We start from the raw sequence: 72,089 nt of genomic DNA, 5'->3' as shown, positions 1-72,089 counted from the left end.
ATTTACGATCGGTATCCTTGCATGCTTCCAAAATTGTAAATCTCCAACTTTCTGCACAATGTACTGGAATGGTTTAAAAGAGGAAAAGAAAAAAAAAAGGGAAATAAATTTATATATATTATATAGATTTTAAAAAATTAAATGAAAAAATATAATACAATAGTACCTTCGATTTTTCGGGCTACGCGTGATAATTCCCGACAGCTTGCTGGAGGGAATTTGCGGCCCGAAAAAGATATTATTTGTTATAATACCTTCCGGGAATTATATCCACTAAAAGTCGTGGACACTGAGAGCTGATAATTTGCAGATATATCCCGCAAGGGAAGCGAAGGTATTATCAGCATAGACTCAGACTGGCTGGCGGCAAGTTTCAAAACAAATAACACTGGCGTTCTATCACAATGCTGGCAAGCATGACCGTGCCTCTTATATTCACAATACTATATCTCATCAAATGTTGTTTGAAGCGACTGCAAGAAACTCACATTTTTTATTTCATTTTCTGAAAGTTGAGTCTGTTAGGCTAGATTTCTTTATATACTTTGTTGTCCTTTCAAACTTTATAAACGGTGTGTAACCTAAACGGATTAAACGATTCAAAATTCAAATTACAATGTTAATGTCTGACCCAATATAAAAGGTAAATTTAAAATATGAATTCGTATTTATATTTATTATTTATTATTCCTTTTCTTTTTCAGTAAGCTCATGACGACATAAAGATGCAGAGCCTCTCGTTTTTGTTTTTTACAGCTTTCCTTCTGGTTGTCAGTGATGCAGCGGATCCCATCACAGTCGAACCAGGTTATACTTATAATATTATTTATATGGACACGTTCATTTGAGTTTGAGGATATTGGTAAACAAAAATAATAGCGTTTTTGACGATAGTGGCTTAATTTTGACATCTATTAACCTAGCACGTTCAGAAGTTCTGAACATTAGCCACGTAACCCATACTCCCATATGCACCGCTCAGAAAGAAAATCTATTGTTGTTAGGCACTATAATGTTTCAAATGTCACATTTTGTGTGACTTAGTTAACTGCAGTTGTCTAATTATCATTCCTTGGTCTGAAATATAGTAAATTAGGTCAATCTAACAATTATGATACAACATTGGTTAATGGGCACGGATCGAACGGTTACAAGGCAATATTTGGGTAACTTTGTCACACTCATGATACCATACCTCTATTCTACTGTGAGGTGTCCTAAAAACCCTTTCAACTCATTATTTTATGGTTGCTCTACCAAGCATAGCCCTAAAATATGTTGTTTTGAATAGTTAGCTAATACAGGCACTTGGTTATTGGGAAATGAGGTTAATTCTGTCACAATATATGAAATTTAAAATTTTGGGCGAATAATTTATATCTGATTTTGGTTTGAAAGGGGGAAAATTTTATATGATGACAATGTAGTTGATGCAAGTTAAGATCAGTTGATGTTTACATTGTCACAAAAAATTATACGAAATCGTAAATAGATTAAAAACAATCATTATAGAATGAATAACTCTTATAATAACTGATGTGACAAAGTAAACATGTTTTGCCCCTATTTTGAAGATCTATATTCTATACCTTTATTAGAATATTGTCCAGAACATCAGAGCTTAAGTTTAACAATTTTAGGTTAAATTTGTCAAAGTCACTAAAAATGTGACAAAATTAACTTTTCATGCCCCAACAATTTCAAGATAGTGTGTAAAAATTAGCATAGGCTGCTTTATTACCTATATAAATCAATTCAAACTACAAAAATTATATGTTAATGTGATGACGATTACCTAACTCTTATAATAACTGATGTGACAAAGTAAACATGTCTTGCCCCTATTTTGAAGATCTATTACTCTATTAGAATTCAACATTCTTTCAGAAACGATTGGAAGAATATTGTCCAGAACATAAGAACTCAATTTTTAAAATTTAGATTTATTTGTCAAAGACATTGAAAATGTGACAAAATTAACTTTCCCTGCCCCAACAGTATCAAGATAGTGTGTTAAAATTGGCATAGGATTTATTACAGGTATATTAAAGTATTAATCGATCCAAACTACGAAAAATATCTTTTAATCTGATGACGATTACCTAACTCTTATAATAACTGATGTGACAAAGTAAACATGTCTTGCCCCTATTTTGAAGAACTATACCTGATACCTCTATTAGAATACTATGTAACTTTATCATCAAAAAAATTTCGATAAACTAGTTATTTTGCCAGCAAGGAGCTAACAGAGTTTTAATAATTTGTTGTGACGAAATTACCCTATTTTTGACCATGTAGCGGTAGTTTAATTGTGACACTGTTAACATATTACCTCCTGATAATGATTTATGTGACTGGTGCATGGTACTAGCAGTGTTGTTTGATCCATAGTACGTATAATATAAGGGGTTTAAGCTGGTATATCATTATTTGTTCAATTTCACACATGTTCAGATATTATCAAGATTATGTGACAAAGTAAGCTTGGTTGTGCCTTCTGTGTTTTAATTCCTTACGACTATATGATATAATAACAATTCCCAGCACTTCCAGGCCATCAAATAAACTTACACTACTCAGCATTGCTTATCAGGGTGCCCTAAACATTCATCACATATTTTCTTTAATGTGTGACAGAGTAAACCTGAATGCACCATCTAACGAAAAAAGTCGTCAAATATGTAGGTAATGGTCATATGTACCCATCCAATCAACTGGACACTCAAAAATTTGGTCAAAAACGGCAGCAAGGGGTCCATATTTACTCCGTCACATGTTTATAGTGTGACAATGTAACCATTTCCGTGCCGGCCGTATTTAAGCGATATCTTATCACCTGATTAAGATATCGTTATGTGACAAAGTTAGCCTAGAGGATGAGACGATTATCCTAACCATCAAGGGTTTAAGTAATTTCATAGTGTGACAAAGTCAACTACACTGTGCCTTTTAATAGGTCACTTATATTTACCAATATCCTCAAACTCAAATGAACGTGTCCATATACGACATTTGAACTTTATTAAATATTTTACGAAATAAAAATCAAATTTCATACAATTTTATACAATCTTACTACTATATATAAAGCGAGACGATATATATTTATATATATATTTATCTGTACCATTATACTGACACCACGGCATCAACTTTAACACGGGTTTCCGCAAAAACCGTACAAGATATAAAACTGAGACTTTTTTAACCGATTCAAATGCTTTAATGGCTTTCAAATCAGCATGAAAAAATAAAAAATTGGCCAAGGAATAGGAGTTTTAGAGCCCAAAATTTGGACCCCCAAGTGGTGTCAAAAACGCGAATTAAATAGGTAATAATTATTTTAGTCTCTTGAGTCTTGACACCATTTTAGGATTATACGGGTTCCTGCTAGTGAAAATAAAGTATAAAAATTGAGCGTACCAATAATGACCTTTAATTCATTTCCTCTATAATTACGCTATCGCCAATTTCAAGTGGCATGATCATACAAAGATACAAGGAAGTTGGTCGAATTTCTCGTTAGGGTTTTAGCATATGCTTCGGTTACGGCCACGGATTGGGTTAGGGTTAGAGTTAGGGTTGGGGTCAGAGTTCTAGTAGAGGGTTAGGGATTTGAGTAATCTTTATATATATCCAGGGCCATTTTGATCTAGAGAACGTGTTATTCTAGTGTATAGTGATTAATCATCATACTACAAAAATAAAGAGGACTCTACAGATTAAACAACTCAAAACCTGCTAAAATAACGACGAACACACGAAGGGCGGCTTATAAACTTTTAAACTACTTATTACACAATTATTTATACACAATTATATAAGTATATACTATATATGTGTATATTCGATATTCTGTGTTTCGTGATAAACTTATTCATAAATCAGTTTACCACAAATATACACGTGTTGTGTGGACATTTTTATTCCTTCGCTATAAGTATAAATATCGCACTGACTAGGTAAGGTGTCAAAATGTTTTTGTCGTGTGTAGCTTAAAAACACCAATATTTCAGATCAATGGCAGGAGAAACCGTTCATGGGATATATCAACATTCCCAACCAAGAGAATGTTTATATGAAGACTGATCTGGCGATTGGAAGTGGCAAAGATTTGAGAATCAACTATGAAAACAATGCCGGTGACAAGACAGGATCTTTCGTATTAAACTTCTCAGATCCACCAAAGTATGGTTTCCTTTTGTGTACGGACTTTGACTCTCCAAGTCAAGTCCCTCCTGTTGATTTGCCCGCTAAAGATGATGACGGCTTTAGGTTCAAAGTAGAAATGCTTGGAACAAATGGTTTGAAGATCAGTTGCAACAATGAGTTGCTGATCACTTTCGAACCTTCCGACGCAGTGTGCACGGGATGGTTATCGTTTTGGAGAAATACGTGGGAAAGCAACAAAGAGGTGATAAACTTTTCCTTTGACGTCGGAGTAAAAGTGTACAAAATCTCAAGTTTGGAATCCGGAGGCGATGGGGATGATAATAGTATTCCAGGTAATATTTATCTAGTTTATAAGCTAGATTCTGCAATATTTTCTACTCGGCTGAGAAGTGCAATTTTGAATTTTTAACTGTCATATGTCTTTTAAACACCACAGTTTCAGATCAATGGAAGGACAAACCGTTCATGGGAGATATTGACATTCCCAACCGAGCGGATGTTTATATGAAGACTGATCTGGCGATTGGAAGTGGCAAAGATTTGAGAATCAACTATGAAAACAATGCCGGTGACAAGACAGGATCTTTCGTATTAAACTTCTCAGATCCACCAAAGTATGGTTTCCTTTTGTGTACGGACTTTGACTCTCCAAGTCAAGTCCCTCCTGTTGATTTGCCCGCTAAAGATGATGACGGCTTTAGGATCTTCAAAGTAGAAATGCTTGGAACAAATGGTTTGAAGATCAGTTGCAACGATGAGTTGCTGATCACTTTCGAACCTTCCAACGCAGTGTGCACGAGGGCGATTTTTTGGAGAAATATTTGGAAAAAAAACAAAGAGGTGATAAACTTTTCCTTTGACGACGGATTAACAAAGTACAAAATCTCAAGTTTGGATATTACAGGTAACTAGGGGGGCCGTGGTCACAGGGTGGAAGCTAACAGTTTTTATTCCAAAGCTTTATTCGAGGACATTTGAGGGGGCAGGGGGTGTCTACATGGAAATAGCCGAATTTATAATTATTGGACTTGGAGGACTTCGCCGCTTCGACGCGCCGCGCAAACTAGCATTCTTCTACGCATCGAAGATGGTTGCAGAGCAACGATCTGGAAGGGTTGACATCGTCAATCAACCGAATTTATAGCTGGTCAGTGGTCAATGTCAGCGCTTATAGTTATGAGTGATGAGTATTAGTAATTTAAATTGTATTCTGTATATCGAGTCAAAGAATTTATCTTCTAGATCTACAGTTTTTGAGCAATCACCCTAAAACTTTGCACACGATCCAACAACTTTTACTTCTGAAAATACATAATAAATAAAATCACTTTCTCTTACTCTTTCTTTTACCCTTCCCGCTAAAATCACGTTCATTTGACCTATTAGGGACGATAGGGTCGTTTACGACCCACCTTTTCTAGAGGCTATAGAGGACAACCCAAAATACTAAACGCCACAAATCTTTCGCACATATGCTCAAAATTTATTGGGCTACATTATTGACTTTCCAGTCGAGACCCAATTAATCACTAACAATTAAATAATTAGGCTAATTAGTCGTCATAATTGGAAAATATGTCACTTAACTTCTTGCCTTGATTGGGACATTAAAACTTTATGTAGGCTTATTTTTTTGAGAACAAAATAGGTGCGGGCAACGATTTCCTTGAGACAAATTAAAAGCCCGTGATAATCAGATGTTCACAAACAGAGCTAGACGCTGTTTACTAACTGCGGTCGCATACGACCCACTCGTCCGGGTCGCAAACGACCCATCACGGTTTTTCGGCTATTACTTCTGAAACAAAGACGTTAGGATAAAATAAAAACTGTAGCATAAGTTAAAAACATATGGTCAATACTGTGTGACTTAAACTTTAAAAAATTAAGAATTTGGGTCATTAACGACCCACTCGACTCACTTGCTTATTACTACATATGTCCATATAACTTCTTGAAATCAGCCTAAAACATGACATCATAAGTGCAAAATCGCCTCTCAGCAAGTGATTATCATCATTTAAACTGCGAAAAATCGGTTAAATGGGTCATTAGCGACCCACTAGGACCAAAAATTAATTAAATAAATACAATGTTGTCAAACGTTTACAAATATTAGTATAAAAACATGTTATATCTTGGTCATTACTCCTGTACGTTGATTTAACTTTTAGAATCGATCAACTGGGTCAATAACGACCCACTCGGAAGTTGAACCACGTCGTTAATTAATTATCAGTATCATGCTGTTCCACCATCAAGAAAGACACTCGTAGGTCTTAATTCCACACAAACCACGGTGGCTGACAACTGAGTAGCCCTTCTGAGATCCAGGGCCGACTGAAGGGCAGTTATCACTCATCAAAGAGCTACGCCCATAACTGTATCTTTTAAAGTAAACGAGATACAGATTAGCTTTTTTGGATATCTCATTTTTGCTGTAAAGTGACCTAGTATGTTAAACGGCATCAAAATCGGCAAACTTTAAAACTCGTCGTCCCTAATGGGTTAACTATACATCTTGATAACTTTTACATTGTCTTTTCTTTAATCGTCGTAAAATTGTAAGGTCTCAAGGATTTTCGTAAAAAGGAAATGTGATCGTGAGAGATGCCAGGGACACTTATGTATTGCGTATGATGCAAATTGCAACTGTGCATAGTATTAGTATTAATATTATGAATGAAATTGTATCACTACATAGATGATGTCTTGTCATGTTGGTAAGTTGTAGAATCCTATTATTATTAAGGTTTGATAAATTAACAGTGAGCTATCAGCAAGAAGAGGTGTCTCCGCCTAGAATCCCTAAACAGAGTTGTATCATATTGCCTATATAATTGTCTATAATAGAAGGTTAATGGTATAACTTACTGGATATTCTAGTGAAGCAGTTTCGATCATAAGCACACCACCGTCTCGACAAGGAGGGACAGAACCTTGGCCGCGTGTCTTATCCATGCCCGGAGGGAGAGGATCACGAAGAGAAATATGTGACTTACCCGAGGGTCAACACTATAGTTCCAACTTATAGCTCAGTTATGCGGTACAGAATATTACTATTACTTTCCTCCCTGTGACCACGGGTTTTCTAGTTAGTTTTTCTTTCTATGAAGCCCGTGGTCACAGGGATCAGTGTAACAGTGTTCTTCGAAAGTTGCAGTTTTAATCGCATCAAGATATAAACAGCCCGTTAAAACGTAACACACTCTAAACACAGCGTAATAATCACAAAACCGATGTTCTATTACAATGTTTAGTAAACAGTTTACTTCACCTCCAGTAGTGGGTACCACTAGTTAGCATAAAAATGTCATAGCCTTGCCTACCCTTATACCCCTTGTAGCTGCGAGATTACTCGCGTTGCATTATTGTAAACGCCAACTTGGAGCTGTTGCTTTGAAAAAAACTGGCTTTTCTAGATGGAGAAATTTGCAAGCCTTTTGTCTATTTGCAAGCTTTTGGTTTATTAACTCCACAGCCTGATTCCTGATGACGTTGAAACTAGGCTTTACCCCACTAAATCATTTTACTGCCCAATTTAAGCTCTTAACTCCAATCAGAAACCGATTTTTTTATATTTTAAGTGCTGTAGTCGCAACACGGGACAGTGGAAAAATGGGTTTTGGCCTAATACTGTATTGTATTGTATCAGATGCCATCGTGGAGTAGGTGGTCTCCTGCACCTTTTCCGCCTCGACATAAAATTAAAAGAAAAAACGTAAACATGCAACCTGCAATCCGCAGATAATTATAGCTTAGGTAAGTTAAAGCTTAAGTTCAACCGTTAATTGTCTGATAAGTCATGAGCCAATTTAGTTAACGTGTGATCGATAATAACCGCTAGAGGTTTACTAAGGATACAAATAGATTCAAGCTGAGAGCTCACTGCTCATGTGGACAACTAAAAAAAGTTGTGAAAGCTGTTGACAAATAACAAATAAAATCTTAAAAGACTTCCCTCTTAGGAGTACTTATAGTTATGGCTGTCGGGAAGGAAAAATATTGTTTTACTTCATTCTTTTAGTAAATATTAGGTTCTCTTAACCTAATTTTAATAATCAGAAGATTTTAATTAAAGACAAGAAAATGTATAGCGATCAGACTTTATTTATTTAAATCAACAGGTTGGATCAAACACGAGTACACTGTTGATAGAGCTTTCAACTCAGCTGAGCAAATTTTGTATCTCAACACATCATCTGTTGCAGAACAAGACGAGGGCAATATTAGATTAAGTTTCTACTACACGAACAGCGACACAGATAAAGCGTATATGGGCCTCTTATTATTACCAGCCAAACCTGGAATTGATGAGTTGTCCTGGATGACTGATTGCATGAGTTTCGAAGATAGTATCTCATTCGATTGTACTGAAACAAATTGGAAATTTGAATTTTTCGCTGGTAGACTTTTAATAGACTGCGGTAACCACAATATGGTTGACTACACATTTGAAAGTTCTCAAAATTCCTTATGTTCAACGATTTGGAGCCACACAACTAGCACCGTGAAGATACTTGGTGACTCTACAGTTGTGACTGATTACAAGATAGCTCAAAAATTCCAAGGTAAGAAGTTGTGGCGTATTAACAGAAAATTATCCAAAGACAATAATAAGTCATTATCACAATATGTTATACTTAGAATCAAATACATAAATTTACAATACCATAAAACGAAAAAAAATATCCACTGATCGGTGGGGAATTCGTAAGATTGGTCTAACTAAACCGCAGCTATAGCGGAATGATTCAAATACACTATAGACTAAAAATCGCTCAGGCTGCTCAATAATCCCATCACATCTCACAACCGATGATACTCTTCCTGTACTTGAAGGAGAACTAGTAACAGTGGAATGTGCTGATGAGAACTTGTTACTGAATGGAAGTGCAACATTAACTTGTGGGACTGGACCATATCCAACCTTCAACAATCCACCAACTTGTAACCCAGTACCAGGTGAGATATTTTTCAAATAGCTTCGAGATATTAAAGAGTATTGAAAAGCGTCAAACAATATTATTAAAACTAGTTAATATTGAAGTATTGATATTCTTAAAGTATTGATTCTTGCAAACACTGTGGGGACAGTGTTTGTAATAATATCAATATATTAACTTGATAAGTGCCTCTTGACACCATTTTAGGGTTAGACAGGTTTCTGCTACTGTGTCCTTCGCCCTCGGTTCACCCTGATTTTTTTGTGAAACTTGGTTTCGAGATAGCAGTTGACCAACAAACTAGGACCGGTGACCGAACTTTTGAGGGGGTCCCAGACCCCAACCGCAAAATGGTGCCAGTGGAGCATCCACGCCCATATTTGGTCCAAATTAGGCCCAATTTAGCCAAATACCCTGAACAATGAACATGCCCAAAACCCAGATTTTAGGTGCTCTACTTGTAGTTGTAGCTAGTGGTCCCCTGAACTCGTATATGAATTTTTTCCCTACTCTTGCCGAAGGCAAAAATATCGTAGGGAATAAGTAATCGGGTTTGGATATATGAGGTGGCCCGATGGACCTGCGATGACGACAAAAGTCTGCTCCTTCGCAATATAGACCACTCCCCTATAATTAAGTGTATAGGAAGCGTCTGTTATGCTGCGCGCGACGCTAGCCATGTGTTAATTAATTGCAGTGAAATTCCTCCTTCGCAAAGTTATTTTCCGCAATTTTCTGGATTCATTTATTGTTGATGCGCGGCGCTGCATTGGTCAAATAAATCGTCAATTTTTACCATACACAAATCCCACTTATTTATAATAACATAGTATGTAAATATGGTGCACTTTTTTTCCAGTCACACTTTTCACTCAAAAGAATTAATGGTACATGGTAGGGAAATTTGATCGTGCTTGGTTTAACCGCGGCGAAATTCTTGTTATCAAGATTAGACAAAAAATGACTGAGTTCTGAGCGAAAAACCATATGCCCATATTTGGGCATACGCACCAAATTGATCGATTTTGGCCCATATATTAGTGAAATATCAATATTTTTAATGAAACTAACTTTATATGGAAGGTAAGTCTATACTACACATTCTCTATGATTATCAGCTCAGTATCTACCTAACTGTGGATTCTGTGTTCAAATAATCGCAAAAATTAACAACACCCTGTGGTGATTGGAGCTCATTTATTACTGGAGTGGGTTGAGAGGACCCATCCTTAATAACTTTGGTTCTAGACGGTACTCAGCCACCACCAAAAATGGAATGCTTTAGTTATACTTAGTTCTACAAGATTCATTATGTTTTAAAGGACCAGATAGTTCACACGTGCACAAGATAATCTTCTACATTAATTAAGATATCACGTGGGATATTGCGAGTTTATCACATGATACAGACCTCAAAGTGATCCATGAACTCCATGAAATAAGGAGCGGTCGTTGATCTGATTAGCTCTCATAATACTGGGGGTAAGTTAAATCAACCCAAATTTTAGAAAAGACTCAAAAAAACGAATTTTAAAAATCAAATCAAGTTTTCAATCATAATCAGCGTACAAAATTTATAAAATTTGGATATGAGTAATGAGTGGCTCAGTGGCTCAGTTGGTTAATCCGCCTGTCTACTGGCCTGGAGGTTGCGAGTTCGAATCCCCGTTGGGCCAAAATCTCAAAAACTGAAGGGCAGCCGTCACTCATCAAACCATGGTGTAAATGGTTGTGGCTTTCATTAGAGCTGCGAAAATAACACGAGTGCATATGCCTGGGCCAGCGTCCCGACTATGCTGCAGGGAAATCTGTACCGAAAGGACGTGGCCGAGCGCTACACGAAAAGGAAATCGGCCCCTCGTTCCTAGCTTGCTAGGTTCGCCATGTTGTTGTTGTTGTTGTAGTAATGAGTATATTCGTAAGAAAGAATTAATGGTTCATTTACACAAGCCACATAATGAAATAAAATGAACCTTCATGAAAATTCTAAGGCCACAACTTTTACACTGACTTTTGACCTTCGACAAACCGCTGAAGGGGGGGGGGGGGGTGGGTGGCTATGGTTTCTGAAAATCCGGATTTATTTATCAATAAACGAACCACTAAACATTTTGAGTTGATATTATTAATGAAATGAATTCGCAGGGTTTAGTTTAGTAGATACGGATGGTCATAATGTTGGCGCTGGAATTCTTGGGTTGCTGATCTTCAATGGAGGAACAGTTTGTCCCTCCATTGATTTCAATGATTCCTCAGCTGACGCTATTTGTCGTAAAATGGGATACAATGGTCAAATGAGTTGGACATCCGGTTGGAAGTGGGACAAGCAGTCAAATTATGATGGGAGACATGTTTCTACAGTGTGATGGAATTGGTGAGTCAATCTTATTATTATGGAGAGGGAGAGGGAGAGGGAGAGGGAGAGGGAGAGGGAGAGGGAGAGGGAGAGGGAGAGGGAGAGGGAGAGGGAGAGGGAGAGGGAGAGGGAGAGGGAGAGGGAGAGGGAGAGGGAGAGGGAGAGGGAGAGGGAGAGGGAGAGGGAGAGGGAGAGGGAGAGGGAGAGGGAGAGGGAGAGGGAGAGGGAGAGGGAGAGGGAGAGGGAGAGGGAGAGGGAGAGGGAGAGGGAGAGGGAGAGGGAGAGGGAGAGGGAGAGGGAGAGGGAGAGGGAGAGGGAGAGGGAGAGGGAGAGGGAGAGGGAGAGGGAGAGGGAGAGGGAGAGGGAGAGGGAGAGGGAGAGGGAGAGGGAGAGGGAGAGGGAGAGGGAGAGGGAGAGGGAGAGGGAGAGGGAGAGGGAGAGGGAGAGGAGAGGAGAGGGAGAGGGAGAGGGAGAGGGAGAGGGAGAGGGAGAGGGAGAGGGAGAGGGAGAGGGAGAGGGAGAGGGAGAGGGAGAGGGAGAGGGAGAGGGAGAGGGAGAGGGAGAGGGAGAGGGAGAGGGAGAGGGAGAGGGAGAGGAGAGGAGAGGGAGAGGGAGAGGGAGAGGGAGAGGGAGAGGGAGAGGAGAGGGAGAGGGAGAGGGAGAGGGAGAGGGAGAGGGAGAGGGAGAGGGAGAGGGAGAGGGAGAGGGAGAGGGAGAGGGAGAGGAGAGGGAGAGGGAGAGGAGAGGGAGAGGGAGAGGGAGAGGGAGAGGGAGAGGGAGAGGGAGAGGGAGAGGAGAGGGAGAGGGAGAGGGAGAGGGAGAGGGAGAGGGAGAGGGAGAGGGAGAGGGAGAGGGAGAGGGAGAGGGAGAGGAGAGGGAGAGGGAGAGGGAGAGGGAGAGGGAGAGGGAGAGGGAGAGGGAGAGGGAGTAATAAACGAATCATTAAACATTTAGATTTTAGAGTTGATATCATTAATGAAATGAATTCGCAGCGTTTAGGCTAATAGATACGAATGGTCATAATGTTGGCGCTGGAGTTCTTGGGTTGCTGATCAGCAATGGAGGAACAGTTTGTAATGATATTTTCAATGATGACTCAGCTGACGCTATTTGTCATAAAATGGGATACAATGGTCAAATGAGTTGGACATTTGGTAGAAAGTGGAACATCCAGTCAAATTATGATACTACCCTGAATGATGTTTCATGCAGCAGTGGTGATTGGAATTCATGTTCATATTCATTAACACACGATTGTGGTCATAGTGAAAACGTGTTTCTACAGTGTGAAGGAATTGGTGAGTCGATCTTAATACCTTATTTCCCAAAAATTTGGGCAACGAAAATTTTGAGTGGGCCTCTCGCCCAAATTTTTTGCACACAAATTAATTGTTAAGATCTTTTTCGTCGACTAAAATTTTTGCTTGCAACCAAAATTTTGGTATTTGACTTTTCATCCTAAGATCCGTGGAAAGATGACTTTCTCTCCATATCCAAGCGAGATAATATTTAAAATGTTAGTTTTCTGAGCTGTCATTCGTGGTTTTTAAAACCAAGTGAAGAGGCTTTTTTTAAAGGGACAGATTTTAAAAAGTAAAAAATAAAAGATTAAGGCTTTATTTTATATCAAAAATTAAAAAAAAGTTTATTATTTTTTCAAAATTATATTATTAAAAAATCTTTAGTTTTTAATTTATATTTATTTTTTTAGCGGGTTTTGTTTGTTTTGTCATTCGTGATCCCATAAAACAGTTGGGTTGGGATTTGGTCAGGGCTTTTTTTTTTAATTTGGGTACTCTACTCTTTTAAAAACAATTTCTTGACAAATGTCCTTCAAACTTTCAGATTTGAGTTTTGTTTCTGTGAAACTATGATTCTTAAAGGGGGGTTGCCCTAAAATTTTGGAATTGATTTTTTAAGTTGATTAGATTAATCTTCGCCCTTTTGATGAAAGGGGGGCGTATTTCCTTTAAATAGCCCCACTACCCCGTTTCAAAAGGGAAAACTTAATTTTGGGGTCCTGAGCTCCTATATCACGTGATATGACGCAGTATACCACGTTGTTAAGCTCTAATATAGGAAGCAAAATTACAAATAACCTAGAGAGCAAAAATTGCCCTAAAATGAAGCAATTAGGTCCTCAAACTGTAGGTTTACAAAACCAATTGTGAAAGAATTGTAAAAAGCTTTAAGTGACCGTGATTTCATTCTAGGTGAGGAAACTGACAACCGAACAGATTTAAGTTGGAAACGTCCGCCAGATATAAGCTGGGAAGGTGTGACAGCTGACCTGAACAAGTTTGACCTGCACCTGAAAACTTCTAGTCCTAAGAGAGTAACAGGAGATAAAAGGATTGTGGTATCGTTCTATAATAAATACGTAGGGAAAGTAGGAGGTATTTCTATCAGATTCTCTAACCCGTTGGTGTATGAGCTCTTATTTTGTCATGAATATAATAGCCAAGTGCATACTCTCCCGTCTATCTCCCAGCAAAAATGTAAGCAGGGGGGAAAATAAAAAAAAAGGGACGGTTTTTAAGAATAAGATTTCGTTGAAACGGATTTTGTTTTTTTCCAAAAGCCCACAACTTTTTCCCCCTCGAATTTTGATACCCCCCAAGGTTTTTTCTACTATCAGAGAAAAAAAGGGGGACAAAAATGTTGAGCAAAAAAAAGGTTTTTTTTCTTGCAAATTATGAAGGACACTGGACGGCCCAAATTTTTTTACATAGATTCCGGGTTTAAAGTTATTTTTTTAGTTAAAGGGGGGAAAAGGGGTTTGGGGCATTCCTTTGGAATTGAAGGGTTCAAAAGGGAAATTTTCCCCAACGGAATATGGTAGTTGGGCCCCTACAAACAAAATTGACTTGTTGCCAATTTTGTATTAAACGGAAACCCCTTTTCCCCTTTTTTTTTCCCCTTTGTCCCCCCTTTTGGGGTTTCCCAAAATTTTTTTAGTTGTAAAACCCCAAAAAAGGGCCCCAAATTTAAAACTAGAATTTTTAAATTTTTAATCAAGGGAAAAATTTTTGGTATCAAAAATTTTTAAAAAGGACAATCAGTTTAATTTGGGAAATAAATTCCCAAATTTAAAGTTAATCAAAAAAAAAGTAAAAAAATTTTTTAAATTGGTTTTTTTAAAAAAAAAAAAAATGTTTAAATCTTTTTTGAAACACGGAGAAATTTTAGTTTTTTAGAAAAACTTCAAAAATTTTTCATTTAAAAATTTTTTTTTTCGAGTTTAAAAAAAAAAAGGTTTAAAAAATTTTGGGAAAATTTTTTTTTTTCCCCCCAAAAGTGATAAAAATTGTAAAAACGTGGAAAAAAAAGCTTTGCGGGAAAAAATTGGGAAGTTTTTTGGGGGGAATACTAAAATCATAAATATTTGGGAATTTGGGAGTTCAGTAAATCTCGCCCAAATTTGAAATTGGGAAATAGTTAGGGGAAAAGGGCGGGCCCTAAAAAAGGGTTAAAACCCCCCCAAATTTAGATTTTTAAATAAACAAATTTTACTTTTAACGGGTTTAAAACCAAACCCCCCTAAAGAAACAGCAAAAAAAGGCCCAAAAAAAAGATCGCAACCGATTTTCCCGTGTTTTCATTTTATTGTTAAATGATCAAAACCTCTGTCAATTTCCCAATCTTTCCCGGGTTTTTGGGAATGTACCGGACCTTTTTTACCTCTAAAATTAAAACCAGTTGGCAAAGGAAAGGGGAATTTTTTCCCCCCCAACCAAGGGGGTTTCCCTTTTTAAAATGGGGGGGGGGGGGGGGGGGGCATTTTTGTCATTTTTGGGGGGGGGGGGGGAAAGGGGGGGGGGGGGGGGGGGGGGGGGGGGGGGGGGGGGGGGGGGGGGGGGGGGGGCAAGGGGGGGGGGGGGGGCCGGGGGGGGGGGGGGGGGGGGGGGGGGGGGGGGGGGGGTTTTATTTTAGGGGGGGGGGGGGGGGGGGGGGGGGGGGGAGGGGGTTTTTTTTTAGGAAGGGCCGGGAAAGGGGGGGTTTATTTTTTTAATTTTTTTAATTCCATTGGGGGGGGGGCGGGGTTTTTTGGGTTTAGGGTTGGGGGGGGAATTTTTGGCCGGGCCTGCCCTTCGTTTTTGGGGGGATCCCCTTTTTTTAACCTTCCAAATTAACCCCCAAAATTGTCATTCCCAAAGGGGTCGGGGTTTAGGGGTTGGGGGTTGCATTGAAAAGTTGTTTAAAGAAATAGCTTTGGTTTTATTTAAAAATTGGTGGTGCGGGGGTGGTGCTAGCAGGGATGTGCAGAAGTAGCTCCAGGGGGGGTTTTTTGGGGAGTTGGTTATTTTTAAGGGCCCAAAAAAGGGGTTTGGGGAAAACTAAATTTTCTTAAAGTTTTTGGGCGTTTAAAAGGGGCGGGGTAAAACCAGGGTTTGTTAGGTTGGGAACACAGAGCTACAGTCCCAGGAGTTTCTCCCAAAAAAACCCGAAAAAGTGTTTACAGTTGAAACAGTAAAACCAAAGAAGAGATAAGTTTGTGGCCCTGCAGAGGAGGAGGGGGGGGGTTTAGCGGGGAAACCGGGATTTTTGTTTGGTTAAAAGGGAAGGGGAGGGGGAAGATTTTCCTGCTCGGGAAAACTGAAATTTTTGGGAAAAAGGGGTTTGGGGGGGGAAAAATTTTTTTTTCAACCCGAAAAGGGGGTGGGTGGAAGAAACCCCCAATAAAAGCTATCCAAACCCTTTTAAAGTCCCGCCCGGAAAGCTTAACGGGTTTTCTTTCAAAATTTTTGGGGAAAAAAGAGTGACTGCCCCCCCCTTTTTTGACCCCCGGGGAAACCCTTTATATAAACCTTTTTCCCTCCCTGAATTACTTCATGGATCTTCTTATAAAAGGCAAACCGGGCCCTTCCGTACGGTTTTTTTTGAAAAAAAAGTGAGTCTTTTTACCCCCTTTTTTTCCGTTTAGGCTTTAGGTTAGTGATAAACCCTTGGGTACTCGCTTTTCACAGGGGTGGTGGGGGACAGATTAAAATTTTTTTTGGTTAAACCCCACCCTTTTTTAGTTTTCCTTTTTTTATTTTTAGTACGTTTTGCCCTTTTTTTTAGCACCCCCCCAACCCTTCCCATCAGTTCATTTAAAATTTAGTTTAGTCGGCGTTTTACGGTTGGATGTACCTTCCCACTGTTCTTTCCCGTACTCCTGCCTGTGTCGGGGTTTTCCCTGATACCCCGGGTTTACACTGCCCAAAATTTGAAAAATTTAAAAATTTAATTGGCACTTTTTGGCCCATTAAAAATAAACCCCCCAATAAAACCCCCCGTGTAGCTCCCGTTTGCCAAACATGCTAGCCAACACCCCAGTACCCCCCTTTCCCTCAAATCTATATTTTAATACTTTTCCCAATTCTTCCCCGTCAAAACCCCCTTAAAAATCCCTTAGGGTGGTTTTTTTGAAAATTATGGAAAAAGAAACAAAAGGGGGGCTTTTCCTTTCCAATAAAAAACCCGCCCAAGGGAAAGATGGAAGGTTATTTCACCCCCTTTCCCTTTTTAACCCCCCCCCCCCCCCCCCCCCCCCCCCCCCCCCCCCCCCCCCCCCCCCCCCCCCCCCCCCCCCTTAAAATACCACCTCTTGGGGTTTTGCGAGAGTGAAAAAAGGGTGCACATTTTAAAAAAACCCCCTGTGGGGAAATCGATTTAAGCAACACCGGGGTTTTTAATTTTTAGGGGTAAAAAGGGCCTTAAATTCAGACCCCGGTATAGATTGGAAAGTTTGAAGGGTTTTTTTTAAACTAAACCAAAATAATACACGGAAACCCCTTTTTAATTTTTTTCCCATGTAAAATTTATAAACAAAATTTATTCAAACCCAAACCCCTTTTTAAAATAACCCCCAACCACAAATTTAAAAACCCAAAAAATTTTTTACTAACCCTTCCCAAAAACCAAAAAATTAAAAAATTTTTAAACCCAAATTTCTAAAAAAAAACCCCCAAATTTTTCCCCAAAAAATCCTTTTCAAAAACACCTTTTTCCAAAAAACTTTTTAAAAATTTTCCCCCCCCCAAAAACCAAAACCCAAAAAAAATTTTAAAATTAATAAAATTTTAATTTTTCAAAAAACTAAAACCCCCTTTTCAAACTTTTTAAATTTTTAAACCAATAAAAAATTTTTAAAAAAAACCCATTACAAAAACCAAAAGTTTTTTCCCAAAAAAATTTTTTTAAAAAAAAAATTTTAAAACTTCCTTAAAAAACCTTTCCTAAATTTTCCCCAAATTCACCCCTTTCCCCAAAACCCTAAAATTATTTAAAACAAAATTTAAAAATTTTTAAAAATTTTTTAAAAAAATTTTTTTTAAAAAAAAACCCAACAATCTTTTATTTTCACCAAACCCCAAACCTTAAAACCAAACATCAATCCAAAAAATTTTTAAAAAAAAAATTTTTCCCCCTTTTATTTTTAAATTTTTTAAAACAAAAATTCCTTTTTAAATGGGAATTATTAATTCCCCAAAACCAAAAAAATTTTCTAAATAAAAAAAAATTTTTTAAATTAATAGTTCAAAATAAACAAACCCCTTAAATAAAAAAACCAATTTTTTTTCAAAAATTATGAGAGCAAAAAACTTAAGATTCATAAAAAAAAATTTTCCCTCCAAATACTTTCCCAAAAATCTTTTTAAAATTTTTCAACAATTTTTTTTTTTAAATTTTAAAACAAAAACAATTTAAAACAAATTAAAATTAAAAACTTTTACCCAAAAAATTCCAAAAATTTTCCGGCCCCAAAATTTTTCCCAAAAAAAATTTTTCACCCCCAAAAAATTTCAAAAACCTTTTCCAAACCAAAACTCTTCATTTTGCTCCCCAAAAAATATAAAATTTTACTTAATATTAATTACAAACCCCCAATTTATATTTAAAATGTCTAAAAAACCCCAAAACATATAAAAATTTAAATTTTCCCATTTTTTTTAATTTTTTTTAAACCAAATTTTTTTTAAATTTTGCTTAATTCCCTTAAATTCCTCCCAAATTTTAAAAATTTAAAAAAATTGGGCCAACATTTTTTTTAAAAAAAATTTTTTAAAAAAACACATTTTTTAAAAAATTTCTTTATTCCGTAATTTAAATTTTCCATTTTAAGAGTAACCCCCAAATAATTTTAAACCGTAACAATTTAAAATTTTAAAAAGATTTTCCCGCTTTGGGGCCGGCTTCTTTCTAAAAATTTTTAAAAATTGGCGCGTTAAAATTCCCGAGAAACCCTTTAGCAGAAGGTTTCCCTGAATTTTTTTGGGGGTTTTTGTAGGGGATTTTAAAGGATTTAAAACCCCCTAAAAATATTTTCGAATTTTTTCCGGGGAGGGGCCCTTTGAGGGGGTTAAGACTTTCCAAAAATTGTTTTTTTTGGGGTTGTTGGGGTCGGGTATTTCCTATCAACCACCAAACCATTTTCCCAAAAAATCCCCGGAAATAAATTCCCCTTTAAGGGTTTAAAAGTTTTCATTCTTGTTTTGGCCCTGGTTTCAGAAAATTTGGGGTTTGGGGGGGCCCCTGGGGGGCCTGAGTGTTCAAAAAGGTGGGAAATCGGTCTTTCTGAGGGGTTGGGGGGAAAAACTTTTTAACATCCAAAAAATTTTCCCAAAATTTCCCCGGACCTAAATCCATAAAAGGGGGTTTTAAAGTTTTCCATTTTGTTTTGGGGGTTTGGGATTTCGAAATTTTTGGGGGTTTGGGCGTGGCCTGGGGTGGCCTGAGTGGGTAAAGATGTCAAAACCCCGGTTTTTTCAAATTTTTTTTAGGGAAATTTAAAACCCATTAATTTATAATAATCTATAAAAAAAAGAGCCCCTAAAGGGTAAAAAAAATTTTGTGGCCAAATTTACGCTTACGAAAAATCTTTCGTTTTTTGGGTTAAAAAGTAAAAAAACCTCCTCCACCCTATTTAAACTTTTTGCTAAGTTCACAAATTTGGTAAAATCATCTTCTTTTTTTCAAAAAACCCTTTAAAACCACCTGAAAATTTTCCCAAATTTCCGGGAAAAATATAAAGTTTTGAAACCCCCTTAACAAAATCAAGGAAGGCTCCCCCGAGCAGCGAAAGAAATGCCGGGTTTTGTTTCTCTTTTTTTGTTCGAATGTAAATCAAACTTATTCTGAAATAAAAAATTAACTATTTAAAATTTGGGGAATTTAAATTTTTGGTAGAGATTTTAGGTAATTCCCACTTTCAAAATTTAAATTTAATTTAAACCAAACAAAAATTATTGAAATGGTGGGGGGGTGCCCCATTTAGGGCCCTGTTGTCCAATGTTCTGCCCGTTTTTTAATAGAACGAGTTTTTGGGGTTTATTTAAAATTTTTTAGGGTATGAATGTATGTGAAGTACCCCCAAAACATCGAGGATTTTTTTTAAAATTTTAAAATTAAAAAATTTGCTTTTTAATGCTGCCCGGTTAAATATCCCTAATAGGGGAGTATTAAAATTTTAGTTTTATAGGTATTATTTTTTCCAATTTCTTAGCCCCGAATTTTTTCGGGAAAGGGGAGTGTTTCGTACTTGTAATTCAGTAAAATTTACAAGATGAATTTGCATCATTTTTTTTTGATTTCTTTTTGCCGGTCTAGAAGATGTTCGTGATATTTCGATAATTTTAACGGAAGTTTAATGTTTGATTCCTCGTATTTTTGGTGCATAACCCTTTAAAGAATATTTAGGGATCTTAAATTTGCGGGGGTCGAAATTATGGGGGGGAAAAGAAAATTTTGGGGATTTTTTCAGAAAAATTTAGTAAATTTATTTTTGGGAAAATTTAGAAATTCAGTTTCGAAAAAAATGGGGTTTTTTTCCCTTTTTTTTTTAAAAATCCCCCAATTGTTACCCTATAAATTGTTCACCTTTATTTTAAATCTAAAGAAAATATAGAAAATTCCCTTGTCCGGGGGGAAATAAAAATCCAAATTTTTTTTTGATATAAAATTTAAAACCAACCCAAAATTTTGCTATTATTTGTAGGAAAAACTCTAAAAATCAACAGTAAAAGATTTGAAAATTAGCTAAAATTTTTAACACGTGCAGGGGCAAGTCTCCGCCCGGGTTTACTTTTGCACGGGGGTGGTTGTACACCAACAAGGGAAAAAAAATTCTTTTCATATGGGGTTTGTTATTGGGTATGTAAAACAATTTTAAAAAAATATGGCGAAATTTTCAAATATTTTAAAAAATTTAAAAAAATTTTAAATTCCCAAAATTATTAAATTTGTCCAAAATGTATATAAAATAAAGTAAAAATCGCAGCATTTAAAAATAAAATGAAGTTTTAAAAGGCTTTAATAAAAGATCAGGAAAAAAAAAAAAATGGCGTTATTTATTAAAAAAAAAATGAATAACTTAAATCAAGGGGGTTTGGGCCCTTTTTAAACCCAAACGTAATATCCTGGGGAAATTAAAACGATTGATTTTTAATTGGTGTTCATCACCCGAATTGAGGCAACAAAAGGGAAAATAGTCAGCAGTAAATTGCAAAGATCGCACGAACGCCCTCGTTTGTAAAGTGTCTTGCTCCAGGGTTTTAACACCTGAAATTTTTTGGGTTTTTAAAAAACAAATTTTACTTAAACAAAATAACGGAAATTTTAAAAAGTATTTAAATTAAAAATATCTTAATAAAAAATTTCCGGGTTAAAATAATTTAAATTAAAACCCTAAAAACCAAATTTTTTTTTTTTTTTTGGAATTTTTTTTTTGTTTAAAATGAGGGCATTTAATTTTTTGAAAATAAAGCTGAAAAAATATAAAAAAAGCATGAAACACGTGATTTTAAAAACCCCCATTAGGGTGGGCAAACTATCACTATATGGTTTCCCCTACCATAAGGTTTTGAGCGTAAAACTGGTAAAAACCCTTTAAAATGAAAAATTTAACTTATGTAGCATCTGCACTATTTTTATATGTTTACGTATACTATTTTGCCCCGTATTTCTGATAAGAGGTGATAGAAAATAAACATTATTTTTTAAAAAAATGGATTTACTTTTAAAATTAGGATGGAATTTTAGCCGGGGGGTTTTTTGTGATAATATATAAGTTTAAAACCCCCACTTACAGTACAGTTTGGGGAAAATAAATAGTGCGGTAAATCAGAGTTTTATTTTTGGCCCCCTTTGGCCCTTTGGAAACAATGGTTTTTTCCGCAAGGGAAATTTGGGTTTCCCCAAATTTGTGGGGATGGACTATGGTTTACAAGTATAAATGGGTGGGTATAAAAATGTGTTTGGGTTTATTTTATACAGTACGCTCTTTGACCAAAATCAGAAAAAAAAATTATTTTCCCCCCGTGTCAACCAAAGGGTCGACCGGGACTGTTTTTTTTTGGGCCGGGGGTGGAAAGGAGTGCCGGCACCCCCGGTATAGCCCGGGGCCCGGGGTTCAGCCTTTTTGGGAAGGGTTTTAGCTTTAAAAAAAACCCATTAACCTTAAATTAAAAATTTGGTATTTCCCCAACTGATAAAAAGCACAAGCACAGCTTACCCCAAAAAATTGGCACTTGCCCTTTAAATGTTTTTTTTTTATTAAAATTTTAAAAAATTTTGCTTTAAATTCAGTTTTTCAAAAAATCCGGGGGGTTATAAAACCGGGGTCCCCTCGAAAAATTTTCTAAACATCCCTGTCATTCTTAGCTCTTGGGAACCTTTTTTGCTTAAAGCTAAGATCCCAGTTAAAAATTCGTAAACACTTATATGGGAAATCTTTTTTCTAGCTCCGGGACTGTTTAAAAAATTAAATTTGGGGGCCATTCTTGCGGAGGGGGAAATTTATGTTTTCCGGGGGAAATAAAAAATGAAAACTTTGATTTTTCACATTTTTTAATTTTTAATTTTTTTTTGTATAATTCGGACTTATCTGTATTGTGTCCGGTTGCTATACAATTGTGGGGTAGTTATGGAATAAGAGGGATTAGACTCTTAAGGGAGTCAAAATAAAATTTTTTAACCCGCCTTTTAGATGCCCTTTTTTTTTATCTTTGGGAATTTTGGGTTTTAGGTTTAAAGAAGGGAAAAAAAACTTTTATGAAGTAGTGAAATACATTCGAGAAGTTCAAAGAAACCAAAAAAAGGCGTTTAAAATAAAGCAATTTTTTTTGCGTTTTTTGGGGATTTGGGTTTAAAATTTTGGTAATTTTCCCCGAATTTTAAAAGGTAGAGGAAATGAAAAAATGGAAAAATCAGTGTCAGGAACCGCAAAAAAAGCGAGGAAACCCCTTCCCCCCGCTTGTCTCCATTTCAGGCAGAAAATTGAAGAAAAAAATTTTTTTGGGGAAATTAAAGTTGTAGTGAAGAAGATTTGAGAGATTGGGAGAAAAGTTTTATTTTTGGTTCCCCAAGGAGGATAAGGAGAGAAATTTTGGGGATCAAATTTGTTTTATGTGTTTGAAAAAAATTGCAGAAAAACCCCGTTTGAAATGCCAATTGGGGGAAAATTTTCTGCTGAAAAAACAAAAGCTGTCAAAATTTTCATTTTTAAACCCCTTTGACCCTTCATGAAATGATAAAAAAAAAACGATGTTAGGTTTCAAAAATAAATAAAGGTTTTTTTTTCATTGGGGAGATTGTAAGGGGGTACATCCCTCTTTTTTACTATTTTCACCTAAATTTAGCGTTTTGGTTTGGGAAAATCCAAAAATTTTAGAAATTTTTGGGCTTGGTTTGTAAATTTAAATCTTTCCCAAACTTTAAGTTCGTTGTTTCAACTAAGGCCCGGTTATGCCTTTTTAAAAATTGGGACGGATACATGATTGGCATTATTTGTGATTTTTTATAAAACAATGGCATTAAACAGTGATTTTGAATGAATTTTGTTTCAAAAATTATTAATTAAGGGAACTTTTTGGGGATTAAACGTGCAAAACCCAAAATTTCCCCAAAAATTTCCAAAAAAAAGGGGTTTAAAAGGGTTTTATTGAAAATAAACCAACCCTTTTAAAGTCAATGTAAGGGTTGGTGTAAAAAAACTTGGGAGAGATGATTAACAGTGGAGTTCCCCCAAGATGGTAATTTTGGGGGTGGCGCGCTTGAAAAGGTTTGGGGGTTTTTGAAAAGTATGATAAAAGTCAGCCCTTTCGGGCAGTTTCAATTGTTTAATTCGTTTGAAATTTTGGTGCGGGAAGGCGACATTATTTATTATTGCCTTTCACCCCGGGCCCCCTCTCAGGCGCGCCCTCTAGGTGCGCCCCCTTTAGGGGGCCATCTCAGCCCCACTTTGAGGTTTTGGGGAAATCCAATGTAATGAATTAAAAAGGGATCAACCATCTTAATGTTAACTATCAAAAAAGTGGTTTGTTTCAAGCATTTTAGGTTTTTTAATGGGTTTTCATTTGTAAAAAATTTTTTTGTTGAAAAAATTTAAAAAGTTGGTGGTACTGTTTAAAAAAATTGTAAAATGGTAAAGGTAAATAGGACTGTCATTTTTCAAAAACGCTTGGTAAAAGGTTATCTTTTATTATTTAAGGTGGCCCAAAGCAGTTTAAGTTATAAGAAATTAAAAAAAAGGTTTAATTTAAGCTTGAAAAAAAGTATTACATATTTCGCCCCTAGGATCGGTTGGGTTTTTTTTATATCAGCATTTCAATAATGTTTGTGGGGAAAAATTGTCCCCAAAAGGAAAAATTTTGGGTTAGCTAAACTAATGATATTTGAAATTCATTTTTAAATTCCCAAATTTTTTTTAAATTGAATAAACAATTAATAAGTTTTGGGGGCGTTTCTACCCAGGAAAAAGATTAATTGAAAAAAATTTTCTTCAAATTCAAAAACCTGCATTTTAAGAAATTTTTAAGAAAAGGTTTCGGTTCGAAATTTCAGCTTCACTAAGGGTAATAAATAAATGGGGACACCCCCAGCAATTTCAAAGCAGCTGTTTTTTGGCAATGGTTTTAGGCATTATTGAAGGGCGATATCTAGAGTTGGGGGAAAGCGTTTTGGGCATCAAAGAATGTGCACCTTTTGGGGACCCAAGGGAATTTTCAATTCGATTGGAAAGTACTAAATTTTTTCTAAAACAGAATACTGTCCCTTTTTTGTTTTTAACAAGGGGTTGAATGGGTTTAAATTTTAATTTCGGGATGAAGGGATGATTTAATGATCTGATAAAGTGTTTAAAAACGTTAAATCCCGTCCCGAAATAAAAAGAGTGTAAAAGGAAAATTTTAATTTTAGCAAAAATCCTGATCACTAAGCTTATTTTTTAAATAAACAAGTTTTGTTTGTCTCCAGCCCTCGCGCAAAAAAGCAGTTAAAAACTAACTCAGTTTATTAAATTTCCCTTCAAGTTTTTTAGAAATCTGCATTTTCAATGTGGGAACAAAACAAAACTATCCCAAAATAAAAAATTCGGTTTTGGCCTTGAGGCCCCTTAAAGCTAATGTATGTGGGGGCAAAAAAAAGAAATTCGGGGCCCAAAAGTTTTTAGGGGCCCTATTTGATATGAGAAAAAAAAATTTGGGCAACAAAAAAATTTTGGTTTTTTAAATTTTTTAATTTCGATTTTTTAACTGCGGGGGCGTTGGGCGTAAATTTTAAACCCAAATAAAAATTATTTTTGATTCCAATATCGGAAAATTAAAATTACGGCATACAGCAAATCTTGTGTAACAAAATGTGATTAACATATTCTGTAAAAAAATTTCGTAAAAAAAATTTAAGAACACGATGTCCCGCCCCATTTTCTAATTGATCATTTTGGGACTTTGACGGGTTATAACTTCCGCTAGGAGCAGCCATTTACCCAAAACTTGGTACCATATGACTCTACTCAATGAGACCTTTCCAATGGTGTATAATATGTTGGGTTTTGAGAAATAAAATCTCACCCACAAGTTGGCGCTCTTAGTACATACACTAGTATGGCGTAGAGAATGTACCAAGCTATGAAGACGTAATGGGTTATAGTGGTGGTTATGGTGGTGGTGATGGTGGATATGATGATGGTGGTAGTGGTGATGGTGGTGGTAGTGACTGATGAAAAGAAATGAAAAATCCATTTTAGCCTTAAAACGCCCACCCCGTAATCAGATTTTTGTGAAGATATGAATTTTTAAAAGATTTGTTTAAGATTCTCAATTTTTTAAAGATCGATTAGCAGGGCATAGTTGAGTGTGCACTTCGTTGTATATGATTGTATATGATTTCTGACCACATGGTCCCTCCCTCCCTCCCTCCCTCCCTCCCTCCCTCCCTCCCTCCCTCCCTCCCTCCCTCCCTCCCTCCCTCCCTCCCTCCCTCCCTTCCACCCTTCCACCCTCCCTCCCTCCCTCCCTCCCTACCACCCTCCTTCACTTAAACTGTTAGGATCTCTCTCGAGTTATGGCTATTCTATTTAATTTTAACACCTGAAGCACTTCCCACGTATAATATATATAAATATATGAATAAACACACTATGCACAAATTCAAATTGTTAACGGGTGATACTCGTAAAATATCTGTTCCATATATTGGACCGTCGACGAGTCCAACTCGGCGCGCGTCCTGGTAGGTTGTAAACCTACAATCAAATTGTAGACCGTTAGACTCAAAATTGTTACTGTTAGAGTATATAATGTAATGATGTTAGCATGATACTTTGAAGTCTTCAATAGTTACTCTAATAGCAGGGCATATAATGTATAAGTTTAGTGTGCACTTCGTTGTATATGATTTCTGACCACATGGTCCTTCGTTAGGTCATTTTGACCCAAAATCGTTTAGGTAAGCAATTTGTATCGCTAAAGACATCCCTACAGGGCCAGGGCACATTTTCTAAATAACCCTCAGTCGCGTAAATGGGATTTTTGTATTTTGGTTTAAAAAGTACTTTACCAAAATACTTTTACTTGGTATCTGGTTCATAATTTGTCCCTTGTTAATGGACTAGCCCAGTGCGCGCTACTTTGTAGCACTTGCCTCGGACGGTGCGCGCTACTTCGAAGAAATTTAGACGAGTAACATCTTAATTGACGATGTCAATTCATCGCAGCTCGGCGCGGCACAGTAGCCAGTAGCTTGTAGGTTTACAACCTACCAGGACGCGTGCCGAGTTGGACTCGTCGACGGTATCCGTATATGCAATATGGAACAGATATTTTACGAGTATCACCCGTTAACCAGTAGCGCATCTCGCCGATCTGTGAGAAGCCTCATTAAGTGCGCGGCGCGGCACAGTAACGGCTAACGCATCGCGCTACAAGTAACATCCGTCAAGGGCAATTTACATCGAGCGTGCTAAATTGCACTCTACAGTTGATATTCGAAAAGACCCCCGACAGTTGAAACTGCAGCTTGAATCGATGTATTTTCGGACACTGATTCCGAATCACGTACCCCTTGTATCACGTGGTGACCCCCACGGTCGCTTCACTATAGTGTAGAGTTTCGACGATACAGAGGGAGCCGCGCACTCGTGCGCGGCGGCTCATACAACGTATGGCAACGTACCCCCATGCACCATGACATTTGTATCACGTCGTGACTCCCACGGTCGTCGTGACCCCCACGGTCGTTTCACTACGGTGGAGTAGAGTTTCTTTTATCACGTCGTGAACCCCACGGTCGTTTCACTTTGTATCACGTTGCGACCCCCACAGTCGTTTCACTATGGTCCTGACGATACATGGAGCCGCGCACTCGTGCGCGGCGGGTCATACAATGTATAGCAAGAGTTTCTACGATACAGGGGGAGCTGTGCAATCGTGCGCGGCGTGTCATACAACGTTGAACGTATGACAATTTTTTTGTAGGTTTACAACCTACCAGGACGCGCGCCGAGTTGGACTCGTCGACGGAACAGATATTTTACGAGTATCACCCGTTAACAATTTTTAGTGCTAATTTCGGCCAGCACAAAATTCTTGAAACAAATGCGTATTGAGTAAGCTTCCCTAGATCCAATTCTAACGAAAATCGCAGTTAGCTTACTCATAGACTTACAAGGAAAGTGTCCGAAAATTCAAATGTCAAAGCATATCTTGACCATTGCTAATGGTTTGGCCCGGCGCGCGCTACTTCGTAGCACTTGCCGAAGAAATTTAGAAGAGTAACATCCTTCAAAGCATATCCAATCTTGTAGCGTGAATATGCACTACTATACTGTATACTGGGTCGCGCGCGCATCCAATAATGCTTCTCGCAACCATGCAGATCAGCGAGATACGAAGGATTGACATCGTGAATCAAATCCAATCATCAGACATTGGACATATGTCACAGCTAAAAGCAGCGTATTTTGCCCCATTTTCATCACTTTAAGTGTATCAACTTCGATATCCACCAAATTTTTCGGACAGTCGTGAAAACTCTATTGGAAGATCGTCACAAATTATCAGAATGATCTCCTTCAAGGAACCGAAGATATGACAGAATAATACGGTAAAAATCAACGAATTTCGTCAAATTACGCGACTTTTACCATTTAACCTATTATAGCTCCAAAAAACCGCGCACCATCAATTATGGCACATAGGCGAAACTCACTGATCATTCCAAAAAGGTATAACAAATTTGGTACTGTAAAAATTCTGTCTCTAGAAAACAATGGTACCAAAATTTTGTAAATCCGAGAAAGTTTATTTTTTATTGTGCACTCACTACGGACAGGGGGGGTGGGGGTCTGAAAATCGGCGGTTTTGGCGCACTCACTACGGACAGGGGGGGGGGGGGTCTGAAAATCGGCGGTTTTGGCGGACGTCCCAAGTAATGGCCCCTTATAGAATAAATTCTTCATATATTACATGTTACAGAAAACAAAGTAAACTCATTTATGATTAATTTTTAAATGTTTACACTGTAAAATTAAAATATACTCATTACTCGGTATAATATAATGAAAGCGTAAACACTAAACATGTGATTAATTCTTTAAATAATCTGGCTCGTATCATTTATCATCCAAACAAACAACAGGTTGGATAAAATTTTTGTTAAATTTCAAATCCAGATTTAAACAATAAATAGCATTAAAAAACAATAAATAATCGTTCAGAACGATAAAATTCGCAATATAATAAAATGTTCCAATTCAATCGACCGTCATTACATAGTACATACATCTAAAAATATGAAAACAAATGAAATTCGATGAATGCCTAAAATTCTGATATTTAATATTCAAACAAATCAATAAAAGAATACGAATAGTCTCACTCTCATATCAGGAGTGTAAAAACAAAAAACATCTCAATATGAATATCAGTAAAACCTGATTTTCAAAATAAAGGGGTGAAAATAAATTCGATCAAGGAAATCCTTTAAAAGATGTAACTATTATGTATTATCCAGACCGAATTGTTATGCCAAACTCACGGAAGGTTCTAATGTTCGGGCTAGGAGACGTCCACATTGATTAGAAATCTAGACAATAGAGAAGGCGACAGCCACCATAATCAATACCACTGTAATTATACTTGGTCTTGACTGGGCAGAACTGTTTTCAGGGCCTGTTGTCGTATGATGAGTTCCGAGAGAGTTATCGGAGCTGTTTGAATGAGGTGTCGTCGGAGACGATACATGTCTAGTAGCCCTAGTAGCTTGGAGGGGGGACTGGGGGGTAGCTGTTTTAGAGCTTTTCTGAGATTCAGTGATGGTACTGGAATTGGTAGGGATGGTACTGTTATTGCCCGTCGTTGATTCAGGTTGTCTGGTGTAGTTCTCGTTATTAGGCGATTCGTCAGCCAATATCTTGAGTACCTCTTCATGTATTCCTTCTTGTTCCCTAGCCATCTCTGTAACTTCCTGCGTTGTATCTGTCTCATCCTCCTCCGAATCTTCAGCGGGTTCATCATCTCCCGTTAACGCATCTGGGTAAGTAATCTGTTATGAAATCACTTGTAACTAGTTATTAGCCTGATTTTTGATGAAAACTTAACAAATTTAAATTAAATTACCCCCCCCCCCCCACCCCAGTACAGCTGCCGCCTGCCTACCACGATTTATAGAGGCACTTCGACTCTGAAGTTTCTGCAGCTTTCTTGGACTCATACCACTCAAGAAAACACTGTGGCTAGCAGGCACATTGTCCAATCTTGTTGTGTTGTATCTTGTTGTTATCTCTTTAACTGAACGTTTAGGGAGCCATCTTCTGTTTCTTCCTTGTTTCTTTGTGGTGTCCTGGTTCTGTTGGCTAGAGAGAGTTGAGTTGCTGCCACGGCTTTTGTTAAGTTTCCTACACTTGGACATCTCCTGACGAGTTGGTAGCTTGATCTGGCGTTGCCCTGTAAGTGGAGTCGTGGTAAACTAACTACTCTGACAAATATTGTAACATTCTGTCAGGATATAGCCAGTATTTGTGCTGTGAACATTTAAAAAAAAACTGATTTCTGGCTAATGAAAATGTAAACTGAAAATATTGACACTTATCAGCAGCGAACTCACGGTTTGCACGTTCTAAGTCAGATCTTTTCTTTGGGAGTGGGTATTTTGAGATCTCCAGTTTCACATTTGCTAAAGTTGTCTGACCAAGAGAAGTATTTAGTAAGTTTGTGCACTCCGGAGCCAGCTGACAACTGAAAATTCCCAGTGTGAATGTCAACATGAACTCTTCAACCATCAACAGTAAAACGTTTTAGCTTTCTGCTTTGGAAATTTAATTATCTCACCAAGAAGCGGTTAATTTATTGATAAATAACAATTTTTCAATAAAACAATTATTTTTAAATAAAAATTAAGACAGATAAGATGACGTACCCGCCGTCCTGAATCAGGAACATTCTCTCCACAGTAGGGTAGAGCCAGTAAGCGTAAGAACTGGGGGAAGTGTAGTGATCGTCAGGGAGATTCTTCTCAGCACATTCGTCTAGCTCGATACAATTTCTGCAGTTTTGGTTACAGTTAGGTATTATATCCTTGTTTGCATTTATAAGAGCATATCAATTATCAAGTTTTTAAGGAGATTTCGATTCTATAGCTAAATTTTGTGTTTCAACTCTTGAAATGAAGTAAAACAATTAATAGATATGTAGACAAACTCTATGAATTCTTGTCATATTGATTATTATATATACTTATACGAATTCATTGATTTTGTCTACATTTCTTTTGTTTTCCAGCATTTCAAGAGTTGATACACAAAATTTAGTCATATAATCCGAATCTCCTAGATTTAAGTTCCCCCCTCCCCTTCATATTAACTTAAAAACCAAACTCACAAATAGTCAGCAACAGATGTGCACAGTTCTCCGTTATCGCTCATCCTCAACTTTCTGTACCAAGAGTCGTACTGGGTGACGGAAAGGTCCCAAAGACCACTTGTCATGACACAAGCCTGCCCGCACTCACTCATATCCCACCGGTAGGAGGTCAGTTGGATCAACTCTCCGATCTTACGGAATCTGGGAAGAGTTCTTGGGTTAGTTTATTGAGAATTTATCGATACCTTGATAAATTATCGTTCATATCCATAATAGCTGATGTAATACTGATAGTGAGCGGGCTGATTTATTCAGTACATCAATATTAGTTCTGGATCTATTTTCCACGAATCTGACTACACTCTACGTCACAATTTTTGCCATCTCTTTATGACGCATAAATTTAAAGTAAATTTAGCTAAAGAAAAGTGAAAGCTTCCGGTATAAGAAGTGATGAATCCCAGCCCCATCCCAGGTTTCTTTGTGGATTTTACGTTTTTCTAGATAATTTGGTTAAAATTCGACGGAATTTATTTTCGTCTTTAATGACAGAGAGTAAATGAATATAACTGAAAGTAAATGATTGTAACTGAAAGTAAATGATCGTGACGGAGTAAATGACTTTAACTGGAAGTAAATCATGGCCAGTTTCTGTGTTATGAAAAGAAAAAGATTGGTCGGTCAAGTTTCAAGCTGCCAATATAACGCAATTACGCGTCAGCCCCGCCGAAAGAACACACCCACCTGGCTGTTCTTCGTGTTCTAGCATTTACTTTAGACGGAGCAAAACTTGATGAGATGATAAAAAGGCCGGTGTTGAGTGGCCACGTGGTCCCACTCTCTCCCGACCCTCAAGGTCCATCAGATTTAGAACTGTAAATGCTCACTATAGAGCTTTGTGGCAGTTTAAGTTGTCAATAGGTGTCTAGCTCAACCATTTCTCTTATCGAACTGTTAGGGACGTCACTGCTGCTAAACCATTAAGGGGACATACACCAAAAGCTTTTTTGCCCTGGCCTTGCTGTTAACGTCATATTAAGAAAGTATACATAAAAACAATAAGTTTTGATACATTAACAAGAATTTCGCCGCGGTTAAACCAAGCACGATCAATTTTCCCGGCCCTACGATGTACTTGTACCATTAATTCTTTTGAGTGTGACTGGAAAAAAAGTGCAACATATTTACATACTATGTTTTTATAAATGAGTGGGATTCGTGCATGGTAAACATTTACGATTTATTTGACCAATGTACTAGCGCCGCGCATCAACAATAAATGAATCCAGAAAATTGCGGAAAATAACTTTGCGAAGGAGGAACTTCACTGTAATTAATTAACACATGGCTAGCGTCGCGCGCAGCATAACAGACGCTTCCTATACACATAATTATATTTTTTTTAATTAAATAAATATTTGTTTTATTATAGGGGAGTGGTCTATATTGCGAAGGAGCAGACTTTTGTCGTCAACGTAGGACCGTCGGGCCACCTCATATATCCAAACCCAATTACTTATTCCCTACGATCTTTTTGCCTTCGGCAAGAGCAGGAAAAAAATTATTTTTGAGAGCACGCACTTTCGAAAAAATAAATATTTTCTTTTTCGAAAGTTTTGGAAATTTTGAGAAGTCTGTCACTGTAATACCGATATTTCGGTCATTTTAAAAGTCTTTTGGCTGATTTTGTTACTGAAGATTACTTACAATCCGTACAAGAAACCCCTGAAAGGATTATATAATTTAACAATAAATGACGAAGTTACAGACCAAACAAGGTCGAAAAATAAAAATTGAAATTTTTGCCTACTTCTGAAGTTGTACATTTCACCAATCACCCGGGTCAGCAGATATCGCTTCAAAAATTCTTGTGAGTGTAGCTGATGATCATATCAAACTTTTTGGAGTAGGATTTCTCTCAGATTTTAGTTTTAAAGGTATGAAATCTCGTTTTACTGGTAGCGCCAATTTTAGCTACATAAAGTGAAAAACAACAGTCTATATCTTTAATCTTTATATAATTTGTTTGCCACTATAATACCAATTTTGGTGTCATTTTTAGAGGTATTGGGCCAATTGTTTTACTGAAACTTCAGTTTAACTCCTAAAAGAACCTCCTAAAAAGATTAGTTGATCGAAATAAAGATGACGGAGTTGAAGCAAAAAGCGTAAAACCTACTATTTATTGTTACTAAAACAATAGCATATAATATAAGCACTTCAATACTCAATACTCAATATATTACATTGCAGCAGCCGACCGCAATACAGAACAGTTTTAAGTTCAACGTACAATTTTTATTTTTACATTTTATTGTTACATGTTATTGTTACTAAAACTTAATATTTATTTTACTAAAACAATAGCATTATAAAGCATATAATACTAGCATCTCAATACTCAATACTCAATATATTACATTGCAGCAGCCGACCGCAATACAGAACAGTTTTAAGTTCAACGTATAATTTTTATTTTTACAATATTTGTTACGAAACCTACTATTTATTGTTACTAAAACAATAGCATATAATATAAGCATTAAGCATCTTAATACTCAACACTCAATATATTACATTACAGCAGCCGACCGCAGTATAGAACCTTTTTAAGTTCAAACATTTATCATCAAATTTACTTACTTAGTTTTATCATTTGTTGCTACTATATACTAGCGGGTTCAAAGGACAATAGACGGCGCGGAACTTATTGACATTTTGATCTTAGAAAAATATTTTAATACTCTTCTATTAAGTTGTCATCTCAATAAAGTTGTACTATTAAGGGGGCATACTCCAAATCTGTCCAACCCAAATGACCTCATAGGCAGTTCAATGACCATCTAACGCACCGTTTCCACATTAAAAAAATCATTTTGAGAATACCCATTTTTGTAATCGAGCATTTCCTGGTTAGAGTGGAATTTTCGGAAAAACACAATTTGTTTCGTGGAGAGGCTATAAGTTAATCATTTCTTGCGGTATCGGGTTTAAATTTTGCTCGCCGTCTATTCACATCTATTTCAAGGTGTGTGTAAAATCTTGATATCGTATCTAAAAAGGCTGGTGTGTTATAAATTTGTAAAGTCAAAAAATTGAAATTGTCCTTTTCAGACTTATTTTAACCAAAAAGTCAGTCAGGGAAGATCTGGTTGATTTGATGGTTGACATGAACTTGTTCTCTGAATTCTGGCGCAGTTTTTAATGCCCTCAAAAATGTTTTTACTCATTTATCTTCAGATCTATTGGACTTCAAAGCCAAACAACAAATTTAGGCACATTTTTCTTTTTCATATTTACTGATTTTTCTAAAGTTCTGATTTTTTTGAAGGGCGAAAAATAACCGCAACTAGCACATTTATATATGAGTTATGAACAACAAAATACCCTAAAATGCTTCCCTTTGAAGTTATGGGAGAAAATGTGATTTTTTGGCTTTGCAGATAAAAAATCACATTTTCTCCCATAACTTCAAAGGGAAGCATTTTAGGGTGTTTTGTTCTTCATAACTCATATATAAATGCGCTAGTTGCGGTTATTTTGCGCCCTTCAAAAAGTCACTAGCACATTCCTATCAAAATTTTAGAAAAATCAGTAAATATGAAAAACGAAAAATGTGCCTCAATTTGTTGTTTGGCTTTGAAGTCCAATAGATCTGAAGATAAATGAGTAAAAACATTTTTGAGGGCATCAAAAACTGCGCCAGAACAAGTTCATGTCAACCATCAAATCAATCCGATCTTCCCTGACTGACTTTTTGGTTAAAATAAGTCTGAAAAAGACAATTTCAACTTTTTGACTGTTTTTAACTTTAAAAATTTATAACACACCAGCCTTTTTAGATACGATATCAAGATTTTACACACACCTTGAAATAGATGTGAATAGACGGCGAGCAAAATTTAAACCCGATACCGCAAGAAATGATTAACTTATAGCCTCTCCACGAAACAAGTTGTGTTTTTCCGAAAATTCCACTCTAACCAGGAAATGCTCGATTACAAAAATGGGTATTCTCAAAATAATTTTTTAAATGTGGAAACGGTGCGTTAGATGGTCATTGAACTGCCTATGAGGTCATTTGAGTTGGACGGCACAAACCCCTGTTTTGGTGTATACCCCCTTAAGTAATCAATATTTTGGCAATTTTTACCCCCCCCCCCTCCGTAATCAACCGTTATCAAGACCGAACTCTCCCCCCCCCCCCCCTATATTACGTAATCAAGGTTTGACCCCCCTCCCCGTAATCAAGACCCAACCCCCCTCCTATATTACGTAATTAAGATTAGTAATCGCAAAACACTTACTAAACGAAAATTGGTTCAAAAAACGAAAATTTTGATTACATAATTAACGAAAATTGTCCAATTCTTTTCTGCAAATATCAGTGTACTAAATTGTGTGAGTCCTATATAATAATGTTTCTTCCCGGTACTCCTAGTGAAAATTACCTGCGTGAACCGAGCATTCCACTTTTGAAAGGTTATTAAAATAGAGTATTCACATACCTTATTTGGACGAACATTAAATGATCGGACGTAATTATGAACGGACATTAATATGAACGCTAGAAGGCATTCAAAACCATCAAAAATCCGAATTTTTTTCATTTTTTATTTCAGCAAATGATTTTTAAATCCATTTTTATACAGTAAGTAAGAATAGCAGTCGTTAAGCAGTAAGAATGTTAAAATATGTATGTGTCTAATGTCACATATCATCTTCATCAAATGGGTTTTCGTGCATGAAATAGTCCATGCTTAAAGCATCAGTGATTTCTAGCTTTATGGAAACCTTTTTTTCTATCAAACTACCCTGGTCCTGCATTTCAGTGTTAACTTTTACAAGCCATTCGGCGTGAAGTGGTTTTATCTTAGACAACTTAAGGTTGGGGGGGGGGGGTCCAACCCGATCATTTCCGATCATTCCGATCCCGATTTTGGCCTCATCAACCCTCATATCGGAAAAATCGGGAAAATTTAAATCTTTCCTCTGAGGTTTCTAGGCGATATAGGTAGCTATTTCTGTACTTAAATATGACAAGAAATCGATTGGTGGTGGTCCCAGAACCCCAAAATGGTTTCTAGTTCCAAACAAGAATCGTTTCCGTCCGAAAAACAACACACTGTCGTATCAACTCTTGTTTGACAGAAACATCCACCCCGGTCCACAATTGAAAGAGGTACGGTTGGTAATAACAATCGTAACAAATAGGGAACGCTTTAGTAACTTTTGATTTAAATTGTCTCCACAATTTGTAACAGGCTATCTGCAGAAATGGGTAGCACGATTAATGACCATTGACCATGGTCCTTTCTCAAACTTCCAATCCTCAGTTAGATACAAAGAATAGTCTACACAATTTTAAATAACATTAAAAGAGATGAAAATCATTTTATTCATCAAAATCTTTATTTATCATGTAATAACTTTTCCATAGTACTGAAGAGTAAAACTCTGTTAAACAAAAAAATTCTCGAGCACATTTTGAGTCACCCGAGTCAGTAACAGTAACATGTCAATATGTTACAGACTCAAATGAGTTTAAAAACATTTTAGTTACAATAAATTGTGTAAACTGATGAGGAGGAGGAGGAGGAGGACTGAAGAAGAGGAGGACTGAGGAGGAGGAGGAGGAGAAGGAGGAAGACTGACGAGGAGGAGGACTGACGAGGAGGAGAAGGACCGAGAAGGACAGAGGAGGAGGAGGAGGACTGAAGAGGAGGAGGACTAAAGAGGAGAGGGAGGACTGAGGAAGAGGAGCAGGATCGGTGAGGAGGAAGAGGAGGACTGAGGACGGGGAGGAGGAGGACTAAGAGAACGCGAGGGCTAAGGACGACGAGGACTGAGGACGAGGACGAGAGCGAGGACGAGGACTGAGGAGGAGGACTGATAAGAAGGAGAAGGAGGAGGAGTAGGAGGACTGAGGATGAGGAGGAGGAGAAGGAGGATTGGGGGAGGACTGAGGAGTAGGAAGAGGACTGAGGAGGAGGACTGAGGACTGAGGAGAAGGAGCACTGAGGAGGACAGAGGAGGACCAGGACGAGGACTAGGAGGATGAGGACGAGGACTAAGGACGAGGACTGGGAGGATGAGGACGAGGACTAAGGACGATGAGGATGAGGACGATGACTAAGGACGAGGAGGAGGACGACTGAGGAGGAGGACTGATTAGGAGGAGAAGGAAGAGGAGAAGGAGGAGGAGGGTGAGGAGGAGAACTGAAGAGGAGGAGGAGGAGAAGGAGGAAGACTGAGGAGAAAGAGGAGGACTGGGGAGGACTGAGGAGGAGGAGGACTGAAGAGGAGAGGGAGGACTGAGGAAGAGGAGCAGCTGATTGGTGAGGAGGAGGAGGACTAAGGACGAGGAGGACTGAGGAGGAGGACGAGTGCGAGGACGAGGAGGAAGACTGAGGAGGAGGACTGATAAGAAGGAGAAGGACGAGGACTAAGGAGGAAGACGAGAGCGAGGACGAGGAGGAGGACTGAGGAAGAGGACTGATAAGAAGGAGAAGGAGGAGGAGGAGGACTGAGGAGGAGGATAAGGATAAGGGGGGCTGGGGGAGGACTGAGGAAGAGGAGGACTTGGGGAGGACTGAGGAGGAGGATGACTGGGGGAGGACTGAGTAGGATGATGAGGAGGAGGACTGAGGATGAGGAGGAGGAGAAAGAGGACCGGGGGAGGACTGATGAGGAGGAGGACTGGGGAAGGACTGAGGAGGAGGAGGACTTATGAGTAGGAGGAGAATGAGGAGAAGGAGAAGGAGGACTGAGGAGGAGGAGGAATAGGAGGAAGACTGAGGAGTAGGACTGAGGAGGAGGAAGAGGACTAAGGAGGATCAGGAGGATCAGGAGGAGGCTGAGGAGGAAGAGGACTGATGAGGAGGAGAAGGAGGAGCAGGACTGAGGAGGAAGACTGAGGAGGATGAGGACGAGGGCTAAAGAAGAGGACTGATTAGGAGGAGAAGGAAGAGGAAAAGGAGGAGGAGAAGGAGGAGGACTGAGGAGGAGGAGGATAAGGAGGAGAATGAGGAGGAGGAGGAGGAGGAGGATAAGGAGAAGATTGAGGAGGAGGAGGATGACTCAGGAGGAGGACTCAGAAGGTGGAGGAAAAGGACTCAGGAGGACTCAGGAGGAGGACTGAAGAGGAGGAGGAGGACTGATGAGGAGGAGGAGGACGAGGACGAGGACTAAGGACGAGGACGACTAGTGTAGGACTGAGGATGAGGACTGATGAAGAGAAGGAGGAGGAGGACTGAGGAGGACGATGAGGAGGAGACTGAGGAGGAGGAGGAGGACTGTTGAGGAGGAGGAGGAGGATGATGAGGAGGAGGACTGAGGAGGAAGACTGAGGAGGACGAGGACGAGGACTAAGGACGAGGAGGAGGACTGATTAGGAGAAGAAGAAAGCGAAGAAGGAGGAGGAGGATGAGGCTAGGAGGAGGAGAAGGAGGAGAATGAGGAGGAGGACTGGGGAGGACTGAGGAGGAGGATAAGTAGGAGGAGGACTAAGGATGAGGATGAGGACGAGGACGATTATGAGGAGGACAGAGAATGACGACTGATGAGGAGGAGAAGGAGGAGGAGGAGGACTGGGGAGGACTGAGGAGGAAGAGGAGGATGACTGAGGAGGAGGATGAGGAGGAGGACTCAGAAGGAGGACTCAGGAGGTGGAGGAGGATGAGGAGGAGGACTCAGGAGGAGGAGGACTCAGGAGGACTGATGGGGAGGAGAAGGAGGAGGAGGATGAGGAGGAGAAATGTTAATGAGGAGGAGGAGGAGGAGAAGGAGAAAGAGGAGGACTGGGAGTAGGTGTGAGGAGGAGGGGACTGAGGAGCAGGGTGAGGAGGACTGAGGAGAAGGACGAGGACGAGGAGTCAGGAAGAGGACTGAAGAGAACTGAGGAGGAGAAGGACTTAGGAGGAGGAGGAAGACTTAGGAGGAGGAGGAGGACTGATGAGAAGGAGGAGGAAGACTAGGGAGGAGGAGGAAGACATGTAAATGTTTTGTCTGTTTTTGTCCGTTTTTGTTCGCCCTACTTTTTGTCCGTTTTGAAAATATAGGGTACTGAACGGACACAACACATGATCTCCCAGCCAAGCATGTGTTACGATACAAATGTACTTGACTTTACATTTAAGGTGCAGTGTACTAGTGATATTATGGTATGTTTAAAGACCGGACCACAAAATATAACCCGGTACCTAGTGTTGTACTAATACATAATAACAAGTAACAGGGATAAAATTAATGAGCAGAAACAATCGATCTCACGTCAAAAGGCCAAAGCACTCGGGTCTGGGAGTACATGACAACTCCAACTAGTAGTGAGCATACTAGCGCCCCTGCAGTGGAAAAACACATAAAACATACTATTGGAATAGCCAATTGGTTCGTTTTCTCATAACAATATAGCATATGTAGGGGTTATGGTTGAATTATATCACTTCTGAGAGGTTTTAGAGATCGATTCTGTAAATTTCTCAATTTTCCGATTTTTCCGATTTTTCCGATTCCGATTTTGGCCTCATCAACCCTCATATCGGACATCGGGTTGGACCCCCCCCAAGGTTAACCTTAATCACGATAATTTATCAAGGTATCGATAAATTCTCAATAAACTAACCCAAGAACTCTTCAATAGGTGTCTAGCTCAACCATTTCTCTTCTCGAACTGTTAGGGACGTCGATGCTGCTAAACCATAATAAAGGATCGGGCATTAAACATTTTTCAACGAGTAAGTAAGTCAGTCAGATCGCAGCAATATGAAGAGTTTCCTACTGATCTGTCAGTTCATCTGTTTAACTGAGGCTATCTCAAACTTGGAAATGAAACAGCTGAAAGGAATACAAAACCTGATGAAGAATCTCCACAACGGCGTCTTCACGACTTGCAACATCGTTTTCTTCTCTGATTTGGTGGACTTTAACACGGCACAGGAGAACTGCAGAAAGTTTGACGTTGGGACAGGATCTACGGAAGGAAACCTCGCCACTGTTAACACTGATAAGAAGAACGAAGATCTAAAGATGCTGCTGAGTATGACGTACCCAAGGGAAGAGCAGCCGAAAAGTGACTGGGCAGACACGAAGTGGGTGTGGTCAGGATTGAGGAAAACGAGGGATAATGTTGGAGAAGGATCCAAAGAAATGGTTTATGAAGCTACGGAGTGGCAGTGGGCTGACGGGTCAACGCCTGGTGACTTTGCGAGATGGTTACCAGGACAACCAGATCAAAATAGCCTGAAGAAGGGAAAGAAAGGTTGCACTGAAGATCCTAAATGTTACCAGAACCAGATGAGAATTAACCATGACGGAAACTGGGACGACACATTCAAGTTCAAGAAACACCCTTATGCTTGTGACTACCAAGGCAAATACATTCTCTCATCAGAGAAGAAAAGTTGGGAGGATGCCAAAACAGCATGCGATGACGCAGGACTGCAGCTGGCTAAAATCAGAACAGATGAAGAGCTGAATGAAATTATGTCAGCAATACAATACTTCCTGGGCTCTGGAGACGAATCCTGGTCGAAATGGGATGCTAACAATTGGTTGTGGTTGGGAGGAAACGACATCAAAAAAGAGAAAAAATGGATGTGGGTGGATGGAGAGAAGATTGAGTGGAACATTCCTTGGGAAAAGAAAGCTGGGAATGATAATTCTAAGAAGAAGATGAAAGAAGGACAAGATGCCATGTCCCTTTCCAGATGGGGCACTATTGACGACTCCTTCAGACTTGGGATCTTCAGACCATTTGCTTGTCAATGTCCAGGCTCTTAGACTGAGTGTAAAATATAATGAAAAGGTCCATGAAGTTCACAATAGACTAAGAGTTCTGAAAATATTTTTGCTCAATATTTGAATCTATTAGTTGCTGTTATTCTAATTGCATTTACATAATTTGTTTAAATTGTACGCTCAGCAGTTTTTCTGTTGATGGCAAGGTTGGGAAATAAATATTAATCCTGCCTGACAAACAGTTTTTTGTGTGACTTAAAAAGAAGTAAACCGATAGTCAAAACTAAAAAATTGCCAAAACATAGCTGTTGCAAATTTAAGTTTAATTTCGATTAAGTAACAATACCCGACCAGCATTAATCAAACTCTTAAAATCAAAAGTTTCAGCGAAAAGTGAAAACTTAATTCTCAGAAGAAATAAATGCGAGAAGAACAAAACGAAATGCTGGCACCATAATTTGTATCTCGGATATTCATTCGGCAAAATCATCCTTTCATCAAATCCAACAAAATTTTCCACAACAATTTCACCAAAATGTTCAGGATAAGTCTCAGATTTTACAGCCTTACAACGAACCAGCAGTAAAGCAAATCTCAAAATCCAGCAACAGAATCAATCCCGAATTCCTGGTTGTACCTCAGAAGATCCATTGAGCGGGCCCTGAGGTTGGAGTCTCCCAGCTCTGAGGGAGTACTGGTTAGCTTTGGCTGCCCCTCTGACCCGTTCCAGAGTTTTTCCCGTCACCAGACAAAGCGGCAACACACACGAGTAGAGATGAGGCAAGATAATCAGAACAAAGTCCAGGGTGAGCTTGTAAGGAGAACGGAGTCTCAGGATGGGATCAGGATTAATGCTCAGAACCAGATTTACAACTAGAGAAGGGAGGTAACAGGCGAAGTACGCGTACGTGCTCAACGAGGTTACTAACAGAGCTCCTTTCTTCATCGTTTTAACTTCCTGGCTTGTTGAGACCGATCTCCTGAAGAAAAAGTAAAGAACGCAGTAGGTACAGGCCAGAAAGAGGTTGACCATGAGAGTGATCATGATCAGCAGAGATGTAACGTAGTTTAACATCTCTCTGACCATGAATGGGGAGCAGCCAGTGGATTTCGGAGGACCAATGTACCCGAAACGTATCGTGTCCGTTACGATCGATAGGATCGACAGAAGGATGGAGGTTATGACGATCCCAGAGATGATTTTTAGGATGTGTTTTCTTTTAGCGTAGTTCTTGTATCGTCTGGGTCTTAGTGCAGCAGTGATCCGGAAGAGACAGATCGTGGAGAGGATGAGTGACGAGCTAAAGAAAATAGTAACCCGCGTTGCTCCTAGAACGTCACAGCCGACTTGAGGAATCCTTTTCCACAGTAAGACCCCCTCGGTTACTGCGATGAGCAGGTCAAGCAGACAAAATATATGAACTGCACCAAACAGCAGGAACATGGGCTGCTTGTCTTTAGCGATGATTATGAACGATGTAAGGGCCCGGCAGTTTAGAGGGATAAAGATTGAAGCCAAGACACCAAGGATAGCAGACATAATGATTAAGATGAAGAACACGGTGGGGGATATACTTTTATCCCCATTTTTGTAGATCACTGCGCTGGTCTTATTGTCGGGATAATAGATCTCAGTAACCGCGACCGTTGGGATAAAGATGACCCCAAAGTCCTGAGGAGACTTCTGAGGAGTGGGATCTATAATACTAATAGACAAATTGTGGCCCACAGGTAGTGGAGTGGAATCTATAATACTAATAGGCACATTAGGTAGAAACAATGTAGGACGAACGAAATTGGTGGTATCGTTACTCGAAGCTTCATCATCTTGATCTAACGATTCGATATGTCCACAGATGACGTACATGTTGTTTGTGAGCATTTGAAGGTTCATGATGATGCAGAGAGTGTTGAAAATTGCAGCCATCACGAAATTATTTCTTAGGAATAGAATTTCAATTAAAATGTCAGGGTACAACAATAACGTTATACACGAATTATTCAGTAAATCTTGGTAAGCTACAAATGAACTTGGTAAAACTATTTTAACTTTCGCTGCATAGCTTGAAGTCGCTACATATAATTATAAGGTGGGTAGAGCAACTTATAAAATAAAATACAAATGTTTCTAAAATCAGACGAACAAAGCCTCTGGGACTGGTATAGTAAGGGTGCTAAGGTAGCATTTTTTAAAAACAATCAAGTGACCTGGAAAGAATAAATTTAATTGGGTCGGTGCGTGGGGCACTCGTCTCTAACAGAGGTGATAGATTCGGACTTACTTGCGAACCAATCATACCTTTTTAACCGTTTATAAAGATTTGAAATATAAATAAATAGAGTGTCAGGTAGAAATCACCTAGTATAAAGGGTTGCGTGTGGGCAGTTACTGAAGTTTAAATGAGGAGCTGCCCATTGCAGCTAAGTCTTGGGCGAAGAAAGTATGGTACATACTACCTTAACCGTCACTGGCCAAATGAATAAGTTAAACTTCGGCTTCCTGTAATTGGCCGGTTACACTTGTGTAACAGTGTGACTGTTGGAATACTCCGAAGTAATTAAAGGGGGGGGGGGGGTGACATGTCTCCAATGTCTCCAATGTCTTTTGTCTTTTTTGAAAAGATAGGGTGCAGAGACATGTCCTGGAGACATTGGAGACATTGGAGACACAGCTTTTGGAGACATTGGAGACATTGGGGACATTGGAGACAAAGCTTTTGGAGACATTGGAGACATTGGAGACACTGGAGACGTAGATGTGTGATTGGAGAAGGAGGAGGATCTAGGAGGAGGATGACCCAGGAGGAGGACTAAGGAGGAGAAGGAGGAGGATGAGGACTCAGGAGGAGGACTCAGGAAGAGGACTGAGAAGGAGGAGGACTGAGGAGTACTGAGGAGGATGGCTGTGGAAGATGGCTGTGGAGGATGGCTGAGGAGGATGGCTGAGGAGGATGACTGAGGAGGACCTAGGAGGAGGAGGACCCAGGAGGAGGAGGACCCAGGAGGAGGACTCAGGAGGATGAAGAGGAGGACTCAGGAAGAGGACTCAGGAGGACAGACAAGGAGGAAAACTGAGGAGTACTGAGGAGGATGACTGAGAAGGATGACTGATAGGGAGGAGGAGGAGAAGAAGGACTGAGGAGAAGGAGAAGGAGGAAGACCTAGGAGGATGAGGACCCAGGAGGAGGACTCAGGAGGAAGAGGAGGAGGAGGACTCAGGAGGACTGAGAAGGAGGAGGACTGAGGAGTACTGAGGAGGATGGCTGAGGAGGATGGCTGTGGAAGATGGCTGTGGAGGATGGCTGAGGAGGATGGCTGAGGAGGATGACTGAGGAGGACCTAGGAGGAGGAGGACCCAGGAGGAGGAGGACCCAGGAGGAGGACTCAGGAGGATGAAGAGGAGGACTCAGGAAGAGGACTCAGGAGGACAGACAAGGAGGAAAACTGAGGAGTACTGAGGAGGATGACTGAGAAGGATGACTGATAGGGAGGAGGAGGAGAAGAAGGACTGAGGAGAAGGAGAAGGAGGAAGACCTAGGAGGATGAGGACCCAGGAGGAGGACTCAGGAGGAAGAGGAGGAGGAGGACTCAGAAGGACTGAAAAGGAAGAGGACTGAGGAGAACTGAGGAGGAGGAGGACTGAATAGGAGGAGGAGGAGGGGGACTGGGGGAGGACTGAGGATGAAGAAGACTGACGAGAAGGATGAGGAGGAGGACTGAGGAAGAGGACTGAGGAGGATGAAGAGGAGGAAGACCTAGGAGGAGGACTCAGGAAGAGGACTGAGGAGGACATAGAAGGAGGAGGACTGAGGAGGACTGAGGAGTACTGAGGAGGATGGCTGAATAGGATGACTGAGGAGGATGACTGAGAGGGAGGAGGAGGAGAAGAAGGACTGAGGAGAAGGAGAAGGAGAAGGACCTAGGAAGATGAGGACCCAGGAGGAGGACTCAAGAGGAAGAGGAGGAGGAGGACTCAGGAGGACTGAGGAGGAGGAGGAGGACTGAATAGGAGGAGGAGGAGGAGGAGGAGGGGGACTGGGGAGGACTGAGGATGAAGAAGACTGACGAGAAGGATGAGGAGGAGGACTGAGGACTGAGAAGGATGAAGAGGAGGAAGACCAGGAGGAGGAGGACTGAGGAGGAGGATGAGGACTGAGGAGGACTGAGGAGGATGGCTGAGGAGAATTGCTGAGGAGGATGATTGAGAGGGAGGAGGAGGAGGAGGAGGAGGAAGAGGACTGAGGAGGAGGAGTAGGACTGAGGAGGAGAAGGAGGAGGACCTAGGAGGAGGAGGACCCAGAAGGAGGACTCAGGAGGAGGAGAACTCAGGAAGAGGACTGAGGAAGACTGAGAAGGAGGAGGACTGAGGAGTACTGAAGAGGATGACTGACGAGGATCAGGAGGAGCAGGATGAGAAGGACTGAGGAGGAGAAGGAGAAGGTGGAGGAACTAGGAGGAGGATGAACCAGGAGGAGAAGAAGGACTGAGGAGAAGGAGAAGGAGAAGGACCTAGGAAGATGAGGACCCAGGAGGAGGGACTCAAGAGGAAGAGGAGGAGTAGGACTCAGGAGGACTGAGGAGGAGGAGGACTGAATAGGAGGAGGAGGAGGAGGAGGAGGAGGAGGGGGACTGGGGAGGACTGAGGATGAAGAAGACTGACGAGAAGGATGAGGAGGAGGACTGAGGACTGAGAAGGATGAAGAGGAGAAAGACCAGGAGGAGGAGGACTGAGGAGGAGGATGAGGACTGAGGAGGACTGAGGAGGATGGCTGAGGATAATTGCTGAGGAGGATGATTGAGAGGGAGGAGGAGGAGGAGGAGGAGGAAGAGGACTGAGGAGGAGGAGTAGGACTGAGGAGGAGAAGGAGGAGGACCTAGGAGGAGGAGGAGGACCCAGAAGGAGGACTCAGGAGGAGGAGAACTCAGGAAGAGGACTGAGGAAGACTGAGAAGGAGGAGGACTGAGGAGTACTGAAGAGGATGACTGACGAGGATCAGGAGGAGCAGGATGAGAAGGACTGAGGAGGAGAAGGAGAAGGTGGAGGAACTAGGAGGAGGATGAACCAGGAGGAGGACTCAGGAGGAAGAGGAGGAGGACTCAGGAGGAGGACTTAGGAGGAATGAGAAGGAGGAGGACTGAATAGGAGGAGGAGGAAGACTGAATAGGAGGAGGAGGAGGGGGACTGGGGAGGACTGAGGAGGAGGACTGACGAGAAGGATGAGGAGGAGGACTGAGGACTGAGGAGGAAGAGGAGGAGGATGAAGAGGACCCAGGAGGAGGAGGACTGAAGAGGAGGACTGAGGATGAGGACTGAGGAGGACTGATGAGGATGGTTGAGGAGGATGACTGACAGGGAGGAGGAGGAGGACTGAGGAGGAGGAGGAGAAGGGACTGAGGAGGAGAAGGAGGAGGACCTAGGAGGAGGAGGACCCAGGAGTGAATAGGAGGAGGGGGACTGGGGAGGACTGAGGAGAAGGAGGACTAAGGAGAAGGATGAGGAGGACTGAGGAGGATGGCTGAGGAGGATGACTGACAGGGAGGAGGAGGAGCACTGAGGAGGATGGCTGAGGAGGATGACTGACAGGGAGGAGGAGGAGGACTGAGGAGGAGGAGGAGAAGGACTGAGGAGGAGAAAGAGGAGGACCTAGGAGGAGGAGGACCCAGGAAGAGGACTCAGGAGGAAGAGGAAGACTCAGGAGGACTCAGGAAAACTGAGGAGGAGGAGGAGGAGTGAATAGGAGGAGGAGGGGGACTGGGGAGGACTGAGGAGGAGGAGGAATAAGGAGAAGGATGAGGAGGAGGACTGAGGAGGAGGATGAGGACTGAGGAGGAGGACTGAGGAGTACTGAGGATGATGGCTGAGGATGATGGCTGAGGAGGATGGCTGAGGAGGATGGCTGAGGAGGATGGCTGAGGAGGATGACTGAGGAGGATGACTGAGAGGCTAGGGAGGAGGAGGAGAAGGACTGAGGAGGAGGAGGAGGAGAAGGAGGAGGACCTAGGAGGAGGAGGACTTAGTAAGAGGAGCAGGATTCAGAAGGAGGACTCAGGAGGAGGAGAACTCAGGAAGAGGACTGAGGAAGACTGAGAAGGAGGAGGACTGAGGAGTATGATTGAGAGGGAGGAGGAGGAGGAGGAGGAGGAAGAGGACTGAGGAGGAGGAGTAGGACTGAGGAGGAGAAGGAGGAGGACCTAGGAGGAGGAGGACCCAGAAGGAGGACTCAGGAGGAGGAGAACTCAGGAAGAGGACTGAGGAAGACTGAGAAGGAGGAGGACTGAGGAGTACTGAAGAGGATGACTGACGAGGATCAGGAGGAGCAGGATGAGAAGGACTGAGGAGGAGAAGGAGAAGGTGGAGGAACTAGGAGGAGGATGAACCAGGAGGAGAAGAAGGACTGAGGAGAAGGAGAAGGAGAAGGACCTAGGAAGATGAGGACCCAGGAGAAGGACTCAAGAGGAAGAGGAGGAGTAGGACTCAGGAGGACTGAGGAGGAGGAGGACTGAATAGGAGGAGGAGGAGGAGGAGGAGGAGGAGGGGGACTGGGGAGGACTGAGGATGAAGAAGACTGACGAGAAGGATGAGGAGGAGGACTGAGGACTGAGAAGGATGAAGAGGAGGAAGACCAGGAGGAGGAGGACTGAGGAGGAGGATGAGGACTGAGGAGGATGGCTGAGGATAATTGCTGAGGAGGATGATTGAGAGGGAGGAGGAGGAGGAGGAGGAGGAAGAGGACTGAGGAGGAGGAGTAGGACTGAGGAGGAGAAGGAGGAGGACCTAGGAGGAGGAGGAGGACCCAGAAGGAGGACTCAGGAGGAGGAGAACTCAGGAAGAGGACTGAGGAAGACTGAGAAGGAGGAGGACTGAGGAGTACTGAAGAGGATGACTGACGAGGATCAGGAGGAGCAGGATGAGAAGGACTGAGGAGGAGAAGGAGAAGGTGGAGGAACTAGGAGGAGGATGAACCAGGAGGAGGACTCAGGAGGAAGAGGAGGAGGACTCAGGAGGAGGACTTAGGAGGAATGAGAAGGAGGAGGACTGAATAGGAGGAGGAGGAAGACTGAATAGGAGGAGGAGGAGGGGGACTGGGGAGGACTGAGGAGGAGGACTGACGAGAAGGATGAGGAGGAGGACTGAGGACTGAGGAGGAGGAAGAGGAGGAGGATGAAGAGGACCCAGGAGGAGGAGGACTGAAGAGGAGGACTGAGGATGAGGACTGAGGAGGACTGATGAGGATGGTTGAGGAGGATGACTGACAGGGAGGAGGAGGAGGACTGAGGAGGAGGAGGAGAAGGACTGAGGAGGAGAAGGAGGAGGACCTAGGAGGAGGAGGACCCAGGAGTGAATAGGAGGAGGGGGACTGGGGAGGACTGAGGAGAAGGAGGACTAAGGAGAAGGATGAGGAGGACTGAGGAGGATGGCTGAGGAGGATGACTGACAGGGAGGAGGAGGAGCACTGAGGAGGATGGCTGAGGAGGATGACTGACAGGGAGGAGGAGGAGGACTGAGGAGGAGGAGGAGAAGGACTGAGGAGGAGAAAGAGGAGGACCTAGGAGGAGGAGGACCCAGGAAGAGGACTCAGGAGGAAGAGGAAGACTCAGGAGGACTCAGGAAAACTGAGGAGGGAGGAGGAGGAGTGAATAGGAGGAGGAGGGGGACTGGGGAGGACTGAGGAGGAGGAGGAATAAGGAGAAGGATGAGGAGGAGGACTGAGGAGGAGGATGAGGACTGAGGAGGAGGACTGAGGAGTACTGGGATGATGGCTGAGGATGATGGCTGAGGAGGATGGCTGAGGAGGATGGCTGAGGAGGATGGCTGAGGAGGATGACTGAGGAGGATGACTGAGAGGCTAGGGAGGAGGAGGAGAAGGACTGAGGAGGAGGAGGAGGAGAAGGAGGAGGACCTAGGAGGAGGAGGGCTTAGGAAGAGGAGCAGGATTCAGAAGGAGGACTCAGGAAGAGGACTCAGGAGGAGGACTGAGAAGGAGGAGGACTGAGGAGAACTGAGGAGGAGGAGGAGGAGGACTGAATAGGAGGAGGGGGACTGGGGGAGGACTGAGGAGGAGGGGGACTTGGGGAGGACTGAGGAGGAGGACTGACGAGAAGGATGAGGAGGAGGACTGAGGATGAGGAGGAAGAGGAGGGAGATGAAGAGGACCCAGGAGGAGGAGGACTGAAGAGGAGGACTGAGGATGAGGACTGAGGAGGACTGATGAGGATGGTTGAGGAGGATGACTGACAGGGAGGAGGAGGAGGACTGAGGAGGAGGAGGAGAAGGACTGAGGAGGAGAAGGAGGAGGACCTAGGAGGAGGAGGACCCAGGAGTGAATAGGAGGAGGGGGACTGGGGAGGACTGAGGAGAAGGAGGACTAAGGAGAAGGATGAGGAGGACTGAGGAGGATGGCTGAGGAGGATGACTGACAGGGAGGAGGAGGAGCACTGAGGAGGATGGCTGAGGAGGATGACTGACAGGGAGGAGGAGGAGGACTGAGGAGGAGGAGGAGAAGGACTGAGGAGGAGAAAGAGGAGGACCTAGGAGGAGGAGGACCCAGGAAGAGGACTCAGGAGGAAGAGAAGACTCAGGAGGACTCAGGAAAACTGAGGAGGAGGAGGAGGAGTGAATAGGAGGAGGAGGGGGACTGGGGAGGACTGAGGAGGAGGAGGAATAAGGAGAAGGATGAGGAGGAGGACTGAGGAGGAGGATGAGGACTGAGGAGGAGGACTGAGGAGTACTGAGGATGATGGCTGAGGATGATGGCTGAGGAGGATGGCTGAGGAGGATGGCTGAGGAGGATGACTGAGGAGGATGACTGAGAGGCTAGGGAGGAGGAGGAGAAGGACTGAGGAGGAGGAGGAGGAGAAGGAGGAGGACCTAGGAGGAGGAGGACTTAGGAAGAGGAGCAGGATTCAGAAGGAGGACTCAGGAGGAGGAGAACTCAGGAAGAGGACTGGGGAAGACTGAGAAGGAGGAGGGACTGAGGAGTATGATTGAGAGGAGGAGGAGGAGGAGGAGGAGGAAGAGGACTGAGGAGGAGGAGTAGGACTGAGGAGGAGAAGGAGGAGGACCTAGGAGGAGGAGGACCCAGAGGAGGAGACTCAGGAGGAGGGAGAACTCAGGAAGAGGACTGAGGAAGACTGAGAAGGAGGAGGACTGAGGAGTACTGAAGAGGATGACTGACGAGGATCAGGAGGAGCAGGATGAGAAGGACTGAGGAGGAGAAGGAGAAGGTGGAGGAACTAGGAGGAGGATGAACCAGGAGGAGAAGAAGGACTGAGGAGAAGGAGAAGGAGAAGGACCTAGGAAGATGAGGACCCAGGAGGAGGACTCAAGAGGAAGAGGAGGAGTAGGACTCAGGAGGACTGAGGAGGAGGAGGACTGAATAGGAGGAGGAGGAGGAGGAGGAGGAGGAGGAGGGGGACTGGGGAGGACTGAGGATGAAGAAGACTGACGAGAAGGATGAGGAGGAGGACTGAGGACTGAGAAGGATGAAGAGGAGAAAGACCAGGAGGAGGAGGACTGAGGAGGAGGATGAGGACTGAGGAGGACTGAGGAGGATGGCTGAGGATAATTGCTGAGGAGGATGATTGAGAGGGAGGAGGAGGAGGAGGAGGAGGAAGAGGACTGAGGAGGAGGAGTAGGACTGAGGAGGAGAAGGAGGAGGACCTAGGAGGAGGAGGAGGACCCAGAAGGAGGACTCAGGAGGAGGAGGAACTCAGGAAGAGGACTGAGGAAGACTGAGAAGGAGGAGGACTGAGGAGTACTGAAGAGGATGACTGACGAGGATCAGGAGGAGCAGGATGAGAAGGACTGAGGAGGAGAAGGAGAAGGTGGAGGAACTAGGAGGAGGATGAACCAGGAGGAGGACTCAGGAGGAAGAGGAGGAGGACTCAGGAGGAGGACTTAGGAGGAATGAGAAGGAGGAGGACTGAATAGGAGGAGGAGGAAGACTGAATAGGAGGAGGAGGAGGGGGACTGGGGAGGACTGAGGAGGAGGACTGACGAGAAGGATGAGGAGGAGGACTGAGGACCTGAGGAGGAAGAGGAGGAGGATGAAGAGGACCCAGGAGGAGGAGGACTGAAGAGGAGGACTGAGGATGAGGACTGAGGAGGACTGATGAGGATGGTTGAGGAGGATGACTGACAGGGAGGAGGAGGAGGACTGAGGAGGAGGAGGAGAAGGACTGAGGAGGAGAAGGGAGGAGGACCTAGGAGGAGGAGGACCCAGGAGTGAATAGGAGGAGGGGGACTGGGGAGGACTGAGGAGAAGGAGGACTAAGGAGAAGGATGAGGAGGACTGAGGAGGATGGCTGAGGAGGATGACTGACAGGGAGGAGGAGGAGCACTGAGGAGGATGGCTGAGGAGGATGACTGACAGGGAGGAGGAGGAGGACTGAGGAGGAGGAGGAGAAGGACTGAGGAGGAGAAAGAGGAGGACCTAGGAGGAGGAGGACCCAGGAAGAGGACTCAGGAGGAAGAGGAAGACTCAGGAGGACTCAGGAAAACTGAGGAGGAGGAGGAGGAGTGAATAGGAGGAGGAGGGGGACTGGGGAGGACTGAGGAGGAGGAGGAATAAGGAGAAGGATGAGGAGGAGGACTGAGGAGGAGGATGAGGACTGAGGAGGAGGACTGAGGAGTACTGAGGATGATGGCTGAGGATGATGGCTGAGGAGGATGGCTGAGGAGGATGGCTGAGGAGGATGGCTGAGGAGGATGACTGAGGAGGATGACTGAGAGGCTAGGGAGGAGGAGGAGAAGGACTGAGGAGGAGGAGGAGGAGAAGGAGGAGGACCTAGGAGGAGGAGGACTTAGTAAGAGGAGCAGGATTCAGAAGGAGGACTCAGGAGGAGGAGAACTCAGGAAGAGGACTGAGGAAGACTGAGAAGGAGGAGGACTGAGGAGTATGATTGAGAGGGAGGAGGAGGAGGAGGAGGAGGAAGAGGACTGAGGAGGAGGAGTAGGACTGAGGAGGAGAAGGAGGAGGACCTAGGAGGAGGAGGACCCAGAAGGAGGACTCAGGAGGAGGAGAACTCAGGAAGAGGACTGAGGAAGACTGAGAAGGAGGAGGACTGAGGAGTACTGAAGAGGATGACTGACGAGGATCAGGAGGAGCAGGATGAGAAGGACTGAGGAGGAGAAGGAGAAGGTGGAGGAACTAGGAGGAGGATGAACCAGGAGGAGAAGAAGGACTGAGGAGAAGGAGAAGGAGAAGGACCTAGGAAGATGAGGACCCAGGAGAAGGACTCAAGAGGAAGAGGAGGAGTAGGACTCAGGAGGACTGAGGAGGAGGAGGACTGAATAGGAGGAGGAGGAGGAGGAGGAGGAGGGGGACTGGGGAGGACTGAGGATGAAGAAGACTGACGAGAAGGATGAGGAGGAGGACTGAGGACTGAGAAGGATGAAGAGGAGGAAGACCAGGAGGAGGAGGACTGAGGAGGAGGATGAGGACTGAGGAGGATGGCTGAGGATAATTGCTGAGGAGGATGATTGAGAGGGAGGAGGAGGAGGAGGAGGAGGAAGAGGACTGAGGAGGAGGAGTAGGACTGAGGAGGAGAAGGAGGAGGACCTAGGAGGAGGAGGAGGACCCAGAAGGAGGACTCAGGAGGAGGAGAACTCAGGAAGAGGACTGAGGAAGACTGAGAAGGAGGAGGACTGAGGAGTACTGAAGAGGATGACTGACGAGGATCAGGAGGAGCAGGATGAGAAGGACTGAGGAGGAGAAGGAGAAGGTGGAGGAACTAGGAGGAGGATGAACCAGGAGGAGGACTCAGGAGGAAGAGGAGGAGGACTCAGGAGGAGGACTTAGGAGGAATGAGAAGGAGGAGGACTGAATAGGAGGAGGAGGAAGACTGAATAGGAGGAGGAGGAGGGGGACTGGGGAGGACTGAGGAGGAGGACTGACGAGAAGGATGAGGAGGAGGACTGAGGACTGAGGAGGAAGAGGAGGAGGATGAAGAGGACCCAGGAGGAGGAGGACTGAAGAGGAGGACTGAGGATGAGGACTGAGGAGGACTGATGAGGATGGTTGAGGAGGATGACTGACAGGGAGGAGGAGGAGGACTGAGGAGGAGGAGGAGAAGGACTGAGGAGGAGAAGGAGGAGGACCTAGGAGGAGGAGGACCCAGGAGTGAATAGGAGGAGGGGGACTGGGGAGGACTGAGGAGAAGGAGGACTAAGGAGAAGGATGAGGAGGACTGAGGAGGATGGCTGAGGAGGATGACTGACAGGGAGGAGGAGGAGCACTGAGGAGGATGGCTGAGGAGGATGACTGACAGGGAGGAGGAGGAGGACTGAGGAGGAGGAGGAGAAGGACTGAGGAGGAGAAAGAGGAGGACCTAGGAGGAGGAGGACCCAGGAAGAGGACTCAGGAGGAAGAGGAAGACTCAGGAGGACTCAGGAAAACTGAGGAGGAGGAGGAGGAGTGAATAGGAGGAGGAGGGGGACTGGGGAGGACTGAGGAGGAGGAGGAATAAGGAGAAGGATGAGGAGGAGGACTGAGGAGGAGGATGAGGACTGAGGAGGAGGACTGAGGAGTACTGAGGATGATGGCTGAGGATGATGGCTGAGGAGGATGGCTGAGGAGGATGGCTGAGGAGGATGGCTGAGGAGGATGACTGAGGAGGATGACTGAGAGGCTAGGGAGGAGGAGGAGAAGGACTGAGGAGGAGGAGGAGGAGAAGGAGGAGGACCTAGGAGGAGGAGGGCTTAGGAAGAGGAGCAGGATTCAGAAGGAGGACTCAGGAAGAGGACTCAGGAGGAGGACTGAGAAGGAGGAGGACTGAGGAGAACTGAGGAGGAGGAGGAGGAGGACTGAATAGGAGGAGGGGGACTGGGGGAGGACTGAGGAGGAGGGGGACTTGGGGAGGACTGAGGAGGAGGACTGACGAGAAGGATGAGGAGGAGGACTGAGGACTGAGGAGGAAGAGGAGGAGGATGAAGAGGACCCAGGAGGAGGAGGACTGAAGAGGAGGACTGAGGATGAGGACTGAGGAGGACTGATGAGGATGGTTGAGGAGGATGACTGACAGGGAGGAGGAGGAGGACTGAGGAGGAGGAGGAGAAGGACTGAGGAGGAGAAGGAGGAGGACCTAGGAGGAGGAGGACCCAGGAGTGAATAGGAGGAGGGGGACTGGGGAGGACTGAGGAGAAGGAGGACTAAGGAGAAGGATGAGGAGGACTGAGGAGGATGGCTGAGGAGGATGACTGACAGGGAGGAGGAGGAGCACTGAGGAGGATGGCTGAGGAGGATGACTGACAGGGAGGAGGAGGAGGACTGAGGAGGAGGAGGAGAAGGACTGAGGAGGAGAAAGAGGAGGACCTAGGAGGAGGAGGACCCAGGAAGAGGACTCAGGAGGAAGAGGAAGACTCAGGAGGACTCAGGAAAACTGAGGAGGAGGAGGAGGAGTGAATAGGAGGAGGAGGGGGACTGGGGAGGACTGAGGAGGAGGAGGAATAAGGAGAAGGATGAGGAGGAGGACTGAGGAGGAGGATGAGGACTGAGGAGGAGGACTGAGGAGTACTGAGGATGATGGCTGAGGATGATGGCTGAGGAGGATGGCTGAGGAGGATGGCTGAGGAGGATGACTGAGGAGGATGACTGAGAGGCTAGGGAGGAGGAAGAGAAGGACTGAGGAGGAGGAGGAGGAGAAGGAGGAGGACCTAGGAGGAGGAGGACTTAGGAAGAGGAGCAGGATTCAGAAGGAGGACTCAGGAGGAGGAGAACTCAGGAAGAGGACTGGGGAAGACTGAGAAGGAGGAGGACTGAGGAGTATGATTGAGAGGGAGGAGGAGGAGGAGGAGGAGGAAGAGGACTGAGGAGGAGGAGTAGGACTGAGGAGGAGAAGGAGGAGGACCTAGGAGGAGGAGGACCCAGAAGGAGGACTCAGGAGGAGGAGAACTCAGGAAGAGGACTGAGGAAGACTGAGAAGGAGGAGGACTGAGGAGTACTGAAGAGGATGACTGACGAGGATCAGGAGGAGCAGGATGAGAAGGACTGAGGAGGAGAAGGAGAAGGTGGAGGAACTAGGAGGAGGATGAACCAGGAGGAGAAGAAGGACTGAGGAGAAGGAGAAGGAGAAGGACCTAGGAAGATGAGGACCCAGGAGGAGGACTCAAGAGGAAGAGGAGGAGTAGGACTCAGGAGGACTGAGGAGGAGGAGGACTGAATAGGAGGAGGAGGAGGAGGAGGAGGAGGAGGGGGACTGGGGAGGACTGAGGATGAAGAAGACTGACGAGAAGGATGAGGAGGAGGACTGAGGACTGAGAAGGATGAAGAGGAGGAAGACCAGGAGGAGGAGGACTGAGGAGGAGGATGAGGACTGAGGAGGATGGCTGAGGATTATTGCTGAGGAGGATGATTGAGAGGGAGGAGGAGGAGGAGGAGGAGGAAGAGGACTGAGGAGGAGGAGTAGGACTGAGGAGGAGAAGGAGGAGGACCTAGGAGGAGGAGGAGGACCCAGAAGGAGGACTCAGGAGGAGGAGAACTCAGGAAGAGGACTGAGGAAGACTGAGAAGGAGGAGGACTGAGGAGTACTGAAGAGGATGACTGACGAGGATCAGGAGGAGCAGGATGAGAAGGACTGAGGAGGAGAAGGAGAAGGTGGAGGAACTAGGAGGAGGATGAACCAGGAGGAGGACTCAGGAGGAAGAGGAGGAGGACTCAGGAGGAGGACTTAGGAGGAATGAGAAGGAGGAGGACTGAATAGGAGGAGGAGGAAGACTGAATAGGAGGAGGAGGAGGGGGACTGGGGAGGACTGAGGAGGAGGACTGACGAGAAGGATGAGGAGGAGGACTGAGGACTGAGGAGGAAGAGGAGGAGGATGAAGAGGACCCAGGAGGAGGAGGACTGAAGAGGAGGACTGAGGATGAGGACTGAGGAGGACTGATGAGGATGGTTGAGGAGGATGACTGACAGGGAGGAGGACTGAGGAGGAGGAGGAGAAGGACTGAGGAGGAGAAGGAGGAGGACCTAGGAGGAGGAGGACCCAGGAGTGAATAGGAGGAGGGGGACTGGGGAGGACTGAGGAGAAGGAGGACTAAGGAGAAGGATGAGGAGGACTGAGGAGGATGGCTGAGGAGGATGACTGACAGGGAGGAGGAGGAGCACTGAGGAGGATGGCTGAGGAGGATGACTGACAGGGAGGAGGAGGAGGACTGAGGAGGAGGAGGAGAAGGACTGAGGAGGAGAAAGAGGAGGACCTAGGAGGAGGAGGACCCAGGAAGAGGACTCAGGAGGAAGAGGAAGACTCAGGAGGACTCAGGAAAACTGAGGAGGAGGAGGAGGAGTGAATAGGAGGAGGAGGGGGACTGGGGAGGACTGAGGAGGAGGAGGAATAAGGAGAAGGATGAGGAGGAGGACTGAGGAGGAGGATGAGGACTGAGGAGGAGGACTGAGGAGTACTGAGGATGATGGCTGAGGATGATGGCTGAGGAGGATGGCTGAGGAGGATGGCTGAGGAGGATGGCTGAGGAGGATGACTGAGGAGGATGACTGAGAGGCTAGGGAGGAGGAGGAGAAGGACTGAGGAGGAGGAGGAGGAGAAGGAGGAGGACCTAGGAGGAGGAGGGCTTAGGAAGAGGAGCAGGATTCAGAAGGAGGACTCAGGAAGAGGACTCAGGAGGAGGACTGAGAAGGAGGAGGACTGAGGAGAACTGAGGAGGAGGAGGAGGAGGACTGAATAGGAGGAGGGGGACTGGGGGAGGACTGAGGAGGAGGGGGACTTGGGGAGGACTGAGGAGGAGGAGGACTGACGAGAAGGATGAGGAGGAGGATTGAGGAGGAGGACTGATGATTGAGGAGGAAGAGGAGGAGGATGAAGAGGAGGAGGACCCAGGAGGTCCGGAGGAGGACCCAGGAGGAGGACCCAAGAGGAGGACCCAGGTCCCAGGAGGAGGACTCAGGAGGAGGAGGAGGAGGAGGAGGAGGAGGAGGAGGAGGAGGAGTCTCCAAAAGCTGTGTCTCCAATATCTCCAATGCCCCTAATATCCATTTTATGTCCCTAATGTCCCCAATGTCTCCAATGTCCCCAATGTCCACAATGTCCCCAATGTCTCCAATGTCTCCAAAAGCTGTGTCTCTAATGTCCCTAATGTCCCCAATGTCCCAAATGTCTCCAAAAGCTGTGTCTCCAATGTCTCCAATGTCTCCAATGTCTCCAATGTCTTTTTCGAAAAGATAAGGTGCGGGAGACATTGGAGACATGTCACCCCCCCATTAAAAAAGTGTGATTAAAAAACGCTAGTGCGAAGACACAAATTTGGTCAGCCCCATACTTAATCAATATACAATATACAGTATGCAGTATAGTAGGAGTACAGACAGATCCGTCTGAAAAAATCGATTTGCCGACACGCAAAGCTTATAAAGGATTTTTGACGTTTTTGAGTCCCGTTAGATGCCCTTTATGGCTGACCAACTTTCCCAAACTTTTCCACGTGTCTTAAGGGGGCCCGGGTCTTTATGAAATTTTTCTCGAAATTGATTTTATAGTTGTTTCTAATAGAGGGGAGTAATATCTACCTTACTCGGGATTATTACGACGGGTTTATTAACGACCTGTTAAAATATGGTTCGGGAAAATATGGCGAAATTGCTCAAAACCCACCACATTTTCCCGGTCGCCATTTTACCGGTGTCCAACCTTTCAATTTTAGATTCAAAAATGTTGTCTCAGATGTAAATTTCCTTATTAGAGATAAGCAAGTTTGGAAATTTTCGCATTGCTAAAACTTGTGAAACAAGTCGAATTATCAATAAATGTTGAAAGTAGACAGAAATAATGACTCGTGGTTAATCAAACTAGATGGAAAATAATTTTTTTCCCTACTCTTGCCGAAGGCAAAAAGATCGTAGGGAATAAGTAATCGGGTTTGGATATATGAGGTGGCCCGACGGTCCTACGGTGTCGACAAAAGTCTGCTCCTTCGCAATATAGACCACTCCCCTATAATTATGTGTATAAAAGGAGTCTATTTTGCGCGCGCGACGCTGGTTATGAGTTAATTAATTACAGGCATAGCAACCAGTTTTTGGTGCTTGACGACTGTTACAAACGGATCAATCATCAATATAGGTGTTATTTGTGTGAAACAATCTTAATAAATTACCGAGTGATAAAATTCAGCAAGTCAAAACAAATAAAATTATGATGTCAGCTGATAAACTCGTGGCTGTGGGCTGATTATTTAACAGTTAATCGACACTGAATGGTAGAAAGCATTGGAATACATAGTTGAGAACAAATGTTACTTCACAGTTACATTCAAGAAGCAACTATAATATCAAGATTGTGGTATTCTTTTAAAGAATCCTATATCAAATAAAAGGCTCGAAAGTCGATGGTGCTGTGATGTGTCGAGTAAGAATCAAAATGTATTAGTTTATGTTAGATACAAATAATAACTAAGACGAGACAGCATATTTTATTACAGTCAATAAGTTGGCATACGATGCAGTAATATGACGTGACATGATACGCATATCGTTATTGTTAACACGAAACAAAACCGCGCAAAGTATGAAATGATCTACAACCAAACCACATACAGATCGACGGCGACACCTCAGATGCGCGCAGGATTTTTCAAGTTCTGCACGCCTAATATAATATAAACGTTTATTACATTGTACATGCGCCAAACACCACTCTGGGATACAATAAAGTAGAACAATTAAATTGTATGCAGTAGGGAAATTTGATCGTGCGTGGTGTTACCGCGGCGAAATTCTTGTTAACATTTGAAGCGTAACAACCAGATTGATATTAAGATAAAGGGAGAGCTGTTTAGTCTTCCAATAAGTTGTAATCATCTTCGTTATCCTCATCTGGATCATCCCTTTCATCAGTTTTAATTAATTCAAGTTTTAATTTAACTGTTACTTTTACTTTGAGTCCTATTTCATTATGTAGAGATAGTCAATACCTAAGAAATTAAAAATTGGCCTATTTAAATCAAATTTGACAATAAGGATATATGACAAGAATTGGGCAAAAAGGTGAATTTTTTGCAATTTTAGCCAAATGAAGTCGAAAAACCTACAACAAGTGTCCCAATAGTCTTCTTTAGTGAATATAAGACAACGATTAAAATATGAGCACCCATACCCCTTGGGAACCCTAAAAGCTGAGTAGGCGGGTTTATTAACGACCGGTGAAAATGTGGTTCAGGAAAAATATGGCGAAATTACCCTAAACCCACCACTTTATCCCGGTCATAATAATCCCGAGTAAGGTATCTGCTACTTTCGGTTCCATGGAAAAATATTGTTCCTCTAGTCGAAATTATTGCCGGTCAAAGGTCAGCGCTCATGTGTACTTGTATTGCGCGAGCGATTTTCAATCGCGCGCCCTAAAAATCGAAGGACCATTTAGAAGATTTCACTCGTTTTAGAATTTTTTAAAAAATTTTATTCCATTTTGAAAATCTTGGACCTGGAAAAATCGTAATAAAAAAAAAAGAGGTCCAAGATTTTCAAAATCGAATGAAAAATTATTAAAGGCCTATCTCGAAATTCTGAGACGAGTGAAATCTTCTAAATGGTCCTAAGAACATATCCTGAAAGTTTCAAGGTGATTGCTCAAAAATATAGGAGAATATAGATTTTTAGATTCGATTTTCAGAATAAAATATAATAAAATAAGCCATCACGGATCGGAAAATTGCTTGAGCGGCCATCCACAAATGAAAAAAGCGGCCGCATTTCGTGTTACGTTAGGTAGGCCGGTTCAGATTAGCAAGATCGACGGTACAGACTCAGAGAGGTTTTATTTATTACCTATTATGCGATTATTTTAACCCCATTGATTGATCATTGAAATCAATAAAATGATAGTAATAGTACTACTACTGCAGGTTTGATCTTAAATGTGCCTTTGGTGCAGTTTCTGTGAAAATCGATAAGGCTGTACTGTAATTAATAATGAAACTCTTATATCCTGTCTTGAAATAAATGTAAGTGAAAAATTTTCGAAGTTTTTCTCAAAACTACTTTTCTCCGTGTTTTAAGCTATTCCGATCATTTTGAGCCAATAAAAAAATTTTAAAATAATTATCCAATTAATTGATTATCTGACGTGAAAATTGTCAGTACAAAGTTTTTCTTCCTGATAATATGAACACCCTCGATTAATCTGCAACCTTTTACGATGTTCAGAACTAAATATATTCGACAAACAAGAAAGGTGGTAAAAAGTGGTAAAGTGGCCTTAAGACACGTGGAAAAGTTTGCAAATGTTGGTCAGCCATAAAGGGCACCTGATGGCACTCAAAAACGTCAAAAATCCTTTGTAAGCTTTTTGTGTCGGCAGATCGATTTTTTCAGACGTATCTGTCTGTACTATAGCAGTCTGTACGATAGGGCAGTAATCCAGCGACAAATCAGAAGAGAATTATATTTCCCATATTAGTCATTTAAATGTCTTGAGGCTTATGTTATATACTTCTACTCATAATAATTCGATTGGGTCGATTATACTATCAATTTTCAGTTTGCGAGAAAGCGCTGTTAGAAATTCAAATATTAAGTGCTCCAGAATTTAGCTCAAATAGTAACCTTATCAAAGAAATCACGTGAGAGCTCACACATCCAAAAGAAGTAGCTATATTTGCTAAATATTGATTAAATTGATAGTTCGCCGAAGAAGTTGAGCACAATCTCCTTAGAAATTCCATCGCAACATGCAACACAAAGTAACTTATTGAAGAATTGCTCTTTCGATGATATGCATAGAATGTATATATAATATAATACCAAAAAAGGCATCTCCATTACGGCCCACAAGAGAGCCTTTCAATAAGAATAAGCCTCCACTCCTGATATAATGGAACATGTAGTTTGACTCAGCCAGAACCCAGACAAAGAGTAACAAAGAGCCTCGCAGATCCTGCTATACATGAGGAGGGGGGCATCAAAAATGGGGCTCTTCACCGTCCCGGCAGACTTTCAATTAGGACGATGCAAAAATAATAGTTGGAGGTACAAAAAGCTCCAGAGGAGGCCGGGGTGCCTTTAAAAAATACCTGACCATTTCATTATAAAAGGGCCTGAGAAGTGAAAAATCTTTTGAAGGGGCGCCAGAAAACTTCAGCGGGGGGCCGTCCAGGGGCTCCAAAAAGTAAAGTTACGCAACTGGGCCCGAAAATTACTTTTGAAATCCTTAATTGGGTTAATTACCTCATCATATTCTGAAAACGGATAATCTGTGCCTGGAAATGATCCGTCAAAACGTTACGGTCAGTTTAGAGACTACACGATGTGACGCACGTGTATGATACGTGCATATGATAATAGTGCGACCAGCGACGTGTATGTACATACGCGCGCGTATGTACATACGCGCGCGCAGTTAAAAGTTACATTCGAGAATGTTAGTTGATGGGATCCTTTTTATTAATATTATGGAAATAGGATTTCCGGTCACCGCGCAAGCGATTTAATAAGTTGTGGCCGGTAGCGTTATTAAAAATAAAATCTGGCCGGGAATCATCAGGTCGAAATAAAAGTGCCATAACAAATATTGACGAAATTTTTTGTCAGACTTTTGGACTACTTTATTATGACTGGATTTTAGAACAGTCCTTTTGATTGATTAACACGGTAACCATCAGCACTCACCGGCCAATAATTGAGGCTGCTTAATAAAATGTATGGTTCAATTAAAAACATACATGTAACTGCTGTTAGAGCTGTCCACGCACTGCTTGTATATCTTGTAAATATCATTCTCGTAAGGTACTCCTCTCCACATTTCTTGGGAACAACCTGAGATAAGAAGTTAGGCTACACAAAATGATTCAATTTCTAGAATAATAATATAATAGGTTGCCTGTTTGATTTTTACTTGGCATTAGCTATCATGCTTAGATGTGCAGTTTCTTTAAGCGGAATTTATTAGGCTGCAATATTCCCGAAACTCTACGGTGTGGTTCAAACCTATCCACTTAGTAATTATCTGACGAACAAATTTCCGGAAAAAATTTCCGAAACAAACCCCTCGATAAATATGCAATCTTCTACGATGTTTATAACTAAAAATATTTGACAATAAAGAATGGTGGTAAAAAGTAGCCGTCAAGGACATGATATAGTATTTTTGGAACCCCAAAATTTCAAATATGATATGAACTAACCGTCCAGATCGATCTTTTTCAGACATAGAATACTGCTGTCCAAGTCCTGGCATGTGTTGGTTTTTCTCTCAAAACAGAAGCTAATGGCAGACGAGTTACAAGGGTTCAGAACAGGGTCCACCAAACAAACATCTTTGTAGGTTCTCTGAAGGGTTATAAAATTGAATATGCCAGAGTTATTCTGAGATCGGAGGGAGTTATAGGCATTTATAGGTATTTTATAAGTAGTAAAAGTGTAGTAAAAAATAATCATTATACATAAATAGTAAATACCTACACCTATTTTGAAATCGGAGGGAGTAATAGGTATTTATGAGGTTGATGCCCCCCCCCCCCCCCCAGATTTATTGAGATTACATATTATATATATATATATAGATTATAGCGTCAATAAGACTTATAACCTGATAGTGAGTGGAGTCAGGACAAGATAGCTGCTCGCAGCTCGCACAAGATTTTATGAAGGAACAGTTCGTGTCCGCTTGCATACAGCGTAATTTACAGCTGAAATTAACGATTCAACATATTTTGTATGTATGGAAAATGAAAACTAAATAATTCAAAAGTGAAAACTGTGAAAATGAATATGACAAATATTGAGATGTGTACTTTTAATGGTTTGAATCACTTCAATAATCAGAGCTAACGTGGACTGGTTCCGTTCACTTTTCAGCCATTGATTGATGTGAAGGTGGAATTTCGAGTGAGGTTATGAACATTATTTTCACATGATGTGTGAAAGCTTGTGCATCCAGAACCACTACTGAAGAGATTTCGGTTTCTGAACATTGTGATAAAATTGATATTGAGGTGTAGATCAGCTAATTTAAGGTAACAATTATAATAACAGTAAATTCATGTTTCCAAAGGTTGTACTGTTTATAGTTTAGTGTTTACCTGGCGCACTGATCCCCACAGAACCTGTCCTCCTCTGTCCCATTCCTCACCCTTACATCTCCTATAAGCTCGGTACCATGGCTCCACACTGTTTTGTTAACAGGCTCGTTCTCCCACGTTGCCATGCCAATAGCACCAGCAACCAGACTCTTCAGGGTGTCAAGAGGGTTGTCTACACATCTGAAAGCATTTTAAAAACGTTTTGTTTCAATTTCGTCGGTATCTACTCACTACTGTAATAATAGTGGTTCGGAAACCAAACTATGGACAGTTGTTAATTGAATTAATCGGTAATTCTGATTTAAACATCGTCATTGTTCATAATTGGAGATACCTTATGAAAGGAAGCACTTGTTTCTTTATGTCTAGGAATCTGTCTAGTATTCTGATTGAATGAAGTTCGCCTACAAACGAGGGGTAGCCTTTCGGGAGCATCTTTGGGGACTCTCCAACGCTCTGCAAAGAATTTCGCTACAGTAATTCACTAGATTTATTTACTAAATTAATTAACTAAATCACTTGAATGACCAACTAAAGCTAATTAATAAGCTAAAGAAATACATTAAATTAACCTTGAAATTGGAGTAAGAACAGTAATAAAACAAGGTTAAAATGCAGTAAAGAGGGTAGTGACTAATGATCTACATCGTGGATTTGAACTCACCACAATTCCAAGCAACGTATTTAGATTCCGATCTGCAACAGCAGTAAACCTCCTAACGTAAGCAGGCTGCAGTCTGGTCAATAATCCTCCCTCATTTCTGAAAACAAGACGTCAAGAAGCGTGATGTGACGTCATGAAACTTGATGTGACGTCACGCCACATCCTCCAATGCCACCATAACAAACAATAATACACAAGAAACCAGATATTGAATGACCCCCGAAATTTTATATTTAAAAACAATAACCTTATCCAAACAGTAGTTTCGATCCTAGGCTGAACTCTGAAGCTGACACAGAGTGTCGTCACTTGGCCGGCTGCGAAGGGAGAAGGAGAAACAAAAACCGCTCCACCAATATTGACTGACCTGATGTGGATATTCGGAAATATTATACATAATAAGTTAACTATGTGCTAATATTCGAGGGAGAAGGAGTGGAACACGGGTTCGTTATTTGAACACTGATTTTATTATCATTATTGCTGTCAACTTGGAACAGGAGGAAATGGACAGAACTCAAATCACGCAGAATTAATTATCCTGCAATAAATCTTGAACTAATGTTAGTAAGTGATGAAGTAGATATATCATAAGCAGGAGGTGACCGGGAATCCCGGTACCGGGATTGGCAATTTTGAGCTATCCCGGTCCCGGTCAACCGGGTCAAGTCACATTTTTCATCCCGGTCGCGGTCCCGGTCCCGGTCAAATGCTGATTTATGATCCCGATCCCGGTCCCGGTTCATTCAGGATTCTTGGTCCCGGTCCCGGTCCCGGTCAATCACTCAAATTTGCCGGGATTTTGACCGGGATCTTTTACATAATTTCATTCACTGTGATTTTAAGTTTTTACTTTCATTCATTGTGAATTTCATCTTTAAACAACCTCTGAGCCAAATAAAACCATCTTTAAAATTGCTAAACAAGTTTAGGTAACTAATATCGTCACATAACTAAGTGCAAACTAACATCAAGTTTTCAACTCGGGCTACGCCCAATTGTCAATTGGAATTGGAGAATGAAACTGTTGAATAATTTGAGGGATCATTGATTGAGGAATGAGGAATGAGGGTGAACTTGAGTAATCAGTACATGAACATTATTGGTGTAGTACATTAGGCCCATGCCCCATATTGACGGTTTTTTTATAGTTTTTTCTAATTTAATATTCTAGTTATTACTTATTCAAATTGTTCAATTATAATGTAAATGAAAGTTGCAGCTTTCAATATGAGAATACCAGCTTTGGTCCCGGTCATCCCGGTCAAATCCCGGTCAAATCCCGGTCATCCTGGTCAAATCCCGGTCAAATTGGATTGTTGGTCCCGGTCCCGGTCCCTGTAAGATAGAAATCCCAGAAATTATTGGTCCCGGTCCCGGTCACGGTAAATTGATAATCTCAGTCCCGGTCCCGGTCCCGGTCAAGTCACATTTTGTATCCCGGTCCCGGTCCCGGTCCCGGTCCCGGTCAGGCCTAAAATCATGTCCCGGTCACCTCCTGATCATAAGAAGTACAAATTATCATTTAACTAAGAATTAAACTCACTGCACATGGATTCTACCTCCCTTGAAAAGGCTAACCCGGAATAGCTCCTGCTGTGAAGTAGCGAAAGAGAAGAGACCAGTAGCGAAGCTAGTGTTCAACTCTTGAGACAGTGCAAACTTGATACATATACTGAATCTGAGGATAGTTTGTGTTACCGAGTAGTATAAATTGAATAAAACGTATTATTATCACACTTTCGAGCCAAATATGGCAGGACAACAGAGTAGATAATATAGTACTACCTTAGGGAGCACTGGTGACAGTAGATCTCAGAGGGATTGAGGGAGTTAGAATGAGTATATCTATACATAAGTTGTCAAGAGACATATAAGTATATACCCTTTACGATGTTAACTTTTCGAGTTAATGGCGGAAAACCAATTTATCGTGCTTTTGGAAGATCACAAGAAGCATAGGAGAAAGAGGTTGGTTGCTTGGGTTGCTTTAGCTGGATTGATGGACTCGTAGTGAATACTGAATAAGTGAGGCGGCAGACTTGTGTCTTGTGTAGGCCACGATTACCTTGCTAGAAAGGCCACACTCTGATAACGTTTTGGCTGTAAGGAGAAGGCTAATCTCCTCGGCTGTGAGCCCATTACCTGTTTTGGGCCCTTGTACTCCCCCCTCAGACCGGAGTTTCTTAAAAGCACATTTCAGCTGGTCTGTAACCTGGCTACAGATCTGTTTGCTGAAATCCATGCCGGTTGGTTTTAAATGACGTTTTAAGCTAGATACCAGAAGGTTTGTAAAGATACTGGCTCGTAGGCCGCACCTTTTTCAGTTCGAATCCCGATTGCGAAGTTCTTCATTGTTGTAACAAGTTCTTCCTTAGATAGCTCAATTACAGTTTTCTTCCAAAACGAAGGATCTTCTCCACTATTGCGAAGATGTGCTAAAGAAGGAATATAGAATGTTTGGTCTGACACATATAATGTAGGCAATGATAACTTTTTCAGTCTAGAGTTATTAATTGTTCTCCTTCCGGCTTCCGTTGACTTTTGAGTGGAGCGGGAGCGGTTATTTTTTGTCTGACTGATGAACTTGTGGATTATTGTGAAGGGTAGGTTTTGGCGAAACACATTATCAATATCAGTTAAAACTTAGTTACAACCTTTCATCTAGAACAATGACTACATTTCATCTATTGGTATTATTATTAGTACTGTAATAATTGTTTATTGTAACAGGTCCATAATAATTTATTATAACGGGCCCGTTATATGTTGTTTGATCATTGTTTGGTATCTGTTGTGGTGGTGTGAGGACAGGTGTTGCAGGACATTGTAGGCTATTGTGCGGCAGTGGAGATGTGAAACTGAAGGACGTATTATTAAGAGTGGCTGCTAGTGTTGGGGAGCTGATAGCGGGAGGATGCTGATTAGGAGGAGAAGGACTATTAAATGCTGCCGGTGGAGATATAGGAGGAATAGCATAGGTAGGAGAGTCTTGAGGGGAGGACGGTGCAGTAGTGACAGGTGAGGGGGGAGGGGCCGGAAGTGCAGGTTGGACAGTTACTTTGTCAGGTGCAGCTTGTTGGAGACTTGCCAAGAGTATAGGATCTCCTATCCTGACTGTTTGACAACATTTTTTAGAAGCTCGGAACATCGGGTCATGAAGGGTAGTTCCTAACAATAAAGATGGTGGTTGGTCGCGTTCCCTTTTTTTGAGAGGATGTTTGTTTTTCGGTGGTAAGGGTGATTGAACAAACTTAGATCTCTTTGAGGAAGTTGGTTGAATAACAGAGAGCGGTCTTCTTTTGTTTGACTGTTGAACTTGTGTACTATTATAGTGAACGGTAGGTTTAGGTGAACTTATTAGGACTGGTGGAGCTTCTGGAAGATCATATGATGCGTCGCTCAAAAGTAGTAGGTTTGTTGCTTGTGTTGCCTTTGCTGAGTTGATGGAGTCATAGTGTACAATGCAAGTGATGCAGCAGATTTGTGCCTTGTGTAGGCCATTATTACCTTGCTGGAAGGGCCCCCCTCTGATTGAGTGCTCGCCGCGTGTTTTTTCGGATGGATGTATTCAGTATTGGTTATCCTCCTTCGATCAACCGACAAACCGCTGGCGGTCACCATGTCTTTACGATATTGGACAGTGTGTTTTGTCCCATTCGTGTAGAAATGTACCACGCTTCCTTATGAGCTGTGGTGTTACAGCTCAGCAATAACGGGAACTCAGGTGTTTTCATAGCTGCAGGACGCTTGGGGGTACAGCGTAAGCAGCTCAGGATCGGCTGGTTAAAAGCAAAGCCAGACGATTTGAGATATCTTTTATCTCGAGGTAATTTTATCTGAGATCATCGATCTTGACGAAAGGCGGAGGAAGGTTCAGTCCGGTGAAACTGGACCGCGGGAAGTGTGTCCTAGGGTCGTCTTTCCTGTCCATGCTCAGACGAGCAGGAGAATGTAGTTCCCGGAAGTGTGTCCGGAAGGCTATTGTCTTCTGTCACCTCAGTAAGTGTGTCCTGGGTGACAGGGGTCAGGCTGAAGGGAGGTACCCCGGGAAGTGTGTCCCAGGGTTAAAGAGGAGAGGTGGCGAGTTAGGGATCACACCCGGGAAAGATCCGATCTACCAAGAAGTGTGTTGATCGTGGAGTCATACTGATTACTGATAGGTTAAATGAGTTTAGTGACATTAGTAGTCACTCAATAGCAGCAAGTAAATCAAAAGAGCGGCAAAATCCCCGGCAAAATCCCCGTTACAAAATAATTAGGTCCCACGGTCCCACGGATGTAGATAACCTTATCTTCAGTCATGTGGAGTACTCTGATAAGCTCGTATGGAGAGGCACGTGACATATGTGTACCTATCAGAACGCAGGGTCGTTATTAGCCCTCCTCTACGAATTGTGATTGGCTCGCCTGACACCACGTGTTAAATCGAGTAACGACTCCCAGGGTCACGCTAAAAAGGGGAGATAAATAAGAATTTTAACTTTTCAACATCCGTACCCTTAAAATGATATATTTAACAACCAATATCCATTTTAACCCTTGTTAAGAAATGTCAGATGTACAATGGATTACAGAAGACAATAAACAAATAAGTGAACTTACTCTTTATGATAGAGAAGAGTTGGGAAGATCACGGCGGAGCCGGAAGAAAGGATCTCAAAAACAGGGTTATGAAACTCAGCAGGAAGGGTCTCTATTCCGTACGGGTACACGAACTGGTCTAGGAAATCCCTGGTAACGTTGTAGAACTTTTCCTTGTCATAACATCCTGTGGATGCGAGATAAATGTCACATGAGGGTTAGTGTGAGAAGTACATACTACAGTATTAATAAAGATATTTATATGGCGGCAACCTGACAGTTATTTCTTACTCTTAGTGTTCTCCGCGACCCTATGCTATGGTTTGTGCGGATACGAAAAATAAGTTCTAATTCTATCAAATATGTTCTAGATGAATCGTGGCGGGGTTATGTTTTCCATTGTTATTTAATCGAACAATTATTCAAACTTTTCTCACTTACCCTTGCGTTTACTCGTTTTAGCGATCCTAGTGATGCACTCAATCTTGTAGTCAATGACTGCAGTTCTGCTTGTTTCGTTTGTCAAGACCTCCCGCTGCCATGGGGTGGACAGAAGGCATTCCTCAGGATGGCAAACTGATAAAAATTAAAAAGTGGGAATATTTTGTGATGCCATGAAGTTTTATGCATCTAAAGTTTGAACAATGACTCCACCACCATCCAAAAAAGGATATATAACTTTAAAGTTGTGATTTTTTTTAAAATCATAGTCACTCTAAACTTCCCTTGATAAATACTAAAGTCTAGATAACAACATTTTCGAGCCGAAATGTTTTACTAAATTTCGGCTAAATGTTTTGTATTACTAACTATCATTTCCTTCGGATAAATATCTTTTAATACATTCTGTAATAAACTTAAATCATTAAAAACTATCAAATCATCTTGGTAACGAAATGTGTCTTTTAATCTTTTGAGATTTTTTGTTCTATCAAAAGTTTAGTATATTTATATTCGTATACAATACACATGTAAATAAACATAGGCTATTTGTGGTGCTGCATTGGTACCCATTAAAAATGATTATTTTGTTATTGATAATAATGAACCTATTTTAGATTTTCTTAGTCACGATAATACCAAGAAGGGTTTAAAGTCTGTCAGTATCAGTACGTATGATTTTTCTACTTTTATAAGATAGCCTGATGATTGTTGAATTTTGAAGTGTTATTTAACACGTTCAATGTACATGTTAACTGTAAGGTTGTATGCGCACATTGCGTTAGCTCGGATTGAAAGTGGGTACGTGTGAAACAAAACTCACGTCTCCATAGTCCATGTTATTAAATAAAATGATCGAATAAAATAATAAAATAAAAAAACTTGCATATCATGATTTATTAAGTGACAAATAATTTGATTTGATACGACAGATGATCACACGCACTGTTTTATAAGCTACTTGTGTCGGATTAACGATTAGTGGGCAGTGCAGAGTCGATAGTATAGTGCTCTGTATCAGTATAGTGCTCTGTTTGAAGTTAAAACAAATAAAAATAAATGAGCCCATGTCTTATCTGCACCTGCTAGCGTTACCAATATGACAGTGAATGGGCAGTGAAAAATGTGGCATATGGTTGATAGTGACTAGCATATGGTTGATAGTGACAGTGTGCTAATCGTCTAGTTTTACTTATTCCTTAGGTTATTCTCGGTAGTTGATTTGTTGAGTGCCTGATCTTGTCGATTTACGTAGCTCGGGTAAATTATGTAACAATTATGGCCATTCTTCATTGTTTCCTGAGCTTTGTAGTTCTATCATTACACGCTTTGCTGATTTCTTATAAATGCTTATTGAGAAAATGCTAGATGGGCAAGATGTGCGACTGATGTTGAGCTCGAGAGTTCATGAATCCGAGATTTTGGAAACATGTGACAGAATTGTGACCGATTTGGAAACATGCCCTTGTAGCCGTTATTCTGCCTGAACTGACTTGGAATCGATCTGGTATGGTAGAGGGACATGTGTACTAACATTTCTAACCACTCAGAAGTGCGAAATATTGCCCACACATGTCCCTCTACCATCCTTTCGTTCATTCCATGAATCAGGGCAATATTTCGCACTTCTGAGTGGTTAGAAATGTTAGTACACATGTCCCTCTATCATACAAGATCGATTCCAAATCAGTCCAGGCAGAATTACGGCTACAAGGGCATGTTTCCAAATCGGTCACAATACAAATGTTTCCACAATACAAATGTTTCCACGATCTCAACTACTCTGAAACCAAAATGGAAACATTACCCCAGAGCCCTTTTTTAACATGCTAGACCCACCAAACTTCCCAGGGACACTTATGGTATCAAAGTATCAAAACCAATCGATCCCAATCGGTTTCAGCTCAGTCCAGGGCATTCTGAGACAATGTTCATTTTTTGTTCATTCCATTCATTTCATGAATCAGGGAAATATTTCACAGGAGGCTTAAAATGTTAGTACTCATGCCAATTGCCACTGTATCATACCAGGGCAAATCCAACTCAGTTCACGGACATAAACAGCCAAAAATATGTTTATAAATCTGTCACAAATGTTTCCACGAACTCGGATTCATCTTCTGGAGCTCGGTGGTAGCTAATATAGAACCTTAACAGAGAACACTAGCGCGTGGATCCGGTAGAGTACGTTGTTAGCCAGTTGATATTGTCGTCATAAGACGTGCCATACTTTGGTATAAATAACATATATATGAATAACAATTTATCAAACTTCAAAAAACCAAACGTCCTACCTCTTCGACAAGGTCGTTGTTCCGACAGATCAGTAGGAGAAGTTTCGGAACAGTTGTCTCGAATATCATGAAAACCACGGCACCTAAACACATCCATACCGTAATTATTTGTACACCCACTAACTCCAAGACTGCCTGAAAAAGGAAACTTGTTTATGTTACACCAATTTGATAAGTGTTAGTTTTACAGTTAGATGGAACAGTATGATCTCTCATTCAGTTATCAAATTAGTACTCGACGCTATCAAATTAGTACTCGACGCGAATTTAGCAAATACAAATATGGAGACAACAGACATAAGCTTTGAGAGTAACTACTGAATGTCACCGTCAATAAACATGATAAATGTCGCAGGAACCACAAAAGGTTTTAAGCCAACTCTAGCCATTTTATAGAGGGCGAAAAAGCAGCGATTTATTTTTAATCGAAAATTTCCGTATGTTGCGAAGGATAGTGTTCCCCGATATGCCCAGTTCAATATTCAGGCGAGACTGTGAGTTATGCTTATCGATTTATCGCACAAAATTGTCAAATAAACATAGAAGAAAATGAACAAGAAAATCGGCGATACGTAAACCAAGTTTCTATTTAGTTTATATTTGATGTAACGGATCTAAGTAATTGCGGACATAGGTCATTGTGTGTTGACCGTGTTTGGGTGCCCATCATATTTTACAGCTGGAGCAATATTTTCCAACAGTTCCGAATTCATGATAATTTATTGCAGTACTCTGAAAAATTCGAAAGGAAATTTAAATAAAAAGTCTTCACTTACCCCAGAGTAATACCACAATGACAATGGCATACACACGTACTAGACCAACTTCACATGAAGCAGTCCTCATATCTACTAATAATACTACGATAAGAGTTCAAAAGCAATATATATCAATTATCATTATCACAGATTATTATTCAGGTTTAATTTTATTTCAAGTGGTTCCATGGTTACTGCAGCTGCCTACTGTATGTTTTTTTAACTGCGCACATGTACCAAGATAGTAAATTATATTAATTGTTACCGAGTGAATGGTAGTGTACAGACAATAAACGAAAAAGTGAGCCGAGAGGTTAAAATCAATATTATTAAGTTAAGCAACAACTCAACGGTAACTCGGGATCTCATTATCAGACTTTTGATTAACTTTAACACTTACACTTAAAGTCAAACACGGCGTTCGGTTAAACCTTTTCAATTACAATTCTATGGTACGAATTTACGTTCAATTGACGCAGTTGAATGTTAGAATTTCGAATAATCAATCCAAAACAAACAATTAGATGATAAAAGCAACATGAGAGTTGTATTAGACCCCAGCCAGACGGTACGTGACACATTTCAAAAGCAGATCAAGGTGGATTACTGATACCGACGACTGTACCAGTGACTGTACTTCCGAGGACGGTCGTAAATGATACCACAGCTGTGTAGACCACGCTCACTATATAATTATTATTAATTCATCCAACGCGACTGCCGAATGCCAAATACGCTCCGATTAATCGATACACGCAGCTATCTGGGCATTAGTCGAGTTGTCAGCGCGCCGCGCGTCTAATAAATTAAACATTAAATCACTCGTCTAAATTATTTTTTTATAGTGCTAAATTTATTTATCATACAGGGTGGGCCAAAAGTCAGTACCCAAACGTTGGGTCTTATAATACCTCCGCCGTGTTTTATATTTGAGAGTTGCTGCTTTGCAGATGGCATACTGTACCTACTACTTGTTTGAGGATTCCGTC

The 72,089-nt window shown here is 41.9% G+C and overlaps 2 protein-coding genes across 2 annotated transcripts; one reads left to right on the top strand and one right to left on the bottom strand.

Annotated features, from left to right (window-relative positions):
• Nucleotides 1–28,231: 28,231 nt before the first annotated feature.
• Nucleotides 28,232–71,249, bottom strand: LOC134821747 (uncharacterized). The gene is made up of 17 exons (XM_063832492.1): nucleotides 71,119–71,249; nucleotides 70,343–70,477; nucleotides 68,049–68,183; nucleotides 67,629–67,794; nucleotides 64,570–64,704; nucleotides 63,271–63,390; nucleotides 63,024–63,120; nucleotides 62,694–62,815; nucleotides 62,360–62,539; nucleotides 61,867–61,966; nucleotides 61,463–61,607; nucleotides 61,001–61,094; nucleotides 30,618–30,800; nucleotides 30,157–30,282; nucleotides 29,845–29,975; nucleotides 29,397–29,684; nucleotides 28,232–29,270 (listed from the first exon to the last, which is right to left on the bottom strand). Exons 1-17 carry the CDS (start codon nucleotides 71,186–71,188, stop codon nucleotides 28,825–28,827), a joined length of 2,673 nt encoding a protein of 890 aa, XP_063688562.1. The 5' UTR covers nucleotides 71,189–71,249; the 3' UTR covers nucleotides 28,232–28,824.
• LOC134821932 (macrophage mannose receptor 1-like) lies at nucleotides 39,240–40,516 on the top strand. The gene has a single exon (XM_063832760.1). It carries the CDS (start codon nucleotides 39,363–39,365, stop codon nucleotides 40,377–40,379), a length of 1,017 nt encoding a protein of 338 aa, XP_063688830.1. The 5' UTR covers nucleotides 39,240–39,362; the 3' UTR covers nucleotides 40,380–40,516.
• Nucleotides 71,250–72,089: the final 840 nt, after the last annotated feature.

The sequence above is a fragment of the Bolinopsis microptera genome, chromosome 10 (genome assembly GCF_026151205.1).
Source record: "Bolinopsis microptera isolate Bmic1 chromosome 10, MBARI_Bmic_1.0, whole genome shotgun sequence".
Classification (NCBI taxonomy): domain Eukaryota; kingdom Metazoa; phylum Ctenophora; class Tentaculata; order Lobata; family Bolinopsidae; genus Bolinopsis; species Bolinopsis microptera.
Note: the sequence above shows the minus strand (reverse complement) of the source record. Positions and strands in the feature narration are given on the sequence as shown.

What these genes read in the sequence shown, in the direction of transcription:
- LOC134821932 (XM_063832760.1), top strand. Translation starts at nt 39,363, where the DNA reads ATGAAGAGTTTCCTACTGATCTGTCAGTTCATCTGTTTAACTGAGGCT.
- LOC134821747 (XM_063832492.1), bottom strand. Translation starts at nt 71,188, where the DNA reads ATGAGGACTGCTTCATGTGAAGTTGGTCTAGTACGTGTGTATGCCATT. An exon ending in TGACTTAGAACGTGCAAACC is followed by an intron (nt 29,685 to 29,844) that starts GTGAGTTCGCTG and finishes CTCCACTTACAG; the next exon opens with GGCAACGCCAGATCAAGCTA. An exon ending in AAGTGCCTCTATAAATCGTG is followed by an intron (nt 29,271 to 29,396) that starts GTAGGCAGGCGG and finishes TTACTTACCCAG; the next exon opens with ATGCGTTAACGGGAGATGAT.